The following is a 68325-nucleotide window of genomic DNA, read 5'->3' as shown; positions in this document are numbered from 1 at the left end:
AGACGCCATACAAAATACCAGACAATTTCCTTAACAAGAGACGTGATTAAAAGGTCAACAATTATGTCAAAGTAATTCATTCTGCAAACTTTAGCACAACTAAGTGATGACTATGACGCTAACGATCACTGATAGGATCATTTGTGATAGTTGTACATGACGAGCGACTGCGTTACCAGACTGGTGTTGATCTTGTTCTGCTTGGCGAGGATGATCTCCGGCGTGTCCGGCATGACGTGCAGGTTGATTTTGTCCGTCTCCCAGGCGGAGGTGTACGCTTTCTGCAAACAGCACATGAATGTGGTTTAGTGAGATGAGACTTATGATACAAAAGGAAGAAACTAAATCCCAAAGATGGGTTACTTTAGTTATTGATTATTCCGTCATTAAAAACACTTTTGCTTTATAAGAAACAAAAGTTGAAAAAACTAAGTAATACTGACAAAACAATTGACTTCCTTTTTAATTGCATACAATCTGTCAAAACTAAACCATTTAATGTATTTAAATATCATATTACTTTATGGATGTTTCAGCCGGTGTCCTGTCAGTCATGACTGAAACAACATTGAACATACCTTGTCCATGATGTGGGCGTTGGCCTGAGCCAGGGCATAAGGCATGTCAGTCGTCTTGGCGGTGAATTTGAAGTTGCTGGGGTGCTGACGGTACTTCATCTCGCTCAGGATCTGAGACGCTTTCTTGACTTTTTCCACATCGACTGAACCGATTGGCACCCAACCTGTTCCCTTGAGCCACTGCAAGTCGGCCTTGTAAACAGCCTAGAGGTGACAAAGGGAGGGAATTCAGGGTTCAGACACATTCTGACCAATGGATTTACATGACTTTTTCATGACTTCAAATCAAATTTCCTTGACCTTTTCATGACTTTTCACCAAATTTCCATGACTTAAAATAAAATTTCCATGACTTCAAACCACATTTCTATAACTTTAAACCAAATTTCCAATACTTTTCACCAAATTTCCATGACTTTAAACCCAATTTCCATGACTTTTCCATTTACCGTAAAAAATAAAAATCCTTGCAGTTTTTTTGCAAAAGCATTCTGAGAAATTTGTATGACTCACGTCGCTCTGCAGGTCGTAGGCCTTCCTGGCCTGCACCACGTCGGTGGAGTCCGGCAGGCAGGTCCAGTTGTGCAGACGAGTTCTGTAGTTGAAGTCGTTGACTTGGATCTGGCACTTCTTGGCCAGCTCGAGATTCAGCATGTCTACGGGCAGGTTGAACTTGGTCTTGGACTGGTTGAAGTCCTTCTTGTACAGAGCGTCACTGGCGATCTTGGCTGAGTTCAACGCCAGCACGATCAGAGGGTCGTCGTGGACGCTGAGGGCTCCGATGTGGTGGCCCACCTGCTTGCGGTACCCCATCTTGTACTTGTACTGTGTAGAGAGAAAGACCGAAGTGATGATTCACAGAATATTGCACAAATAAGTCCAAGTCGCCATCAGAGAGAATTCATTGATATGTTACGTACGTCGCTGATGATTTCTCTTCCACGTTTGGCAGCAATAATAGAAACAGCGTCGGACTTGATGTCGTAGCCCTTCCTAAACATCTCCTCAACACCTTGCCTGTAGAGTTTCTGGAAGAGAAAGAAAAAAAATTCAAGCATTAAAATGTAACACTGATATTTTCTGACATGGATGTGTAATACCCCAAACTGAGCAAACATACCTTGCTGATGTTGTAAGCGTTAGCTTTGGAGAGCAAAAGCTCAGGTAAGTCAGGGATCACGTGGTTTTTCACCTTGTCAGCCTCCCAAGCAGCAACGTAGTTTTTCTGTGGCGAGAAACCCAAATTGTAAACACCAGGAAAAGATGGAAACAGAATCGTAAACGAGGGATGCAATACTCTTTACCTTGTTAATGGTTTCAGCATTTGTTTTGGCCAAGACCATGGACATGCTACTCATGTCAGTTGTAAATTTCTGTTGGTCTGGTTTCAGCCTGTAAAGATGGTCACTGAGGATCTTTGCAGCATTCTTGGCCTTCAACACACCAAGTGAGCCAATGGGGACCCATCCCACGCCCACGATCTCATCCATGTCGGCTTTGTAGACGGCCTGTTGGGTAAAGCGTTGAAACACATCAGCAATAAGTTGACCAAGGCATGTTGGAAATATGTTGAAGTAGTCGAACGAGGGCTCACATCACTCTGCAGGTCGTAGGCCTTTCTGGCCTGGACCACGTCAGAGGAGTCCGGCAGACAAGTCCACTGGTGCAGGCGGGTGATGTAGTTGGCGTGGTTGACTTGTTTCTGGCACTTCTTGGCCAGTTCAATACTCATCAAGTCCACGGGCAGGTTGAACTTGGTCTTGGACTTGTTGAAGTCCTTCTTGTACAGGACGTCGCTGGCAATCTTGCCTGAGTTCATCGCCAGCACGATCAGAGGGTCGTCCTGGACGCTGAGGGCTCCGATGTGGTGGCCCACTTGCTTACGGTACCCTGTCTTGTACTTGTACTGATGGTATTAGTAGAAAACGTCTTAGTTACCCTCACATGATGTATAATACTAATAATCATGTTGCTGCACCATTTGTTTTATTTCAAAGCTATCGCAGTTTCAAATACAGTTTTGAATGGAAGATATGATGTAATTTATAGGACTGGTAGATTGCTGCTCGAAAGCTTTAATTAAAAAGGTGTTTGTTGATGAAATATAAACAGATATTTGATAGAGTATGAGTCACTTACATCACTGATGATGTCCCTGGAGGCCTTCGCAGCCTTGACAGACACTGCGTCACTTGGGAGGAAATAGCCTTTGTTGATGGTGGCCTCAAAACCTTGTCTGTACAGTTTCTGAAATGTGGAACACACTTTATGAATACTTTAGTTCGCTGTTTTAACAAATGGTGGTCTAATCATGGCCCTTCAGTCCAGAGAGCTTCAGGCATCCATAAAGCCAACCTTGCTCATGTTGATAGCGTTCTGCTGAGAGAGGACGATCTCAGGGGTGTCAGGGTTGATGTGCAGCTTGGTCTTGTCATTCTCCCATGCCTCGGTGTAAAGACGCTGCAACAAACAACCAATATGCATTGTGTTACTTGATGGTATCAATCTAAGAGATATCCATATAGGGATCTCCATTGCAAAGTAAGGTGGTCACTATGTAATACAAGACCTTGAATTTTACCGATAACATTACGAACTCTTTACCTTGTTCATGGTCAAAGCGTTATTCTTTGCCAGTACGATGTTCATGGCCTCTGTGGTGCTTTTGAAGGGGAAAGTGTAGGGATGCTGGCGGTATTTCCTCTCACTCAAGGCATCTGCGGCCTTCTTGGCTTTCTCCACCTCAATTGAGCCAATGGGGACCCAGCCGGTGCCCTGGAGCCACTTCAGGTCAGCTTTGTAGACAGCCTTTGAGAAGCAGTGACGCAAAAATGAATTCCCAGACATACTTGGTAGCATTAACATGAAACGGAAGAATAAGTGAAACAAATTAGCAGGGATTCATACTCACGTCACTCTGTAAGTCATAAGCACGTCTGGCCTGGACGACGTCACTGGAGTCCGGCAGACAAGTCCAGTTGTGGAGGCGAGTGATGTAGTTGGCGTGGTTGACCTGGATCTGGTTCTTCTTGGCCAGTTCAAAGGCCATCATGTCCACGGGCAGGTTGAACTTGGTCTTGGACTTGTTGAAGTCCTTTTTGTACAGGGCGTCACTGGCAATCTTGGCTGAGTTCAGAGCCAGCACAAGCAGAGGGTCGTCCTGGACACAGCGAGCCCCGATGTGGTGGCCCACCTGCTTACGGTACCCTGCGTGGTACTTGTACTGGGGTAAAAGAGGAAATAAGTAGGTAGATTAGTTGTTGCAGCCTTTGTTGTCACTTTTCATTGAAATTACTCAAATAAAACACTTACATCACTGGCAATGTCCGTGGAAGCCCTCGCTGCTTTGACAGAAACGGCATCGTTGCGCATATCGTAGCCCTTCTTCTTGGAGTCTTCATTTGCCTGTTTATACTTTTTCTGTACACAAACACAATCATCCCAGAGACGTTCAGTATATCTATTGACCATTGGAAGTAATCCACAAATACAAGTTGAAGTACCACCAGAATTATTAAATTCTTCACTTACCAAGCTGTAGTTGACATTGTTGGCTTTGGCGAGAAGAACATCCATAGCGTCGGGCATGATGTGGATATTTGACTTCTGGTTCTCCCAGGCTTCATGGTATGATTTCTGTTGCAGAAAAACAACATGATACAACATGAATGTAGATTTTTAAGATGAAGTAAATTCCTTATCATATAAATAAGTAGTCAATAGAGTTCTTTGACATGATACCAAACTGTTATATGAATATGATTTCATACCTTGTTCATAACTTGCGCGTTGGCCTTAGCCAACACCATGGGCATGTCTTCAGTGGTGAGTTTGAATTTGTAGTTGCTCGGGTGTTGACGGTACTTTCTCTCATTCAGGGCCTCGGCAGCTTTCTTTGCCTTCTCAACATCCAATGAACCTATCGGCACCCATCCGATACCCTGCATCATCTTTTGGTCCTCCTTGTAAATATTCTGGACCAAACAGAAAGAGGTTATTATGTATCTGGAAAGATTATCCAAAACCTTAAAAGTGTACATGCATGAACATGATAATGTCCTCCAATATAAACTCAAGGATTCATACTTACGTCACTATTTATGTCATAAGCACGTCTGGCCTGGACGACGTCATTGGAGTCCGGCAGACAAGTCCAGTTGTGGAGGCGAGTGATGTAGTTGGCGTGGTTGACCTGGATCTGGTTCTTCTTGGCCAGTTCAAAGGCCATCATGTCCACGGGCAGGTTGAACTTGGTCTTGGACTTGTTGAAGTCCTTCTTGTACAGGGCGTCACTGGCAATCTTGGCTGAGTTCAGAGCCAGCACAAGCAGAGGGTCGTCCTGGACACAGCGAGCCCCGATGTGGTGGCCCACCTGCTTACGGTACCCTGCGTGGTACTTGTACTGGGGTAAAAGAGGAAATAAGTAGGTAGATTAGTTGTTGCAGCCTTAGTTGTCACTTTTCATTGAAATTACTCAAATAAAACACTTACATCACTGGCAATGTCCGTGGAAGCCCTCGCTGCTTTGACAGAAACGGCATCATTGCGCATATCGTAGCCCTTCTTCTTGGAGTCTTCATTTGCCTGTTTATACTTTTTCTGTAGACAAACATTCAAGAGACGTTCAGTATATCTATTGACCATTGGAAGTAATCCACAAATACAAGTTGAAGTACCACCATAATTATTAAATTCTCCACTTACCAAGCTGTAGTTGACATTGTTGGCTTTGGCCAGAAGAACATCCATAGCGTCGGGCATGATGTGGATATTTGACTTCTGATTCTCCCAGGCTTCATGGTATGATTTCTGCAGTCATGTAAAAACAACGGTATGAGAGCTTATTCACATTATGTACTCTGTAAGTTAAAAAAATTTCATGAAAGGAGAAGAGAGAAAGTTCAACAGTCATTTTGTCTTATTCATACCTACTTCTCTTTGAGGATTCATGATTTCATACCTTGTTCATAACTTGCGCGTTGGCCTTAGCCAACACCATGGGCATGTCTTCAGTGGTGAGTTTGAATTTGTAGTTGCTCGGGTGTTGACGGTACTTTCTCTCATTCAGGGCATCGGCAGCTTTCTTTGCCTTCTCAACATCCAATGAACCTATCGGCACCCATCCGACACCCTGCAACATCTTCTGATCCTCCTTGTAAATATTCTGGACCAAACAGAAAGGGGTTATTATGTATTAGGAAAGATTATCCAAAACCTTTAATGTGTACATGCATGAACATGATAACGTCCTCCACTTTAAACTCAAGGATTCATACTTACGTCACTATTTATGTCATAAGCACGTCTGGCCTGGACGACGTCATTGGAGTCCGGCAGACAAGTCCAGTTGTGGAGGCGAGTGATGTAGTTGGCGTGGTTGACCTGGATCTGGTTCTTCTTGGCCAGTTCAAAGGCCATCATGTCCACGGGCAGGTTGAACTTGGTCTTGGACTTGTTGAAGTCCTTCTTGTACAGGGCGTCACTGGCAATCTTGGCTGAGTTCAGAGCCAGCACAAGCAGAGGGTCGTCCTGGACACAGCGAGCCCCGATGTGGTGGCCCACCTGCTTACGGTACCCTGCGTGGTACTTGTACTGCAAATGAGGAACAAAGCAACCGATGAAATCATTTACGGTTGGTGTAAAGCAATAATATCAACAGCTATATTGTTTTCAGACTTTGCCTCACATAATCTATTGTACTTTTAAGCATGTGATGATGTAGTTAATGACATTAGTAACAATAAATTACAGAACTTTGGATACTCTGCTCGTACAATGCAATGATATTAAAACGTCATGGCATGTTTAGGCCCATTTTAAAATTATTATTTATGTTAATTGCAAAAAGTGGAAATAAAAGTATTTTACGTCGCTGGCAATGTCTCTGTTAGCCCTGGCTGCAAGGATGGAAATGGCGTCATTACGCAGGTCGTATCCTTTCTTCTTGGCATCTTCATTCGCCTGCTTGTACATTTTCTGTATAGAACAGGAAAAAAAGTATGAAAAACATTCAAGCATCTTCTGAAAAAAGGCGCTGTATTATTAAGTATGTTGCTTTAAAAGATTTAACAACAACTTCACTTATTTTCAAAATGTTTGAGAAGGACTCACCAGACTGTAGTTGGTTTTGTTTGCTTTGGCCAGTTGAACATCCATGGCATCAGGCATGAGATGAATGGTTGTCTTGTCTTTATCCCAGGCGTTTGTATAAGCTTGCTGTAATATAAATAATAATAATAAACTCAATTTGTTACACAAGGCGATTTTTTAAATAGATGAAAATAGTCTTAAAATTAACTTAAAAACAGGGAAAATAAGACAAAAATAAGAACAAACACAATTCATAAAATGTATAGCATGATATGGAAAATAAAACCCACTGAATAATAATAATATAAAACCCCATATTTTCACCTTGTACATGAATATCAACAAACACTGCGGCAGCATCAAAAGGTCTCCATTCATGTTTTAAGTATTCGCGAAATACCTTGTTCATAACTTGCGCGTTGGCCTTAGCCAACACCATGGGCATGTCTTCAGTGGTGAGCTTGAATTTGTAGTTGCTCGGGTGTTGACGGTACTTTCTCTCATTCAGGGCCTCGGCAGCTTTCTTTGCCTTCTCAACATCCAATGAACCTATCGGCACCCATCCGACACCCTGCAACATCTTCTGATCCTCCTTGTAAATATTCTGGACCAAACAGAAAGGGGTTATTATGTATGGAGAAAGATTATCCAAAACCTTAAAAGTGTACATGCATGAACATGATAACGTCCTCCAATATAAACTCAAGGATTCATACTTACGTCACTATTTATGTCATAAGCACGTCTGGCCTGGACGACATCATTGGAGTCCGGCAGACAAGTCCAGTTGTGGAGGCGAGTGATGTAGTTGGCGTGGTTGACCTGGATCTGGTTCTTCTTGGCCAGTTCAAAGGCCATCATGTCCACGGGCAGGTTGAACTTGGTCTTGGACTTGTTGAAGTCCTTCTTGTACAGGGCGTCACTGGCAATCTTGGCTGAGTTCAGAGCCAGCATGAGCAGAGGGTCGTCCTGGACACAGCGAGCCCCGATGTGGTGGCCCACCTGCTTACGGTACCCAGCGTGGTACTTGTACTGCAAAAAAAAAGTAAGTGTGAGAGTGTAAAATACAAATTATATACAAAAGGTAGAGTATTTCAAAATAAACACAGAGACACTTACATCACTAGCGATAGCAGTGGAGGCTTTGGCAGCCAGGACTGCAATGGCATCACCACGGACATGATGGCCCTTCTTCTTGGACAGCTCATTGTCCAATTTGTACAGTTTCTAAAGAGAGAGGAGAATAAAAACGTGAAACATTATGTGATGGTTGTATTACCTTGTTGAATGGATAATAATCACTTTGTAAAGCATCTATAAACATTATTTTGATAGATAGTTAATACCTTGTTAAATTTGTATCAACTCCTATGACACAATTTGTAATTAAAAACAAATTATTTCACACTACAAAAACATTTAGTTAAAAAATAAAGTGTGGCAGTAAAATATCTATTTACTGAACTGCAATTGACTTTCAATGTACCATTTATTCAAGAGGGTTAGTTTGTTTGCTTAACTTACAAATCATGATAGAGATGAATTCATTGTGTGAAAATGATGTGGAAAAATGAAGCTATCACACTGTACCTGACTGACGTTCTTGTTGTTTCCTCGAGCGAGAACAAAGTCCATTGCATCAGGCATGATGTGGATCGAAGTCTTGTCTTTCTCCCAGGCGGTGGTGTAGGATTGCTGAAAACATAAATGTAGTTGATGGTTTCATATATTTTAAACATGAATGCCAGAGAAGAGATATTTGTGTAATTGTCACAGCTACTCATATCCAGTACCTTATTCATAATCTGGTTGTTGGCACTGGCCAGTGTCAGATCCATGGAGTGCATGTCCTTGGTGAATTTGAATTTGCTCGGCAGTTGACGGTATTGGGGTTCACTGAAAATCTTTCCAGCTAATTTTGCTTTCTCAACATCCAACGATCCAATAGGAACCCATCCTGTTCCCTTTATGAAGCTGTCATACTCACTCTTGTACTGGTTCTGAGGGAGAATAGCAACAGTTTTCAATCACATTGCAGCACGGTAATGTAGAGCTTTGAGTTTTACAGTCTACAAATAAGAGAGAGTAACTGTGCTGGATCTTCTGATGTTGTGCTTCTGTGTAATATATGATATGTATCTATCTATATATATAATACATACGTCGCTCTGAATCTCCATCATGCTGCGACAGCGCTGCAGGTTCATGGCATCAGGCAGGAGAGCGTAACTGTGCTGGATCTTCCGATATCCGGCCATCGTCTGAGCAGCAGAGGCCTGCTTGGCCTGCACCAAGCTCAGCATGTCCACTGGGGAGTGGTACTTGAGCTTGGCCTGGTTGTAGTCCTTCTTGTAGTTCTTTTCGCTCTGCATCTTGGCCACCCCCATGTAGTGGACCAGCAGGGGGTCGTCCTGGATGCTGCGGAAGCCCACGTGGTGGCCTCTGGCCTTCTCGTACGCCAGCTTGTACTTGTACTGTGTAAAGGGAACATGTCCTTTGTCATGCACAGATACTGTACTCTTATACATCATGAATTTTAGCAGTATGTTTTGAAAAGAATTGACATAGAGGATGTTTATTTTGTAACTTACATCACTGGCAATGGTGGTACCGGACTTGGCAGCCAAAATTGCGATGGCGTCTCCTTTGAGGTTGTAGCCTTTCTTGGCCATCGCCACAACACCGGCTTTGTAAAGTTTCTGTCAGTGACGTAAAAATGTGTTTACATTAACAAACTCAATCCCCAAAAACCACATGCAATACATAGTTTTTCCTTTTTCGATGAGCGGGTCCAAGGATAGAGGATATCGTATGCTGAACAGATTGTAGAGCCCTCTGAAGCAAATTTGTGAATTGAGATATTGGGCTATACAACTGAAACTAAATTGCTTTAGAAGTTTCATATATGCCCCTTACATTGCTCATGTTGAGGGCGTTAGCTTTGGCCAGGACGATCTCCGGAGCATCGGGCATGACGTGGACTGTCAGTTTGTCCTTCTCCCAAGCTGAAGTGTAGGCTTTCTGTAAATATAGACACCACAAAAAAACAAACCAGTGGTGACGCTTATGAACGAGAACACAAGGATTGTTTTCTGACCCCTACACCGTACACATGCTGCACCTTGTTCATGATCTGGTTGTTGGCAGTAGCCAGAGTCAAGTCCATGGAGTCCATCAGCTTTTTGAACTTGAAGTTGGATGGATGAGTGCGGTACCGGTTGTCGCTCTGAATCTGACCGCCAAGTTTAGCAGTCTCAACTCCTAGAGAGCCAATGGGGACCCATCCGGTTCCTCTGATGTAGTTGTTCCATTCAGACTTGTAGTCGAACTGAGAAAGAAATCCAATAAATGAGTCATTGAGGTGATGCTCAACGTCAATTAGCTCCTGAAATCATTTGCAGAAATGTGAAAACGCAAAGTAGATGCAATAAAAAAAGACACAATTCATTAATAAAACTATCACTCACGTCACTCGTCTGGACGTTGACTTTGCGACAGCGCTCCAGGTTCATGGCATCAGGCAGGAGAGCATAACTGTGCTGGATCTTCCGATATCCGGCCATCGTCTGAGCAGCAGAGGCCTGCTTGGCCTGCACCAAGCTCAGCATGTCCACTGGGGAGTGGTACTTGAGCTTGGCCTGGTTGTAGTCCTTCTTGTAGTTCTTTTCACTCTGCATCTTGGCCACCCCCATGTAGTGGACCAGCAGGGGGTCGTCCTGGATGCTGCGGAAGCCCACGTGGTGGCCTCTGGCCTTCTCGTACGCCAGCTTGTACTTGTACTGTGACGGTGAATACATACATGTTTACCATGTAAGATGGGTTGTAGTAGATTCCCGTCTCGTTTTTGGTTTGGGAATTTTATTTTCAACTTACATTACTGGCAATGGTGGTCCCGAGCTTGGCGGCCACGATTGAGATGGCGTCTTCTTTGAGGTTGTGACCCTTATTGGCCATCGCCACAACACCGGCTTTGTAAAGTTTCTGTAAAAACAAATAAATCCATATGAGTGAAACAAAAGTTAAAAATGTGATTCACATAAAAACATTTGCAATGTAACCCAACACCTTACATTGCTCATGTTGAGGGCGTTAGCTTTGGCCAGGACGATCTCCGGAGCATCGGGCATGACGTGGACTGTCAGTTTGTCCTTCTCCCAAGCTGAAGTGTAGGCTTTCTGTAAATATAGACACCACAAAAAAACAAACCAGTGGTGACGCTTATGAACGAGAACACAAGGATTGTTTTCTGACCCCTACACCGTACACATGCTGCACCTTGTTCATGATCTGGTTGTTGGCAGTAGCCAGAGTCAAGTCCATGGAGTCCATCAGCTTTTTGAACTTGAAGTTTGATGGATGAGTGCGGTACCGGTTGTCGCTCTGAATCTGACCGCCAAGTTTAGCAGTCTCAACTCCTAGAGAGCCAATGGGGACCCATCCGGTTCCTCTGATGTAGTTGTTCCATTCAGACTTGTAGTCGAACTGAGAAAGAAATCCAATAAATGAGTCATTGAGGTGATGCTCAACGTCAATTAGCTCCTGAAATCATTTGCAGAAATGTGAAAACGCAGAGGAGATGCAATAAAAAAAGACACAATTCATTGATAAAACTATCACTCACGTCACTTGTCTGGACGTTGACTTTGCGACAGCGCTCAAGGTTCATGGCATCAGGCAGGAGAGCATAACTGTGCTGGATCTTCCGATATCCGGCCATCGTCTGGGCAGCAGAGGCCTGCTTGGCCTGCACCAAGCTCAGCATGTCCACTGGGGAGTGGTACTTGAGCTTGGCCTTGTTGTAGTCCTTCTTGTAGTTCTTTTCACTCTGCATCTTGGCCACCCCCATGTAGTGAACCAGCAGGGGGTCGTCCTGGATGCTGCGGAAGCCCACGTGGTGGCCTCTGGCCTTCTCGTATTCTTTCTTGTATTGCACCTGAAAGGAAAAAAGAAAACAAGTAGGTTTTCTTGTACCTGTTGGGAAATTTGTGGAAAACAAAGTGCTGAATACATTCATGGTTGGGTGGATTCATGATTGACATACATTGCTGGCAATATGTCTCCCTTGCTTGGCGTGCAGGATGGAAATAGCATCAGGCCTCATGTCGTATCCCTTGGCAATAACTTCCAGCCACTTGTGCTTGTAGTGACTCTGTGGATGAACAGCAGTTACCACCATGTTTTGAACACAGTTGAGGCTGATCTACACATGGCATTCTCAGGAATAAGACTTTGATCTTCCATAAATACACTGCTCTCTGACCTCGCTCAGCGTCTGGGCGTTGAATTTAGCCTGAAGGAACTCGGGGCTGTCAGCTGGCAGATGATAGGTGTGCACGAACTTCTCGCCAGAAGCTCTGTACGAAGCCTGGAGGGAGGCAAAGAAGACCAGTGAGACCTGTGAATTCTTGTTCTTCCGACATGCATCAACACATTCTTAAGAGATGCAACAGCCTCACGTTGTCCAGGCTCTTGGTGTTGGCCAGAGCCAGAGCTGTGTTCATGGCGTCAGTCTTGCTGGTGAATTTGAGGGTACTGGGGTGCTGGCGGTAGCCTCGTTCAGCCAGCGCAGCTCTGGCCACTTTGGCCTTCTCCACGTCCAGAGAGCCGATCGGCACCCAGCCCACGCCTCGACTGTAGTTGTTGTAGTCGGACTTGTAGACATTCTGCGTGTTTGAATGAGAAAAACGTGTTCAAAAAGCACACACGTGTGTTAACTGTTGTCGCTGCTGTGCTGCTGTGTAATACATACGTCGCTCTGAATCTCCATCATGCTGCGACAGCGCTGCAGGTTCATGGCATCAGGGAGGAGAGCGTAACTGTGCTGGATCTTCCGATATCCGGCCATCGTCTGAGCAGCAGAGGCCTGCTTGGCGTGCACCAAGCTCATCATGTCCACTGGGGAGTGGTACTTGAGCTTGGCCTTGTTGTAGTCCTTCTTGTAGTTCCTTTCGCTCTGCATCTTGGCCACCGCCATGTAGTGGACCAGCAGGGGGTCGTCCTGGATGCTGCGGTGTCCGACGTGGTGGCCTCTGGCCTTCTCGTAAGCCAGCTTGTACTTGTACTGTGTGAAGGAAACACATTACATGTTTTTTCTGAACTATCACCTGCCCTTCAGCTCTCACTTCTCTTTAACCTTTCACTTCCTGTCTGTCTCTGTGCAGAACATATGACACCTGCATCCTTGAGAGCAAAGGTGTGAAAGTCACATGTCACTAGACCACTGAGCTCTTGTTCTGTGGGGATCATTGATCAAGCACGTAGGCTATAAAAAAAAAAAAAAATCCTAATTTCAGATTTCCAGCACAGTCAGAAGAACATTACTGGATTATATTTGTATTACTTACATTGCTGGCAATGTCTCTGGAACTTTTCGCTGCAACAATGGAGATAGCGTCCTCCTTCACGTGATGTCCTTTGAGCAGATCTTGACGATGAGCATAGGTGTAGTAATTCTAAACAAAATCAGTGTTACGTTACAAATACAGAAACTATGTCATGTCTTTATACGTTCTGCATGCACACACACACACGGGTAAAGAGTCTGCAGCTGACCTTGCTGATGTTGACGGCGTTGTATCTGGCTTGCATCAGATCTGGAGCGTCCGCAGGGAGATGGTAAGTGTGCATGAACTTCTCTCCACTGGACTTGTACTCTTTCTGCAGGGTCACAATGAAGACGTGTTTTATTCTGCAAAGGAATTCAAAGACTACAATAATCCTCAGCTTGATCCCGTCTGCTCTCTCTCACCGTGTTCATGATCTTGGCGTTGGCCTTGGCCAGCTCCATGCTCATGGAGTCGACGGTGCTGGTGAATTTAAAGGTGTCGGGGTGCTGCCGGTACTTCCTCTCGTTCAGAGCCGCTCCGGCCGTCTTGGCTTTTTCCACGTCCAGGGACCCGATAGGAACCCAGCCGGTTCCCTTGACCGAGGTCTCATAATCCATTTTATAGTTATACTGGAAAGAAAAAGGGGAAAACACTGAATTATCAAACCTGCACCAAATTTCCAAGACATTTAATTTCCCTACATTATGACTACATAAGTCCCTAAAATTTCACTCACGTCACTGGCGTTGAAGTTCATGTTGCGAGCCAGGCCCAGGCTCATGGAGTCGGGCATCAGGAAGTACTTGTGGTTGGGCTGCTTGTAGCCCGCGTAGGTCTGCACGGAGGAGGCGTGTTTGGCCTGCACCAAGCTCATCATGTCCACTGGGGAGTGGTACTTGAGCTTGGCCTTGTTGTAGTCCTTCTTGTAGTTCTTTTCACTCTGCATCTTGGCCACCCCCATGTAGTGGACCAGCAGGGGGTCGTCCTGGATGCTGCGGAAGCCCACGTGGTGGCCTCTGGCCTTCTCGTACGCCTTCTTGTACTGGACCTAGAGGTTGAAGACGTTTAGCACTCATTATTTAGCTTTTAACGAATTCTGACGACTATTTAAGGCAACCAGAAGTACAAAGTGTCTGGTACAGAGCCGGCTAACATGGACCGTACATCACTGGCAGCGTGTCTGGCAGCTTTGGCGGCTTTAATGGAGATGGCGTCGACCTTCAGGTCGTAACCTTTAGCGATCAACTCCTCCCAGGCGTGCTTGTAGCAGTTCTGAAATCACAGATAACAGGTTTAACAATGACAGGTATGAGCACTGAACCACATACACAACTACACTAGATGCACCACATTGTGCATACTACATTTCACAAGCTGTCACACAACTTCCTTTTCTATATAGAGATAATATTACAGCCGGATGGAGGGAGGACTGAGTGGCGAGGCTCTCTTTGTATCTCTACCTCTTTGTATCTCTACCTCTTTGTATCTCTACCTCTTTGTCTCTCTCCCTCGTTGTCTCTCCAACTCTTTAATGAAGGCACATTGGTTGTGTATGATTTGAAAGAAGGCGTGTCCCTCACCTTGCTGATGTTGTAGGCGTTGCACTTGGCCTGGATGAACTCGGGGACGTCGTGAGGCAGAGAGTACTTCTGGTGGATCTTCTCCAGGCCTCTCTTGTAGAACCCCTGGAAGGCAAACAGCAGAGCAGGCAGGATGTAACAGGTGTTGCACTCTTTCATTCATCTCTCATGACCCTGAAGACTCACATCGCTCCTCTGGAGCTGGTTGACTTTGGCTTGCATCATGACGGGGTGGTCGTGGATGGCGGTGAAGGGGATGGTGTCTGGGTGTTGTCTGTATTTCCTCTGTAAAGGAAAGTAAACAGCGCCGTTAAACGGGTCATTATATCAGTCTTTACAGGCGTGGAGAGGAGGAGGAGCGACACTCGTACCTCACTCAGGATATCAGCAGCTTTCTTGTTCTTTTCCACCTCCAGGGAGCCGAAGGAGATCCACGGGGTTCCCTTGGTGTAGCTGTTGTAGTCGGACTTGTAATCAATCTGTGATGCAGAAATAAATAAACAAATCAGATGCCATCACTGACGCAGGCGCATTCTGACCAATGAAGTTCTGTGACTTTTAGCCAAATTACCATAACTTTTTACCACTTTTACATGACTTTTAACCAAGTTTTAATGACTTTTAACCAAATTCTCATGGCTTTTAACCACATTTACATAACTTAACTAAATGTCCAAGACATTTAACCAACCGTAAGCCTCTTTCTTTTCAAAGTATATTAATTATTTCAAACACAGCGTAAATGAACGTCATGAACACATGAATATAACACATTTACAGGACCTTTACTACACGTTGGGATTTATTTAATTCAGTGACTTTTCAAGGCCTGGAAATAACTGTTTTACCCGTATGAACCCTGTGTATAACTACTCATAGAACATCATGTAGAGACGTGTGGATGCTGTGTGCGCTCACGTCGCTCTGGATGACGTTGTTCTTCTTGGCCAGGTCCAGCAGCACGCTGTCGGGCGGCAGGAAGAAGTTGGGGCTGATCTTCCTGTAACCCTTCATGCTGGCGATGCCCTGGGATTTCTTGGCCAAGGTGATGGACATCATGTCCAGAGTCGTGTGGTACTTGGTCTTTATCTTCTCATAGTTCTTTTTGTATTCACGCTGTGGACAAAGATTAGAAAGAGAAACTGTAATAAGTGAGTTCTTCTGCAGTGAAGACGTGTTCTAGTTCTAGTTCTCTGCTTCTAGTCCTGATGATCTGCTTCAGAGAAGAACTTAAAAGATACAGAAATAAAACACCTGGATAGTGTTCCAGGGTTCCTGATTAATAATAAAGAAGTCCTGTAGCGACTCACGTCGCTCTGTATTTTGGCCACGTGGACGGAGTGCAGGATCTTGGGGTCGTCGTTGATGCTGAGGGCTCCGACCATCTGCCCTTTGTTCTTCTCGTACTCCTTCTTGTACTTGACCTGCGAGGAACAAGGACAAGGTGATCCGTCAGAGGGTCGTGCAGAAGCCGGCGCCGGCGTGCAGAAACACGGGAAGCTGGCTCACGTCGCTGGCGATGTTGGTGTGAGCGCGGGCGGCGAGGATCGAGATGGCGTCGCCACGGATCTCAAACTTCTTGGCTTTAGATTTCTCCCAGTCGTACTTATAAGAGCTCTAAGAGGAGAGAGAGAGAGTCAGGAAGTGAAGACGTGAAAGACTTGTGACAAGTTAAAGGTGGAGAAGAAGTGTGGCAGCAGTACTACGTACTAATACATACTAAGACGTAGTAGTATGTACTATGTGCTGTTACTCACGTCGCTGAGGTTGAAGGCGTTGACTCTGGACTGGATGAAGAAGGGGTAGTCTGGAGGAAGACTGTTCTTGAACTTTGTGTCCTCGTACTTTGCTTTGTAGTTTAACTGCAGAAGGACAAAGACAGAAAGTTTCATTTGAACTCACGCACCTGTCCTTAACCTTAACCTGTCCACTTAACCTTAACCTGTCCACTTAACCTTAACCTGTCCACTTAACCTGTCCACACGACTTCTTTAGAAGAGAAAACATATTTGTGTCTGTTTGTCTGTATATATCATCATATAATGCCTCATTTGCATATTTAAACAAGTCATTTTAGTAAATGTGTTGACTCTCTTCACCTGCAGAGTCTCCATTAGTGTGTAAAGCCACTAAACTCCTCTTTAAAGGACGTTTTCTCTCCATTCATGAACTCCTGTTTATAACTTCACTCTTTCATCCTGCGTGTCTCTTCACAGCAGGGTGCAGTGCGCCGCTGCGCCTCTAGAGGGCAGCAGGTCTCAGCTGGACTCTGATCACCGGGTTTATTCTGGGGTTTATTCTGGGGTTTATTCTGGGGTTTATTCTGGGCCGTCTGAGCTCTATTTATACTCCAGAGAGCCGGCTCTCCAGTTTCCATGGCGCCCACAGAAGGACAGCTGGGCCGTCGTCGATGAGCGAGCACATTTCACCAGGATCTGCATCTCCAGGAGAATTTGAGCTCAAGGATCGACGCAGTATTAGTCAATAAATGGACAATATTTCCCACATGCACCTGGTGCAGGTGGAGGAGGTTACTACAGTAATGAACCGCGTTACAGAACCTTTCATCCTCCGGTTCTCAAGGTTTTATCGGTTTTCTTTATGTTGTACATATTTTATGAAGTTTTATCAAGTCAGTTTATTTTTAAAGTTTGTTTGTAAATTTGCAGATGGATTATAATCTGCTAATTCAGGTGATCATAGTTAAACACACAAACAGGTGAATAACAAGTAGTAATACACAATGTTTTGTACTAAAACAATAAAAGAAAGGTGAAATGTAACGTATTAAATGTTTAAATACATATTTTTAGATGCACTTCCATATTTAGCACTCATCTGTTTAAAATTCAAGATTTTGTCGTTTTATTGCTTTTCGATCAGATTTTTTATGACATCACTTCTGATTTCTGCACTTTATTTATTATGAATGTTGTTTCTTAACTTAAAATGTGAATCTGAGATTTCCATTGTGATGTAAAGTATTGCAATATGTATATATTTGCAATATCATGAACTGGATTTCAGTTTTTCTTCATTTTAAAAACACACACAAAGTGAATTATGCAAACAATTCACGTGAGTTCATTTTATTCTGTAGGTATTTTAACCTAGAGAGCATGTTGCTAGTCAAGCTTTAAAACACCTGATCTAAATGAAGTTCTGATGTATAAATAGACGTCGGCTCTGAGAGCTGAACGTACGTCACTCAGCTGTTTGGCGTTGATGGCGGCTTGAACCAGAACCGGAGAATCCACGACCTGAGTGAACTTCACTCTGTCCGGATGCGTCCGGTACGTTTTCTGCAAAGCAAAAGAGAGACATTCAGAAACGGGAGCACCTGGTTTACTGCTCAGACCTATAAGTACATAAATAAACATGTATATGTGTGTATTTTATTGCTCACGTCGCTGCACTGCAGCAGCTTCTTCCCGACTTCGTATTCTGGCGTGATGGTTTGAGGGAAGAAGCACCTGGTCTTACTGTCTTCATATTCACTTTTATAGAGTTGCTGCAGGATGAAACGAGGAGAACGTCAAGAAAGACACGATGGAGAACAAACTCTTATGAACCAGACTCACAAAACACATGAAGGAACAGAAAAAGCTCGACCTCGTTCTTCATTTCCTCGACCTTCTGGCAGTGCAGCATGAAGACGTCTTCGTAGCTGCCGATGTAGCGGCCCTTCACCTCGCTCTCATACTTATCCTTGTAGTGATTCTACAGAGCAGAACACACACACGTCAACATATATATATATATATATTACATGTCTTAGTCCATCTCTTTTTATTCAGAAATATTGAACACATTTGTAAGGGTATTTTGGTATTTGTCATATTTCTATTGTACTTTTTTCTTCTATGCAATGTATAGGTTGGTTTTACTTAAATGTGTTTATTATTTAACTTTATATAGATTTTTATATTTTTTTTAACTAAAAAAAAAAAATGTTGATACAAAAATTAAAACAAAAACACAAAGAAACAAAAAACTACATAAAAAATAAAAAAACTACACAAAAAAACTTGTTTGTAAGCAGACAACCCAACCTCAGTAGTGCTCATGTGAAGCTGAATACATTCATTCAACAGTGGATCTCGTGTTTCTCACGTTGGTGAACTTCTTGAGCACCGAGTCCATCTGGAACTTGGGCGTGTCGCAGTAGTTGATGCTGAAGCCTCGGGCCTTCTCGTAGTTCGCTTTGTACACTTTCTGGAAAAGAAGAGACGTGAAATATGATCAATAACTCACTTAATAAAACACACATATATAAATAAATATAATACATACATAATTAATACGAAGTAATAAATACTTTGAGTTGACTTCCAGATGGTTTAGTTAACGTCACTAATACATACTAATATGTGTATAATATGGACTAATACATACTGATATGTGTATAATATGGACTAATACATACTAATATGTGTTCTATATGTACTAATACATACTAATATGTGTTCTATATGTACTAATACATACTGATATGTTGTAATGCATTCTAATACGTACTAATATGTGTACTAATATGTACTAACATACTAATATGCACTAATAAGTACAATCCACTTTTTTTGGATACTTTTGACCACCAAGTCCACGAGAATAGAGGTCATATAGAGGTGACAGAGGTCGCACAGAGGTCACATAGAGGTCACAGTGACCTCTCTTCCTCCTTGCCGACATGTTGCAGTCGTGGTAAACGAGCAGCGAGCTGTCAGAGACTCACATCGCTCAGGATGGTGCCGGCGTAGCGGAGCTGCCGGAGCAGAGGGTTCTCTGTGGCCGGCAGCGTGTTGTAGTCGGCCTCCGCTTTGCCCTTCTCGTACTCCTTCTTGTACTGCACCTGAACGCACCACGAGAGAGAGAGAGGAGTCTTTATTGTTGGAGGACACGACGCATGTTTGTATGAACCCAAATGTTCATGACTTTAACCCAAATGTTCATGACTTTAACCCAAATGTTCATGACTTTAACCCAAATGTTCATGACTTTAAACCAAATGTTCATGACTTTAACCCAAATGTTCATGACTTTAACCCAAATGTTCATGACTTTAACCCAAATGTTCATGAGCAAACATTGTGTGAAATGTGTGTGTAACCAGTAGAAAGTGATAAAATGTAGTATTTAAACTAACAATGAGGATTCAAAGCATACAGTAAACCTTAAATGACTCAAATGAATGAGAGACAATAGTTTATTAAAAGAATAAACATTTATATAGATGCCTGTATGTATGCTGCTGATATTTTGAGCCTCTTTCTTTTAAAAGCAGATTCATTATTTCAATGTCATGAACACATGAATATAACACATTCACAGGTTCTCTATGCCCGTATAAGAACCCTGGTGGACGGTGGAACCCACCTGGCTGATGGCGTTGCGAGCCTTCTTGTTGGAGTCGTAAACGGGCGTGTCCGTCTGCATGAAGTAGATTTGGTCTTTCTTGTCCTCGTAATCCTGCGTGTATCGTTTCTGAAAGGAGAAATGAAGGACGGACAGTTAGACAGGTGGAGGTCAGTAGGCTCCGCCCCCCCTCCTTCAGGTGGTGACGCTCGGTTCTTTACGCTGCTGAGGTTCTCCATCGCCACCCTGGCCGTGGCCACGTCGAAGTACGGCGTCTCGCACCATTGACCCTTCACGTTCTTGTTGTAGTCCTCCTTGTACTTGAGCTGCGTGAGAACCAAGAACATTCAGGATGAGAACGTGAGGAAGGCTGGTTCTACCTCCTGGGTTCCTACATGTTCAGAAGGTTCTACCTCCTGGGTTCCTACATGTTTAGAAGGTTCTACCTCCTGGGTTCCTACATGTTCAGAAGGTTCTACCTTCTGTGTTGCTACATGTTCAGAAGGTTCTACCTCCTGTGTTCCTACGTGTTCTGCTGGTTCTGCTTACGTCACTGCGCTGGCGGGCCACTCTCCGGGCCAACTCCACCTCAGGAGGATCGGCCAGCGAGGTGAACTTTAACTTGTGCTGGTCGTGACCCTTCTTGTAGCGGATCTGCACACACACACACACACACACACACACACACACACACACACAGTAGGAGTTATAATTTAATGTGTGTTACATTGTTAGCATCAATAGCTGACATCAGCAGCCAGATAATATCAACTGCTGACTTTATTTCAGCAACTTTAAAATATATTTGTACATATATATATATATATATATATATATATATATATATATATATATATATATATATATATATATAGGACAAAACTGAATAACTAAATCCTTCACATGTGGTCGTGGCTCTTACGTCGCTGAGCACCTCCTGGGCCTTGGCCACTCTGCGCAGCTCGGGGCTGTCGCTGTACGGGTAGAACATGGTCTTCTCCTCCTCCCACAGCTCCGTGTACAGTTTCTGTGTGAACGAGGAGTCAACCGGCTCAATGCACGTACAACAAAAGCAGCGTCATCACCTCCAGCGTCTAAGCTGCGTCTTTACTTTGCTGTAGTTGGCGGCGTTCTTCACGGCCAGCACCAGCTCCGGGGCGTCGGGCGGCAGCAGGTACCGGTCCTTGGTCTCGTCCCACTTCTGCCGGTACAGAACCTGCAGGACAGACGAGCGTCAGACACCAGGAGTCAAACACCAGGAGTCAGACACCAGGAGGTCAGACACCAGGAGTCAGAGACCAGGAGTCAGACACCAGGAGTCAGACACCAGGAGGTCCAGGAGGTTCCTCTGGTCTGCTCTGACTCGGCGCTCCCTCAGGACTCACCTTGCTGATGAGCTCGGAGACGCGCTTGACGTGAGCGACCTCTTTGGCCTCGCCGTCGTACAAGCTGGTGGTCCGAGTCTTGTTCCCCTCCATGCGGTACTTCACCTGCAGGCGACACGCTGCTGTTACCGACTGCAGAACATCGCTTTCAGGGATGAGTTTCATTCTGACATTCACCGATTAGACAACTTAATTTAGATAAAACCACAATTATAATTTAGTTTCCCAATCAGGATTTAAATGAGCAGTCTGAGGCTTCAACCACGACCTTCAGACATCATAGGGTTGAGGTTCAGGGGTCATGTGGTACCTCGCTGAGCTGCTCCTGGGCCTTCCTGATGCGGATCATCTCAGGGGAGTCCGAGATGATGGCCGGAGGCTTCCCTCTGGAGATGTCGTAGGCGTGGCGGTATTTGTTCTGTGGAGGAGAAGAGCCCAACACTGTCAAACATCTGCTCCATGAAGACAGGAAGGAAGTGAAGCGTCGTCGTTGGACCAGACTGGCTGCTCACGTGACTGTACTGATCCATCATCTTCTGGCTGTGAGCCAGGTACGGGGTCATGAACTTGGAGGTGTCCACCTTCACCTTCTTCCTGACCTTCCTGCTGGGCAAGCCGGACTGGAGGAGGAGGAAACAGGTCAGACTCACTGCAGAGGAGAACTCACCACGAGGAGGTCACGCAGACACACAACAAACCGGTTCAGGCATTGTGCGACGGTGATGCGCGTTTGTTGATTAAATAACTATCTGACCTTATTTAACAACACCTACCTATTACTCCAGTAACTCAATAACTGTTGGTCTTTATTAATACATCAGTGAAAGAGTTAAAGGGTCATGAACGTTGGAGGCTGCAGGACGAACACGACGAGGAAGAAAGGTCGTAAAGCGCTTACACGGTTACGTGCACCAGGTGCATGAGTTCTGCACCCACAAAGTAAACATGCAACCGCATGCAACAGCACACATGCAACTGCATGAAGTCACGTGAAGTCACATGCAACCGCATGAATTAAACGCAACCGCATGAATTAAATGCAACCGCATGAAGTCACATGCAACAGCGAGTGATCATTCCTTTTAAATCTATGCAAGAACACAAAACGTTGATAAACTCTTTTTTACTTTCCTTAAAGGAAACAACAAAGTAATTCATAATCACATTATAATGCGTTACAAAAAGATCATAATTAATTACAACTATGTTGGATTAAAATACACTGTAATCCTTGGAAAACGTGGTCAGTGATGTGAATGTGGTTAAAAGGCATTTTACATATTTATGAGTGCATCACAGTAAAATAAGAATATTATAACACATTATAAGGTGTTCATAACACATTATAAGGTGTTCATAACACATTATAAGGTGATTGTAACACATTATAAGGTGATTATAACACATTATAAGGTGATTATAACACATTATAAGGTGATTACAACACATAGACGTCATAGAAAGGGGAGTCAAGACAACAATTACAGGAAAAAAAAATTAATGTTCATGCAAAAATCTTTCAACACAGAAAACAATAGGTGAAATAACCAGACAGGTTATCTGTTAACGGGCATGCAGATAAGGGAGCGGGGACGAGGGGGCGGGGACGAGGGAGGGGTTTCCTGTACTGTTTGAACTGTTGTCTCTTGGGAGAGGAGGTGCTTTACCTGCAGGGTCTGAGAACTCTCTCTGTGCTCAGTGACAGTCGTCGTTGTGGTCTGCTCGACATGTTAAATATAGATACACACTCTGAGGTTTCACAGCCAGCAGCACACAACATGGGAGAAACACAACAGCAGCTCTATGGACTCAGATTCAGGGTGATTTTTCTGCAGCTCTGGCGCTCCACTAACACTTCCACCAACGCGCTCCAGCGAGAAGGGAGGGTCTTTGTCTGTAGTTATTAAGACTGTAGTTTAAGACCGTAGTCTAGTATGACTGTAGTCTATTATGACTGTAATGTATTAAGACTGTAGTTTAAGACTGTAGTCTATTAAGACTGTAGTTTAAGAATGTAGTCTATGAAGACTAGTTTAAGACTGTAGTCTATTAAGACTGTAGTCTAGTATGACTGTAGTCTATGAAGACTGTAGTTTAAGAATGTAGTCTATGAAGACTAGTTTAAGACTGTAGTCTATTAAGACCGTAGTCTAGTATGACTGTAGTCTATTAAGACTGTAATGTATTAAGACTGTAGTTTAAGACTGTAGTCTATTAAGACTGTAATGTATTAAGACTGTAGTTTAAGACTGTAGTTTAAGACTGTAGTCTATTAAGACTAGTTTAAGACTATAGTCTAGTAAGACTGTAGTTTAAGAATGTAGTCTATTAAGACTGTAGTCTATGAAGACTGGTTTAAGACTAGTCGATGAAGACTGTAGTCTAGTATGACTGTAGTCTATTAAGACTGTAGTCTATTAAGACTGTAGTTTAAGACTTAAGTTTAATTAAGAATATAGTTTAAGACTGTAATCTAATATAGACTGTAGTCTATTAAGAGTGTAGTTTAAGACTTAAGTTTAATTAAGACTATAGTTTAAGACTCTATTCTATGAGACTGTAGTTTATTATAGACTGTAGTCTATTCAGAGTGTCCCAGGAGGACAGAGACGCCTTGAGGGTGAACCTGAACCCTGTTGCCGTTCAGAGCGACACGTGGGCAGAAAACCACAGGATTACGCTTTGTGACTGTTTCACAAGCGTCCGTGAGGCTGGTTGTGTTGTCTGCTGCGACACACAGCAGGAAACATCGTGATCTCCTCGTCTGACCAAACAGCTCAGAGGAGTCAAATCCTGCCCCGCAGTCGTGTTGTAAAACATGTAAGCCTTCACTCTGAAGCGGTGAAGTTGCTCACAGCAGAGAATGCTAACAACCCAGAGCTACATGGGTGATGCTTCTGGGATGTTGAATACCATGAACACGCTGCCAGCACCACGGATCACCTCTAATGTACTGGAGGCCGACGCCCCCAAACCTGGGGATGTGATCCAACACATCCTCGGGGTCAGACCCCCTGAAGAGGGAGAGAAACTCTGGTCTCTTCCAGGACAAGAGCCCTGAAGCTCAGCCTGCAGCAGCCAACACCAGCAGCCTGGGTTACACTTCCCTCCACAGGTGTTCAGTCACCTGAGTTCAACGCTTGGAGACACAGCTTCAACTCTACCAGAGAACCAGAATGAACCAGAGCTGCGAGAAAGAACATCTCAATCGTTTCTTTTTACCAACATGTGGAAGAGGCTTCAGCACCTGAATCCATCAGACAGGAGAGAACCACAGGAGAGAACCATAGGAGAGAACCATAGGAGAGAACCACAGGAGAGAACCATAGGAGAGAACCACAGGAGAGAACCACAGGAGAGAACCACAGGAGAGAACCACAGGAGAGAACCATAGGAGAGAACCACAGGAGAGAACCACAGGAGAGAACCACAGGAGAGAACCATAGGAGAGAACCATAGGAGAGAACCACAGGAGAGAACCACAATCTCTCTCTCTCTCTTTGAGCTAATTTGCAGCAACGCGTTCCAGGCTATCAGAGTGTGATTGACAGCTCAGAGCCTCGTCTCATATCTCTCTCTCTCTCTCTCTCTCTCTCTCTCTCTCTCTCTCTCTCTCTCTCTCTCTCTCTCTCTCTCTCTCTCTCTCTCTCTCTCTCTCTCTCTCTCTCTCTCTCTCTCTCTCTTCACCACTTCTGCTGTCTAAAATAGTCTGACAGTATTAATAAACACCAACAACTCTCTCTCGAATCCCAAACCTACTGGGATTAAAAACTGTTGTACTATATATATATATATATATATATATATATATATATATATATATATATATATATATATATATATATGTTTATTTGGTCCTGTCATCTTTGTAAATGAGGATTTGTTCTCCATTTACTGATCTGGCTAAATAAAGGTAATTATTAATACATTTGTGGTATCATCAAGTATAAAGTATAAACTAATTGGAGACGCGCAACAGCATTGCATTGTGGGATATTAATGCTGGCTTAGCGTCCAGTGTTGTCATCCTGTAAATTTACAAAATAGTAGGACATTTGCAATCTATTGTTTTCTTACTAAGGTTTCAGACTTTGAACGCAACGTGAAGAGCTGCAGGAATGAGTCTGAGTTTTATGAAAGTGTTTTTGTTTAGAAGTCTAAAGAGAAGAGATGTTAGCGTTTGGTTGTCTGGTTTATAACACAGGTCAGTGAACGCCCCTCTGGAGATGAGCAGTCATGTGACCTGGTGGAGTTCTTCTATAGGCCAACATGAGGTCATGTGACCTGGTGGAGTTCCTCTATAGGCCAACATGAGGTCATGTGACCTGGTGGAGTTCTTCTATAGGCCAACATGAGGTCATGTGACCTGGTGGAGTTCCTGTATAAATAACGCCAGCTTCTTACTTTACACTTCAAACATCATGAAGGTTTATGGGTGAAGATTATCTTGATGAACTGAAGGTGTATGAATCATTAACAGTTGTTTAAGATTATTTTAAGAGATAATCCAGAATCTAACGGAGGAATCTGATTGGCTGTTTGTGGAGGGAAGTAGTGACGATGACTTCCTGTTGGAAACACGGGAAGTGTCATCCTATGGGAGTCTGTTTTATACTTGATGACATCACGAGTGTGAGACTCACGCCTCTGGTTCCTGAGAGAGAGCAGCAGCTCTTGTGAATGAAATAACATGAAATAAACTTCATGAATGTATTACTCGTGGTCATGAAGACGTAGCAACGCTCTCGGCCTCTAGCAGCACTATGTTTCTCTCCATTCTGTGGATCAGGTGAGAAGCCGTCTTCCTGTTTCCTCCTTACAATGCAGCGTTTCTCCACAGTGCAGATGAAAGTGCAAGTGAAATCAGAGTGTAAAGGTTTTCTGATGATGGGTATCCGTTTGCTCCGCCTCCCAATCGATTCACATCTTTGCCGTAAAGATGGTGAATCTTTTTGAAACAGTTGATACGTTACGTGGGAGTGAAGGGACGACTCCCAGGTAAGATATCAGCGGTGTTAAAGGGATATACAAGGCCAACTTTAATCCTATTTCACCAGGAAATATGAGATTAAGCTGTTAGCCTTCTGTTTTCACTCTTCCATTGGACACTGACAGGGAGAGCGCCAGAAACACAACACTTCATACACAAAGGTCTAGAAACATCCTGTAAATCTATTTATACATGAGGTCAGATCTCGTCATCTGGAGACAGATATGACTGGAGATAGTAAACAAAAGACTAACTAAAGGGAGACTTTCTGAATTCTATGGAATACATTCTTAAACTATTTATGCCACAAAGGAAGGTGACGTCGAAATTTGGGAACTAGTTCAAGGATAAATTAGATATCTGGTGGTCCATGATATATATACTGTTCAAAGATTTGGGGTCACTTAGAAATGTCCTTATTTTTCAAGGAAAAGCACTGTTTTTAAATGAAGATAACATGAAATGAGTCATAAATCCTCTCTGTACATTGTTAATGTGGTAAAAGACTATTCTAGGTGTGAACGTCTGGTTATAATGAAATATCTACATCGTGTATAGAGGCCCATTTCCAGCAGCTATCAGTGTTCTGATGGTACATTGTGTTTATCATCAACTTAGAAGACTAATGGAGGATAGAAAACCCTTTAAAACCATTGAAAAACCTTAAAGACCCTTGAAAATCTTTTTTTTTTAAAGTAAAACCCTTGAAAACCCATAAAACCTCATGACCCCCCTTGCAACCTCTTAAAAAACCCTAAATCCCCATGAAACCCATTCAACACCCTTGAAACCCCTTGAAAACCATTGAGCAGTGATGTCACACAGCTGAAACAGCTCTGCTGGTGAGATAAACCATAAAACTGGTCTTCCTCTGAGCTGGTTGAGGACCTGGAGCTTCACACTTGTGGGTTCATTAACTCTCAAAATGGCCAGAAAGAGAGAACTTAATGAGAAACTCTCCAGCCTGCTCTTGTTCTCAGACATGAAGGATGTTCCATGAAATGAAGGTTTTCTAAGCCATAACATGAGAAGGAAGTGAAAATGTGTCTCGGTGACCCCACACCTTTGAACAGTAGTGTACATATCTGTATATATTTAGGATGGCATGTTAACTACATGTGATTTCCTCTACAGGACGACACACAGCGTCTCACTGAAATATTCTTGAATTGGAAAGCGTTTTGATTGAAGAGTCTGTTAAAGGCAATCCGGTCCGTCTGAAACCGGATCCTCCAGAAGACGAGGGTCCATGAACTGCTGACTGTTAACTATTCATAGGGGCCTGCAGGTCCTGCATTTAACCTCAACTCCCCTGAACCGTGTCTCACGTCTTTATCCTGTTCAGGCTGGAGACTATGAGGAATAATCAGGTAAAGTAATTGTAGAGAAAACTTCCACTTACCTCGTCCACAATCTCCTCTTCCTCATATTCCTCATACTCCTCATATTCCTCCACAACCTCCGTCATTTTGAGACGGGTTTAGAGTTTTCTGCGCAAAACACAGACAACATGTATTATTCATCAAGTGAGAGCTCTGAATGAACGCTTTGGCACCGCAGAGACAACGTCAAATGTTCCACCAGCTGATCCGGGGATCAGAGGAGAAACGCAGCGGCGGTATTTTAGGACGCGGCCGGTCGAACCCGCTTACCCCCCGATTCAAAAATAGGAAATCACACAATGCATGCAACGGAAAAACTACACAAACGCACTGAGGTTGAGGCAAAAGCGCCGTACCAGCGGAAGACTCCCGCAGTGTTGTCCTGACAGTAAAAGACGCCTCGCTTGCATCCACCAGGGCCTCAAACTGCCTCAATCAATGCAACGAGATGAGAAGAAATGTGTGAAACGCCTCATAGATGCAGCCGGGGGCGAATCAGTAGATGCAGACTGAGGAAGGTGAGACCCTGAGTGCGTTACAATGTGCGACAGCCACAACACAGCTCAAAGAAGCTGAAGGTTGGCGACAGCTGCCCGGCAGCGCTTCAGCTATTTGACATGTAAGCCAATGCCGCGGCCTGATTGGTCGACTCTGTTTAGGGAACGGTGGGGCCAATGCCTTCTGAGGCTGCGGGTTAAATATAGGACGGCATACTAAGTACCTTTTTTAGCACTTGATTGCCCTCTCTTTAAAACAAAATGCAACTTTTTTTCCCCTGTAAAAATAACGAGAGCAAATAGACGAAAGGACGAAGGAGACGCGGAGAGATTTTTTCAAGAGTGGAGAAGGATTTCAGATAGATCCAAAGTGCAGAGAGGCCTGGTTTGATCTCGCTGGAGTCTTGCACATTGACTGTTTGGTTATTCCTTCAAAGTCTTCTGGCTCTTTATCCCTCGATCAGCTGGGTCCAGAGGACGGGGATAACGGACGTCCGAGCGGACGGAAATCCATGCAAGTGAGCAGAAAACCTGGATGTTTCAGCTGATTTTCTCTTGTTGTTGTTTCTCCTTTTCTTTGCTTACCGGTTCTATAAAGTTTAAAGGTCTCCCAAGCCGCCAAAGTCTCCCCCAGCTTCCCTCTGGAGAAACACCGGGCGACAGCGCACAGCTGCGATCTCTACCCAGGTTATCATGTGGCCGACGCGGCCAATCACGGGCCGGCAGCGCTCAGGTTTCAAAATCTAAATTTACCCAAATGATCCTTTCAGAAAGGAGCACCTGTCGAGGCCGACGCATCAGCGGTACGTTATGAGGACGGAGAGCAGCAGGAGATACGGGCCGACCCCCCAGAGAGACGGACGGGGACGCTTGTTGGTTCCTGCAGAAGGTTTCTGATCATCAGGATACGAGAGGAGAGCTGGAGGCCGATCTCTTGAGGTCATGTGTCAGCTGACCCCGAGCCGGCAGAAGAGAAGACACGTCCAACACTCATTAAACTATTCCAAGAGGACTTTACAATAAACCAACTGTAACTCCGTCCTCTCTTTGTTTGGTTCCTGCTTTGCACTATTATAATAATATAATGTATATATTGTATATATTACTTGTGTGTATGGATGCAGCGGTAATAAAACAATGAATACAGTGTCTGTCATCAACGTGACTATAAATCAGGGCTGACTAATCACCAACGCCTCTTGGATTAGAGACAAAGACTGTAAATAAAGAATGAGTCACGAGGAGTCTTGACATTAACTTTGGACCAAAGATTCAGGACCTATGACATGATTATTACCACACACAGAGCATCACAGAGAGGAGAGAGGAATTATGAAGGGAACAGATTCTCAAGAAGAGACGAGAATGAAGAGAAGAGATTGAAGAGAAGAGATTGAAGAGAAGAGATTGAAGAGATGAGATTGAAGAGAAGAGATTGAAGAGATGAGATTGAAGAGAAGAAAATAAAGAGAGATTATTATTTACCCTGAAGTAAATATGTTTTTTTTTTCACTATATCTTCTATCACCATGTCGGTCACTTCATATCTTTTTAAGGATGAAGCAGGTTTTCTGGTATTTCTATAATTAAATAATTTATATGAAATGACACGTGAGCACTGGTCATACTCCTGTGTGAATTAAATAACTGCACAATGTATAATAATGTAATCTAATGTAGTAGACTATGTTTCCATGCACACAAATACAGAGGAACAGGATGAAGGCAGCAGTTTGACCAGCTTTGTGTCAGCATGTGTATCATCACAGCGTAATTGTGTATTTATGATTACGTCCTGATATATTTAACACAATATGATGTAGATATGTACGGCCCAGCTCTGGAGGCTGCCCTATATTCACTTTGTGTTGTAAAATAGACTTCTTAATTACATCACCAGAAGCTTTTAAACGTTGGAGGTGCCAGAAGAGCTTCATCTCTTTGGTCTGAACACCTGATGAGGAAACACCTCTCAACCTCTCACAGGACGCTGAAGTCAAACCAGCGGAGCTGCAACTCCAGTTTCTCAGGATCCGGCTGCATATAAAAGTATCTGAGGTACAAAAATACACAGAGAAGTATTTCTAGACGACGTACTCTGTATACGTTCGAGGTCAAGAGGCTTCAAATTAAAAATAAAGAGGGAAAACGGCACCAACGCATCAAGCCGTGAGCCTCAGGGTGCAGGCTGTTGCATGTGATTACGTGTCCTCTGCTCAGGTGGTGGAGCCTCTCTGCCAGCAGGGCGGCGCCACCAGAGGACCAAGACGGACAGCAGCAGCTGAGCGTCTCTGTGGGCTGGAGGCCCGGCCGGGTCCTCAGCAGCTCCATCCGGCAGCTTTTTATAAAGCTCGTCTCATCTGCAGAGAAGAGGCGGTTCTTAAAGGGGGAAGGTTGAGGGATGCGAGTCAGAAGAGAGCCGGTGGGAAAAGACACCGGCTCTCACTCAGACAGATCACTACTGCTGAAAACTGTGTTTTCTACACATACAGAGTACAAGTACACACATCACACACACATGCAGAGTACAGATATGTTCTTGTTCTGTAAACCGTTCATGAAAAAACTAAATTGAAACTTGCAGTTTAATTTTCTTGTGGAAACATAGTGAATAGTTTGTTTTTCTATAGAACATATTTTGACTCAAATATATAGTAATACATTTATTTACCATTGTATTCATATATTCCACTGCTTTTGGGAACCTAAGACCTTTTGTAAACCAATTTCCATCACGAGAAAAGTTCATCCTCATGAGTGAAGTTATGTTTTTACAAGAGATGTGAAGAATTTCAATAATCAAGCTTCAATTGTTCAGCTTTAGGGTCATTTTATCACTTTACACGTGTGTCTCATTATCTAGAGAGCTGAGATTGTTCTGCAACACATGAGTGTGTATCTCATATGCAAATGACTTTAAAAGGTGAATTTAAGAAATGCAGTAAAATTGAGAAGCTGACCCCCGACCCCACAGGGTCAAAGAGACGAGCAGTCAACACAACAGCGAGCCGACGGCGGCGTCACCCGTGATGCTGAGTCACTGGGAAGAAATGAGCGATGAGCAGAGACCAGAACACGACAGCTGCAGGACCGACATCGCCAACAGAGCCTCTGGTAAAGCCGAGCGCCGCAACGCCTCAGGAAACAATGCAGTGGTGAGGTCAGAGGCCTAAAGGCAGAGCCTGAGTCAGCAGGAACACCAGGAGTTGTTGTTGTTTACCACCCGGACAAACACAAACACCTGCGCTGACCTTTCCTGGTGACGTCTCGGGTCAGATGATGCTGCTGACCGAGAATGCAGCGTCAACACATGAAGCATAGACTTCTATACAACCAGAGGAGTCGCCCCCTGGTGGTCAGGAGAGAGAATGCAGCTTTAACACATGAAGCATAGACTTCTATACAACCAGAGGAGTCGCCCCCTGGTGGTCAGGAGAGAGAATGCAGCTTTAACACATGAAGCATAGACTTCTATACAACCAGAGGAGGCGCCCCCTGGTGGTCAGGAGAGAGAATGCAGGTTGAAGATGCATTGATTCGTGCCTTAGCTCTGTTAGTGACGTATGAATGCAGCTCAACAGGCTCGGTGGTTAGCGGGTCCATCTTTCAGTCAGAGGATCGGTGGTTCGAGCCCTGGCTCTGCTGGTCTTCACACATTTGTGTTGGACTTGTGTTCATTCATGTAAATCTCCACATTTCGTTGTTCGGGTGCTGGTTTGTATTTGAAGTCAAGACGAGCTGCAGTCGGGCGATAATTCTGTGTCGTTGCAAATGTTCCAGCTGTGGAACTAATGAAGGATTATTTTATCTCGATGTCACAGGCTCAAAGCGGCTGTGGCTCAGTGGTTAGCATGCATGAATCAGAGGATCGGTGGTTCGAGCCCCATGTCCTCACACACTAAAACCCTGAGTTGTGTCTACAGTGCAGGGACAGACTTGCCATAGAGAATACTGGGAAATCCCCAGTAGGGCGACATCACCCTCCCACCTCCCCCCCTATCTCCTGACATTAATAACTGACTTTCATGCTACTCCTCGTGATCTGTCGTCACTCTCATGGATGTTGCTTGCAGGTTTTCAGAGCTTCTTGGTGATTTTAGGACTTCCTGCCTTGATTTGAATCCAGAACGCGCACATTTAAGTTTCATGTTTGTGGCGAATGTCAAGACCAAGAGGATCAGACGGATGTATCCGGTCATTTTTCAAAATAAAACATCTTTCCGGCCTTCATTTTTTTCTGCCATTTTTTAGCGTGGTTGGACTTTAAAGGAGTATACTGATAGTTTTTTATTACCTTGTGACTTTAATGCACCTGGGATCAGAGTTAGTTTAGGTTCTGTTACTGAACTTACTGTTTTATTATGCGCCTTCAACACCCCTACACACAGAATATAGTGTATACTAATACTGATTCCTTTGTGTGGTGTTTCTCTGCTGACATTCACTCCTTAAGGTTTCGTATTTACAACCATCTGATACTAGCGCAGAGGTAAGAACATTAATCTAGCAAACCATACTTACCTTGGAGTGTTAATAGTCTGGATCATTTTATTCCATGTGTCCATCCAGGCAAATTGGAGGAGCCGAATGTTATAAAACTTATGTGATTTCTTTGTGATGGTCCAACATAATGTTAAGTGTGGGTTTATTTCCAGGCCACTGGATGTGTGTGATGCATTAAGTGAGCCGGTCTGACAGTAACTCCCAGGTCACTCTTTTCTCCCAGTCCGCCTCTGCTACGCTCTCTTTGGATAAAAGCGTCAGCTAAGTGAAATGTAATGTAAAAAGCCTCTGCAGAATCCTGCCCTTCAAGCACGGACCTCCTGTGTTAAGGTTAGCGATCGCTATGAAAACAGTAAAATGAACTGTGGGACAGAATCAAGTTGCAAAACGTGATGAAAAGTTCACCATGAGCCCGAAGCGTGAGGGCACGAGTCACTGTGACACATTTAAAAGATAAAAGTAGAGCTGTTTGCTGACTCTGTAGAACAGAAGACTCCCTCACAGCAACAGAAGAGTCGACACACTGAGGGAGCGCTGGGCTTCTGCCTCTGAGTGGACTCGAGCACGCCGCTGCAGACGAGCACGCCGCTGCAGACGAGCACGCCGCTGCAGACGAGCACGCCGCTGCAGACGAGCACGCCGCTGCAGACGAGCACGCCGCTGCAGACGAGCACGCCGCTGCAGACGAGCACGCCGCTCACGCTCGAGGGAACAAACAGAAAGCCTCCGTGAAGACGACACAAAGCAACCTCCACAACGCAGAGGAGGAATTATAATTATCTGTCAACTCGTGCAAACCCTGTATTCAATGTTTTATAATGAAAACGAAGGTTGAATATCATGTAAAAATGTGATTTTGCTGCTGAATGTTTCTCACATGTAGATATTTAAGACTTCCTGTTTCTAAAGCGTCTGAAATAGAAAGATTGTGTGAGCGCGAGGCAGCGATTACGTCATGTCCTGGTGCACATCTCTGTGTTACGGATAATAAACTGTGCTTTCCTGGGCTCTGAACCACTCACTGCGTGCCGCTCGGCCTCTTCTTCTCTCCCTGAATCCCTCGTCTGTCTTAACTGTGGCTGCCTCTCCTCTCATCAAGCTCCCTAACAGAACCAGGCGGCGTGACACATCATGACGCTACACAACAACACGCTGCGGTTCCCCTGAAACAGATAAAAACACTTTATTTCACTGATTATTCGTGGGGACTGAAGAGAAGAGGGCATGTTGTGATTCTGCGCCCTCCCTCAGCCGCCGTCAAGCGTCATCGCTCCAACATTCTGCATCAGGCACCACGTTAAAGGAGAATACTGGACTGTACACACATGGGAGGGGCAATAAAAACTGCCACAGCCAGTCTGGCAATACTGCAAGGCCACCGTGGACGAGAGTCACACACCGCTGGAGAAGAAGAAGTCCACGTTACAGTTCCACCTCCGTGCTTTTGCTGAAAAAAGGAAAAACCGTGCACAGAATTTCAGTTTAAATAATTTGAGTCTCTTTTGTCCTTCAGTGAAAAGGTCACGTTGTTTTTTTCTTTTTCTTGTTGTTGCGAGTTCAAGACGTCTTTTGGAAAATAAATTATCACAGAAGAAGAATGTAACGTCCGGTCCGCCCACGCAGCGTCTCAGAGGAGAGGAGGGGGGGAGGGGAAGTCCATCAACCGGAGCTCCGCCCTCCGTCCTCGTCTCAAGCTCCCGTCCGGAGGCAGAGAACACAAAGAGCGAGGGCGGAGGCCATCATCTCACGCGCAGCCGGGACATCATCCACTCCAGACCCTGGCACAACCTGGAGGGAAACAACGGGACGAGAGGAGGACATGAGACGCAGAACCACGTCACACAGAAAAGCACAGAGAACCATAACAGCGTTAAAATAAAGGTTCCTCCTCCGGTAGCCAGTAGACCATGTGATCAGGACATCACGGAGACAGCAATCAGTGTTTAGAGCAGCAGGAGGAGCGCTAGTGACGTTAGCAGCACCGCTAACAGAAAACCAACAGGAGGAGAGTATGGAAGCCCATTTCTGACACACACAAAAAAAAAAAAGTATCAGGACCAAAAAATTTTAAAAATTCGGACCAAAAAAAAAAAAAAAATAAGGACCAAAAAAAAAATTTTTTTTTTGTTGTTGCCTTTTTTTTAAGTCAAGGAAAGTGAGAAAAAAAAGACAACGGAAAAAAAAAGTTGATTATTTTTCTTATTTTTTTTAATGGTTTGTTGATGTTTCACTGACTTCAGAGCCTGAGGCTTTGTCGACCAGCTGCTGGAACAAACAACAACAGCAACAACAACGCTCTGTATCTGCCAACACGGCTCATCAACGATCACCACGATCTCTAAAACTTGCTCCCTCTTGTGTTTTCTGCCGATGTGAAGTGTGTTCATGACCCGCCAGTGGAGTGACTCAGAGTGAGCAGGGTGCAGTTCTCACCCCTCCCCAGTGAGGGCGCAGCAGGCCTGGATGTGCCACTGGTGGTCCTTGACGGAGGTGAGCTGGAGGCTCTGGGAGATCTCGGCCACGGACATGCAGCCTTTCACGTCCTGCTTGTTAGCAAAGATCAGCAGTCCGGCCCTCCGTAGATCCTGCAGGACAGCAGAGACATCCAGCTCCACTTAGAACATAAACGTTCAAATCCTAGAAAAAGGTTCCAGGCTTTTTTTATCCAGGACTTTTCCACTGATAATCTGATCTGATATGACAGACGGCGAGTGAATCAAACACGAATGAATGCTTTTTTTATGATGACATTAATGACACTAAACATTCATATGAATACATTAATAAAACATGACTCTCACCTCGTGTGCGAGCATTCTGCAGAGTTCCTCTTTGGTCACGGAGATCCTCTCTCTGTCGGTGCTGTCGACCACCACGATGACAAACTGCTCTCAGGGAACAGACCATAACGGACAGTAATGAGAGGATGAGAGAGAGATAAACAGTTAATGAGAGGATGAGAGAGAGATAAACGATGAGAGGATGAGAGAGAGATAACGGACAATAATAGACAGTTATTAAAAAGATAAAGATAGTGATTACGGACAATAACAGACAGTTATTAAGAAGATAAAGATAGTGATTACGGACAATAATGGACAGTAAATGAAAAGATGAGAGAGATAATGGATAGTTATTGAAAGGATAAGATCGAGATAATGGACGATAACAGACAGTTAATAGGAAGATAAGACTCCTAACCTCCTCAGCTCTTAAAGCAGACGTCTAAAGATCATTTTCAGATAAACACATGTACTTTTTGAGCCCAGTGAGCCTCCGTAGCGGCGGTACCTCTGTGTTGGTGTAGTACGTGTTCCACGATGACCTCAGCGACTCCTGGCCCCCGATGTCCCACATCAGGAAATGCGTGTTGTTGACCACGATCTCCTCCACGTTGCTGCCGATCGTAGGAGAGGTGTGCACCACCTCGTTCATGGAACTACGACGGACAAAAAGACACACTCACAAAATGACTCCACCCATTAATGAGACACATCCTGCGTGGATGAAGCCAGCGGCTATGTCTGGATACTCACAACTGGTACAGGATGGTGGTCTTGCCAGCATTGTCCAGGCCCACAATGATGACTTTGTGCTCTGAAAGGAAGCAAAGACACTTAGAAATAATTCACATTACATACACACACACACGCGCACACGCACACGCACACACCCTGCTGCATTCTGTCAATCACATTGTATCAAAAAAAAGAAAGAGAGACAGAGAGAAAGCGAGAAACAGAGAGAAAGAGAAAGACAGACAGAAAGAGCAAGAAAAAGACAAACAAAGAGAAAGACAGACAGAGAAAGAGAGAAATAGAAAGAGAGACAGACAGACAGAGAGAAAGAGACAGACAGAGAAAGAAATAGAAAGAGAGAGACAGAGAGAAAGACAGACAGAGAGAAAGAGAGATAGAAAGAGAGAGACAGAGGGATGTGACAGCAGTGAACAGATGGGCTCGTGGTCCAGACGGCTGAACGATGTCTTTCGATGTGGAAACTACAACCGAGCGATTCAGACGACGGCTCACTTCCCGGTCGGCTTTTATCCTTGGCCACCAAAATGTGGCTTCACACATCGAGCGTCACCGAGACGACGAGCCGCCACGGAGGAGCTGGCGGTCTGAACGATGCGGCCGGAGACGAAACACTAGAGGTTCCCCTGTGAGCGAGGACGAACAGGAAGTGACACTGAGATGAACTGAAGAGACACAAGAGCCAGATGTCTTACGGGATGAAAGGAGGAGGAAAAGACACACGGCGGAACCAGAGCTCTGGTTGCTTTCTATGAATATTTATTTGGAGCATTATTATTTAATCTGGAATTAAAATAAGCCGCCATGTTTGCGATCCCGTGACCACACGGAGGCCAGACGAGGAACAGAGAGCGGTCGGTGTCTTCAGCTGCGACTGAAGCGGGAAAATCAGAAGGAACCAGAGCGTGACCCAAAGATCCAGATCTTCCTCCTGACACTTTCTGCTCAGAGCCATGTTTCCACAGTCTGCTGATCAGAAAGATCTTCCTGTTCGGTCGTCACACAGAGGCACCGGCATTAGGGAAGCATTTATCCTCCAACTGAGAACAACTCACCGCTGGAGAACTGAATTATGGGTGATTTTACTTCAGCTTGAAGTTCACAAGCACGTCAACGTTCTACTGGATTCTTCAGACGATGTTCTGAAGGCAAAAGGTGGTGAAAGAAGTTCAGATATACTACTCAAGCATACGTGTTGGTCCTCAGGAAGTCCACCAGTGTGACTGAGTTCTGCCAAACAGCAGCTTCTGCCCCGTGAACATGTACAGTCCTGTTTACAGTCAGGGATCACCTGAGACACTCAAACCAGCTGAAGCAAAGGAAGTGAAAGCAGCTGCAAAAGATCAAAAACAGGGTTGTATCTTTGCAGCTCTGTCACGTTGAACCTCAAACACAACAGCTGTGAGGACAAGGAGCAAAACAACGACGACAACGACGTGGCTTCAGCAAACAGATGCAGAGGCACAGCGTACGGCTACCTCCAGTGTTTACAGGTCAGGAGGCGGTTTGTGCAGCCAGAAGAAGCTCCAGGTGCTGAACACCATCTTGTGTTGACTGAGCAGGTCATGCAGGTGGAAGCTGCCCGCATGCTAACTGAAGCAGTAATGAACACCCAGAGCGTCTCCTACACCGTGGAAACTCTTGTTTTGTTCATTTTATTTGATCCATTTTGGTTTAATACATTATTTTTTTTATTTCTGTTACATAAAAGTTTGAAAATTGTGTAAAAATGACCATCACAAAGTACATTTACTGTCAAATATTACAAGAAAATGTCAAATATTTACATTTGAGAGGGGGGCAGAAGCAAAACGTGGGTATTTATTGAACATTTCAAAGATCAGTAATCTTCAAAATGGATCCCCGTGTGGATAAATGTTGGTCCGTCATACAGGTGTGCCCCACCTGTTGTCTACCGAGCAGGGGACAAACCCTGCATAATCTACGTTGATGTGGAAGCCATCGGCAGGTCGGTGGGGAAACGTGCCTGATCACATGACCTCCTGCTGCTCGCTGTGAACGCTGCGTTGTTCCGCCGGAGACAAATCAATCAGCGGAGGACGCACGCCACGCCGAGACGCCCGAGACGAGGAAGTGACAATGAAGCTCTCAGAGAGCAGCGACACCACGGCCGAAGCCAACGGAGAAGAAGGTGCCGTTTGATGACTAACCAGGAAAAGATGGCCGCCGCACGTAATATCAGCTTTGGCAGTTAGAAGTTGGGTTGGTCTGCAACTAACAATTATTTTTAATTTAATGATTAATATATCCATTACTTGTCTTCACAGAGCTCAATGTGCCGTCTTCAAACACATTTAAACGTCCTTTTGAGGAAACTAAACAAAAAGTGTGAACATATTTTCGTGGATTAACCAAATAACTATAATTTACATGTTTTGGGATTGTTTGTAAAGTCATTAATATATAATTAGTGTATGATTTATTCAATTAAAGACATTTACTAATCATAGCAGATATTTTTGGAAGACTAACATATTTATTCATTTATAAATATATACATTCATAATTAAATAATAAATAAATATAATATACATCTATTTATATTTAAATAATACATACATGTAATATCAATATATTTAAACAATACATTATTTTAAATACATTTACGTAAGTATTTGTATTTAAATTATATATATATATATATATATATATATATATATATATATATATATATATATATATATATATATTTTTTTTAATATTCAAATGTGCTTTTCTCTCGCATACAAACAGGTAACAGATAGGTACTCTCATGGAGAATGAAACTACCTGAGTCACCTGGGCTACCTGAGCTTCCTGAGTCACCTGTACACGCTGACGTGACAGTGATCAGCTGGTTACAGCGGCGGTGCAAAAGTCATTGTGACTCGTCTCTCTGCTGATGAGACTCACTGAGTCGTGTGGACTCGCGTTACACATTCAAGCTCACCTATGGCATCAGTCAGGTGTCACCTCACCGAGGCCCCGCCCCCTTCAGGTGCAGAGTGTAATATATGTATATGTCATTATTCTGAGTTGATGTGGGAACAGGGAGCAGAGTTCACCTATAAAAACGACACCTTGGAATATTACACACACACACACAGTCACATATATACTACAGTATACACATATAGTATACACACACACAGTAGACCTATATTTACACACACAAACATATATACACACAGAGTATACACACAGTCACACATTTTCACACACATACAGTCACAGTCACACATTCAGTACACACACAGTCACACACATACATACATACACACATGCAGTCACACATTCAGTACACATACATACATACACACACACACACACACACACACACACACACACACACACACACACACACACACACACACACACACACACACACACACACATTCTCTCTCTCATATGGAGCTACGTGGTGGGAGCAGAAGGCCCGTCCTCGGACACGTCACCCCCCGCAGGTGAAGCGCGGCCCCGCGGCTCACCTTGGTGGTTGAACAGCCTCCAGAGCTTGGTGAACAGTATCCCCATGGTGACGCGGAGGGGTCACGAGGCCAGCTGGAACCGAACGGCCGTCACTCAGCTAGCTAGCTAGCTAGCTCGCTAGCGTCGGTGCTATCTTTGCCTAGCTAGCTCGCTCGCTCGCCACACGCACGGAGAGCTTGGCGAGGCTTTGGAGAACAACCGCCATACTTGTGTGGCTTGATGTTGAGTCGCGTGTCGCTCCCGCGTACACGCGCACGAGCGTGTTGTAGACGCGTGACGGTTAGTTGTGTAGCCGCGCGAGCTGCTGGGCATCAGCTGGCTGTCGTGAAGAGCGCTGCGCTAGTTAGCTGTCACCCGTGCGCATGCGTACTGGCTGTGTCCTGTCGGTCCGAACCATTATGCAAATCAGTGCGAGAAGGATGGAGGTACAGTTTGACATGCCTCAATAAATACATGCTTTATACAACCAAAGAAGACGTTTACTGTCAAATCATCTTGTTCTAACACTACCACGTTTATTTATAGACATTTGAATCACACATTATATATTGTTTTTTCGAAAACAATAAATAATATTATATATATATATATATATATATATATATATATATATATATATATATATATATATATATATATATATATATATATTAAATACAATTTATTGTATTTATTTTTAGAAACAATATGACTATATAAATAAAACAAAACTATGAAAAATGTTATCTAAAAAAACAATTTCTAAAGAATATTTATTTATATTGATTTTTTTTTACTTAAAAAATATGACCTATATATTATATTTATTTATAATTAAATACAATATATGTATTTATACACAACATATTAATATTAAATATGTTTTCTCTAAGAAAGTAAATTCCTAAAAAAATATATTTATATTTAATTTATTTTCTTAATATTATTTTTCATAAAAAAATATACTAGTGTTATATTATATGTATTTGCATTTAAATACTATTAAAACTATGAAACATTTTAAATGTAAAAAAGTAAACAAAAATTTACAATATCTATTTTTATATTTAAACTACTTGTCTACTTTTCTCTCTTATGATATTCAATTATATTTGTATGTTATATCATATTAAATGAAATTATGATTGAATTGGAACAATAGGTGAATTTTGATCTATTGATAGTTTTATTATAAAAATATATAACGTATTAGTTATGAAAATATGGAGACGCCTGAAGGAATAAAGACAAAGATAAAGAGGTGTGTGTATGTGTGTGTGTGTGTGTGTGTGTGTGTGTGTGTGTGTGTGTGTGTGTGTGTGTGTGTGTGCATGTGTGTGTGTGCGTGTTTCTGAACAAAACCCAGTGCTATTCATACAACGATTTCAGTTTATTTCATTACAATTGTAAAATGACAGCGCACACAATGTTAAACCGACGCTTCATCCTCTCACAGGCAGTGTTCTCACCTTTACGTGTTTGGATCAATAAGAGCTACTGTGTATGGCAGCAGGGGCAGAGCTCTGCGTCTCCTTCTTCCTCCTCCAGATAACTGAAGCACTTTGAGATCTCTGGCTTTGAACTAGGAAAACAACCTTCAGATTCTCAACAAATATTAAATTACAAGACACAAGATGTCCTTAGAAGGTATATTAACCCTGTGTTGGCTGGCAGCATACAGGTGAATTCTTCTGATTAGAATTTAAAAAAGGAACGTTAATGAAAAATTAAATATGAAAAGAAAAAGATGAAAGTCGCCTTTAAAATGCGACTCACACAATGGAGATGGAGGAAATGGATCCTGTTCCTCGGATGCTGGAAGGTGAAGCAACGGATAACTGAAGGTTTTCTGTCCGATTGTTTTGGTCGTATTTACAGAAGAAAGTCCTCAATGGAAGTCTCTCTAACATCCAGTTCTACCTCAAACAAAGCCGATTAATGCACGACGTGTGAAGACAAACATGCTGGCACCAACACGCTCCTGACTCCGAGAGTCGCTTCCATAGAGCTTCATTCAAACAACTAAATCCTAAAGAAAATCTGGTCACGACGCTGGGAATCGAACCCCCGTCAGATGGGTGATAAGCGCTACATCTGTCCGCACGCCTCTCGGTCTGAACGACCTCTCGGTCCTGAGTTTTGGAGCATCTAAGTCTGTGGTCTTTATGTGTCTGTGGTTCATGACGCATAGGGAGCACAGGGAGCTACTGGTGAACGGGCCCGAAGAGAACACACGACACGCCGAGTTCGCTAAGAACGAAACGCCAAGAACGAAACGCCAAGAACGAAACGCCAAGAACGAAACGCCCACGCGCTGTCCACGGGATTTATTCAACAGCGGCAGACACATTCGAGGAGCAGTGAAGATGCGTTACGCTCTTCTTCTACCTGCTCCGGGACGCCTGTAAACCAGTCCTGTGCTGGTCCAAACCCAGTCTCACTGGGAGGCCGGGGAACGCTCACACAACGCAACGCTCACACAACGCAACGCAACGCAACGCAACGCAACGCAACGCAACGCACTGGTTTCCTGCATGAATGAACTGGACGCTTCCTTTGTTTCACTAGAACGACTTGCTTTGTGACGATGTTACGCTCAGAGGTGAAAGTTAGGTTGAGGCAACTAAACCAACGGTTAGGTTGAGGCAACTAAACCAACGGTTAGGTTGAGGCAACTAAACCAACGGTTAGGTTGAGGCAACTAAACCAACAGTTAGGTTGAGGCAACTAAACCAACAGTTAGGTTGAGGCAACTAAACCAACGGTTAGGTTTAGGTTTAGTTAACACAACTAATAGCTCGGTGTAGTCAACTAAACCACCAGTTAGGTTTAGTCCATTCCCTCGGCGTGGCGTCCTCGTGTCTCCTCGCTGGACGTTCGGTTTGGTGGACTCGTCCACTTCCCCTCCCGCTCACTCGTGTTCATCTTTTGGGATATTTTAACTCTCACAGGTGTCGATGCATTTAATTCATGTTTCTGATCGGATTTACTTTCCTTCGGCTCCGTGTTCGTCCCGCGTGACAAGTAAAACTCTATATACACAATTCAAGTCCCTGTACGCAAAACCAATAGATTACACTTTGTGACTATTTCACACTCTGCCGTGACACCGGGCCGGCTGATCACACGACACCGCCGGTCACCTGTAATCACAGTCCTACCTGCGTGCTACTGAAACAGCTGAGAGGGTCCAGAAGAGTATCGCACACTATCACCTGCTAGTGAACTTCACTCACAAGCCACAGGGTTGCCGGGCAGATCGGGCCCGGCAACTTTTTTACGCTCTTGTGCTATTTTCAAGTCCATATTTTAAAGGTTCAAACGCTCGTTTGGCAGAAGGCCGAATGGAGAAAACGAGGCACTACACATCGACACGAGGTTGTTAAAGTCCAAAGGGGGAGTGGTGCAGTGTTTGGTACAGCGAGGCTGCCTCAAACTCTTCGGCCCCGCGGGTTGGTTCTGTTGGAGAGAGGACCAGACGGCTCAGTGCCGGTGCCGGGAGTCCTGGCTGAAGCCGCCCGGAGACCCCCGGTTGCGATGAGGCTTGTACGCGTCCTGGTAGGGGTCCTGGTAGTCCTCCTCCTCCAGGGGCGAGTGGTCCCGGCTGTGCTGCGAGCCCGAGGACAGGCGGTTGCGGTTTTTCCGCGCCCGCTCGTTGTGGTAGTTCTCGTCGGCCGGCATCAGGCTGTGGCGCTCGACGGGGGAAAGGTCTGTGGTGGTATGGTTGCTGTTCCGGTTCCTCTGGGCCTGTTTGAGAGAACACAGTGAAACCGTTTAGCAAAAAATATACACCGAAGCTGCATGATGGACTTCTATACAACCAGAGGAGTCGCCCCCTGGTGGTCAGGAGAGAGAATGCAGCTCTAACACATGAAGCATAGACTTCTATACAACCAGAGGAGTCGCCCCCTGGTGGTCAGGAGAGAGAATGCAGCTCTAACACATGGATCACCTGGATGGCAGCAGGGTACGGGGACAGCGCCGTGGAGCCCAGGTTGCGTCCCAGCAGGGGGTTGAGTGGCGTGCTCAGCGAGGTGTGCGTAGCGCGCCAGTACGCCTCCAGGTACTCCGCCAGGTGCTCACAGGCGTCTTCTAGCTGGTTCTCATCCAGAATAATATCAAACATCTCCTGAGGTGGGACAGGAAGAGAGGAGTGAGTTTGTTTGTGGTGTTTAGCGCCGCGTTGCTTTCAGGTTTGACAGCGTGGACTCACAGACGGGCACTGGGAGAGTTTCTCCGCTGCAACCAGCTGCACGTTCAGGTGTTTGCTTTGAGACTTCCCTCTGGACTTGACCAGCCTCTGGAGGACCTGCAGCACAGAGACGCAGAATGAAGACACAAGGAAGTGGCTGCAGACCCTCAGAACATAGCACCTGCAGCTTTCATCAGTATTACTGCGCTGCCCGGTGGGGGCGTGGCCACTCAGGGCGTGCAAACTGATGCTCATTGTGGTGAACCGGTTGTCTGTCTGTTCTTTGTCTCCAGCGTATTGGCGGCGTGTTATTCAGGCTGAGCAGGCTGAGCAGGTTGCTCCCTCTCCTCCTGACTGATGCATCACCTCTGGACCCAGAACACCTCTACAGGCTGCAGACCTGGAGGATTCTGATTGGCTCTTGAACCACAAGGTCCTTTCAACACTTTAAGAGCAACATCTCTACTCCAAGAGAAGGAGGAGGAGGAGGAGGAAGAGGATGAGGGAAAGAAGAAGAGGAGGTGATGAAGAGGTGGAGAATAACCCCTGTGTGTGTCCAGTGTCAGACTCTCCCCGCTCACCTTGGGGGAGGACACCTTCACGTGCACGATGATGTCACCGCTCACCTTGGGGGAGGACACCTTCACGTGCACGATGATGTCACCGCTCACCTTGGGGGAGGACACCTTCACGTGCACGATGATGTCACCGCTCACCTTGGGGGAGGACACCTTCACGTGCACGATGATGGGCGCCAGCGAGGTCTTGAGCAGCTGCGCCGGGTGGTTGACGGTGTCGGCGTCCAGCACCACCAGCTGCAGCGCGCGGGCCAGCTCGAAGATCCTCTCGATCTCACTCTGCACCTCCGCTGCAAGGAGACGCAGCAACACAACACAACACACAGCGCTGTGAGCGACACCACAAGAGGAGGACACACACACACACACAACACGTGCACATCATTGAGCCGGCGGTCCTGTCGTTACCCAGGCTGGAGCGCGTGTTGGATCTCTCAATGATGGCCCGCTTACTGGGGTTGTTTAGTACTGACCTCTTGGCCAACGATATGTCAGCTGTTACCCGAGTGATGGAGATCCTGCAACCACAACACAGGGACGTGAGGAGGAGGAGGGGGAGGGGGGAGGAGGAAGAGGAGGAGGAGGAGGAACTGCTCTGACTGCTCACCTCCCGTCAAATCGGTGCTTCAGGAAGTCAAACAGAGCTTTCTGCATCATGTCTGTCACCTGCAGAGGAGGAGGAGGAGGAGGAGGAAGAGGAAGAGGAGGAGGAGGAGGAGGATGAGGAGGAGAATAAATATTAAAGACAAAGTATGGCGTGCCCCTCCACTCTGGTTATCGTTCCTTCTGATCACGTCTGTTATCTTTAACCGCTTCGTGTCTTTGGACTGTGGGAGGAACCCGGAGAACCTGGAGAACCCAGAGAGAGAACCTGAAACTGCAGACAGAAGGACCGTCCCGGCCGGGCTTTGAACCCGGGTCTCTCTCTCTTCTGAGGCGAGCCGCAGTGACTGAAGATGAGCAGCGTGAGAACTGTTCTCACGAGGAACGTCTGCGTTCTAAAAACCAGCCGCTTACCCGGAAGGTCGTTACCACGGCAACGGCGGAATCGGGAGACTGTGATTCCATGACAACCGACTCTGTTCACGTGACGACCAATCAGCTGCTTCTGGTTTTAACATGCAGGAGATTTAATGTTTTACCTGTGTTCATTAAAGTGATTTATTTTAGTTATTTAGTGACTTTATTTACATATTTAGTGTCTTTATTTGCATATTGACTATATTTAGTGTTTGTATTTACATATTTAATGCATTCATTTGCATATGTACTGTACGTATTTGCATATTTAATGTCTGTATTTGCATATCCTGAGAGTGAACGCGTGGTCTTCACCTCGTAACCTTTCAGTGACGGTCCGACCAGCACGACCGGCCTCATGGAGGGAACCACGTCGTAGGGAGGGACGTGCTCTGCCTGCACACACACACACACACACACACACACACACACACACACACACACACACACACACACACACACACACACAGCAGCAGGACAGTTATTGAAGTTATTAATATTAATAAAGAAGGGTTCATACACATTGTGACCAGTGGATTTTAATGACTTTTCACCAAATGAGACTTTTCCATGAATGCTCATGAATGAAAGCGTCACTCACCACCTTCTGCTTCTGCTTCCCTGAAGAAGACGAGAAAGAAAAGAAAGAAAGATGAGGAGGAGCAAAGAGAGCGGAGCTGTTTGTGTAAACACCTCAACACAGACTCAAACATCTGGACCAGATGAGGAGGCGGACCTGCAGCGTTGGGGTTGGGCTTGAAGGGTCCTGACACCACGTCCCCCAGGCTGGAGGAGGAGTTACCGCTGGACTTGCTGCTGGCAGCCAATAGGAAGAGAGGAGAGGTCAGGTCATGTGACCACTGGTCACACCGTCACCGCTTATTATTCACCTCAATGTCAGAGAGACGAAACCTTATTTATCCTGAAGAACATTTCACTAAAGAAAAAATTACACTTATTAGGTGCTCTTCTGCCTCTTGTGGCCACACTGGGTATTACAACAACAAATCATTTAAAGACAAATTCATGTTTCCACAAAAAAACACTTTCAACTCACAGATTAAAGAGTTTTTAAAGGAACCTAAAAACATATATTTTCTGGTTCTAAAGCTAGAAAACAATTTAAATTCCTCTCCTCGCTTGCTCTGCAGAGCCTCCAGCTCTCTTCCTCCTCTTCCTCCTCCTCCTCCTCCTCCTCCTCCTCCTCCCCCTCTCTCTCACCCGTGGAAGCGTCCTCTCTTCTGTTCCTGCTGCAGACGGATGTTTTCCAGCTTCAGAGGACTCGGGATGAAGCCGATGTCGCAGCCTTCCTTCACCAGCCGGCCGATCCACCAGTCGTTGTTGTACTTCTGCACAACCACAAACATTTCAAATTTAAAATAAAATAAAATTTTCAAAATTTTCAAAATTTTCAAATTTTCAAACTTTTCAAATTTTCAAATTTTCAAAATTTTCAAATTTTCAAATTTTCAAATTTTCAAATTAAAAAATAAAATAAAACTTCAATTTTTTTTAATTTTTTTTATTTTTGTATGGAAAAAAAATTAAAAATGTTAACAAAAATGTAAAATCTTGAAATCTGAATAAAAGCTTTTAAAATTTACAAAAAATACATTTACATATTTGGAAAATGTGTAAATGTAAAGTAATAATGTGAATGAAAAGATGGCTGCCGGTGGAGGTGAACATGTTGGTGACCTCTGACCTCTTTGATGTGGAGGAAGTCTTTGGCGTCGAAGGAGACGGCCGTGCCGGCGACAGGAACGTCTTCATCCAGAGCGCCGCAGTAACTCACGTTGGTCCTCACCGCAAACGCCACCGCTTTACTCTGAAGGACGAGAGGAGGAGGAGGAGGAGGAGGAGGGTCACACATGTATGTGTGTATATATATATATATATATATATATATATATATATGTTTATAAATATATGTTTATATATATATATATTTATATATTGCGGTAAAATGGTGTTGAAAGCATCACTGCTGTTACTATGGAAGCCCTGAGGGTCAAGTGAGCGTTCTGATGTCATGTGATCTCCTGTGTTGTCATGTGATCTCGTGTGATGTCATGTGATGTCATGTGATGTGTCGTCACGGTGACGCTGACCTTGGCCCTCTCCAGCTGCACGGCGGCCTGCTGCTCTCTCTCCTGCCGGCCGCCCTCCTTCTCCTCCTCCAGGGAAACATCAGAGTCTGACGGCCGGCTGGTGTACGAGTCAGCTGAGCCCTGAGGACCAAACAACAACAACAACAACAACAACTTTACACGCAACACTTGAAATGAGGAAGACGAGGTCGTACACAATGTCGACGGTCACATGATGGTCACATGACACATCACATGATGGTCACATGAGGCGTCACATGAGCATGAGGCATCACATGACGGTCACATGACACATCACATGAGGCATCACATGACGCGTGGCCTCCCTGCAGGATGAAGAGAGGATCAAAGCTGATGGAGGGAAGATCAAAGGGTTCAGGAGGTAAAATTAGACTCATTGGTTACCGTGGTGACGGAGCTGGAGGGGTTCCCTCTGTTGCTCAGTGAGAAGCTTCACCACAGAGAAGCTTCACCACACAGAAGCTTCACCACACAGAAGCTTCACCACACAGAAGCTTCACCACACAGAAGCTTCACCACACAGAAGCTTCACCACAGAGAAGCTTCATCACAGAGAAGCTTCACCACAGAGAAGCTTCATCACAGAGAAGCTTCACCACACAGAAGCTTCATCACAGAGAAGCTTCATCACAGAGAAGCTTCACCACAGAGAAGCTTCATCACAGAGAAGCTTCACCACACAGAAGCTTCACCACAGAGAAGCTTCATCACAGAGAAGCTTCACCACACAGAAGCTTCACCACAGAGAAGCTTCACCACAGAGAAGCTTCATCACACAGAAGCTTCACCACACAGAAGCTTCACCACAGAGAAGCTTCATCACACAGAAGCTTCACCACACAGAAGCTTCACCACACAGAAGCTTCACCACAGAGAAGCTTCACCACACAGAAGCTTCACCACACAGAAGCTTCTGTGTGGTGAAGCGTCCTGATGAACCACGACACTCAAAGCAGATGTTTAAAACTGCTGACGAGGCGTTGTCTTATAATCAGGCCCTGAATGTTTTGTTCTACAACATAATGACATGTTTGTGTACTTTGTGATCTGAGACGTTGTCTTTCAGATCCATCAACCAGATCTTCTTCATGTCCATCCTCTGTCCCTCAGTGACATCGTCCTCTGACATCACAGAGCTCGTGGCGGCGGCGTGTTGACGGAGCGGCAGCTGAGCAGCCGAACGCTGGACCGGTGTCACGTTACCTCCAGCAGAAACAAAGAGCAGCGCCTCAAACGCCTCCAGCCTCGTGACAGAAGAGACGAGCTGTGACAATGAACCCGTCTATTGAAGCACAAAGTGGGCGGAGCTTCCATTCAACCAGCAGCTGGTTGTGTAGATACGAGCGCTAATAAAGTGTGTTGGTGCTGCAGGGACAGGAACATCGGACAGGTTTTCCATTGAAAACTATTATTATTATTAAAAATAAATCATTCCCGCTAATATCGCAATTGTGATATCTACATTTTTGTAATTTTTAAGACCAAATTTTAATTCAGGGAAATAAAATCAGCCTCACTAAAAAAATAAAAAACACGATGGAGGGAGTTGAACATGAAAGATGACGCACAATAAAAATAAATACAAAAGTAGATGAAGTAGGTTGACACCTCATATGTCCTCATGTGACATCTTACTGAAAGTTAACTTCTCATGTTTGTGCGCTTTGCTTCAAAAGTTCAGAAAAACTTGTTGATTTCTGCTTTTTTTTTTTTTTATGCTTTTTTTGTATATATATATGTATGTATCCATTCCGCTTGCTTGCATGTATGTGTATATATATGTTTATACTTATTTCTTACTTATGTATACATCTGTTACCCGCTGTTCCTGTTATTATTTATTTTATTTTATCATCTGTGTGTTTAACTTAGTTTATGGCATTGGGATGCTGCTAGTACGACAAAGAATTTCTCCTTGGAGATTAATAAAGTACTTTTCATTTCATTTCATTTCATTCATTTTATCAGATTTCAGTGTTTAAGTCACAGGAAACAACTTAGTTGAGTTCAGGTAACAAGACTGTTTATGTTCAGGAAGAGATCTTCTTTTGGGTTGAAATAACTACAGAAGTGCTGTTACTGAAGTAGGCACACCAACACACACACACACACACACACACGCTTAAAAAAGACAAAGCGTGGTGATGTATTGCTTTAAATTCTGGTCTCGTCATCATTTTTTCCCTCTTCTTCCTCTTCTTCCTCTTCTGTTTCTTCCTCATTATCATATTTACTAATACTTATTTACTTATTTACTTATTATAAGTCAGTAAATCAACCTGCTGAGCCGGACGCACTCGTTTCCTTCTTCACGTTCTTTCTGTTTGACCCTCAGCTCAAAAGCAACTCAGATTTAATATACATTAAAGTGACTGTGAGCAGCGTCCATGTTGGTTCTGGCGCCCCCTGTGGTCTAAAGAGGTAGTGCCTCTGAGCACCAGGGTCCCTTCAGAAAACCTCTCGTTCTACTGCAGCGGGTCTGACAGGCTGGACCTCTCAGTCCTGGTTCTGGTTCTGGTTCTGGTCCTGTATATGGGTCTGGTCCTGGTTCTGGTTCTAGGTATGGTTCTGGTTCTGGTCCTGGTTCTGGTCCTGGTCCTGGGTCTGGTTCTGGTTCTGGTTCTGGTCCTGGTTCTGGTTCTGGTTCTGGTTCTGGGTCTGGGTCTGGGTCTGGTTCTTGTCCTGGTCCTGGTCCTGGGTCTGGTTCTGGTTCTGGTTCTGGTCCTGGTTCTGGTTCTGTTTCTGGTTCTGGTCTTAGTTCTGGTTCTGGTGCTAGTTCTGGTTCTGGTCCTCATCCTGGTTCTGGTTCTAGTTCTGGTTCTGGTTCTGGTTCTGGGTCCACGGTGAACTGGTCCCTGCTGGATCTCATTTTACTGTAAAAGAGCACGAGGCTCTTTGAAGAGTTCCCAAAATGACGATCACGAGCACAGACACAAGCAACGAGTCTGCCAACTGTCTATCTCGTGTCTGTACCACACACACACACACACACACACACACACACACACACACACACACACACACACACACACACGCTGACAGCGGGTTGTTTGTGAGGTTGTTATCTGAGGTACCGGTCCGGAGTCCATCGCTCCACACTCCAGTGTTATCTGTTCAGACGCCAGAGCTCCGTCTTCCTCCACCTCTCTCAGCCTGAAGGGCCAGAAGACTAAAAGGATTCTTCATCATCATCATCATCACCAACAAGCAGCCAGCTACTCAGAATAGACTCAACTCTGGTTGTATAGAAGACGCTCACTGGGCATGGAGGTCACATGGACCGACCTGCCGAGCGACTTCAACCTCTTTGACGAGAGAGAAAGCTGCTGCACCCTGAGGGGAGGCGGCCAGCGGCAGCTTCAGCTTGTTCATGACGAAATACGACTGCAGATGTAAAAACAGTAACACAACCAGCGTTTCATCACATGCACACAACCCTCTGTGCCAAATCAGTAAATCCATCATCAGTAAATCCAGCAGCAACTCTGTTTCTGTCAAACTAGAGATGTGATTGGTTGAAGACGATCAACCACAACGTCCACTCCCCGTGTACTTTAACCTGCAAACACTGCTGGAAGCGCTCTGCTCCCACAGAGGCGTAGAGGAGGAATCTGATTGGATGAAACTCTCTTAAAGCAGCTGCATGAAAGCAGCGCTGCAGCTGAAGCAGAGCAACAGAGGAAGAGGAGCTGAGACACGATGACATCACTATGACACATGGAGGGAAAAGCAAGAAATTGTAAATTAGCTATAACTGTGTAGGCCAGCAGAGAAGGATTACAGGCCCTGACGGCCACCACCGGTGTGTGTGTGTGTGTGTGTGTGTGTGTGTGTGTGTGTATACATTCCTAGATAAGGGATGAGAGATAAGAGAAAAGACAGAACCGTCAGGATGTGATGCAACTCAACGAGTCCACAGACTCACTGGGATTCCCTCCTCCTTCCTTCTCATCTCTCCTTTTCCTTCTCCTCTCTCCTCTCTCCTCCTCCCTCTCCCCGTCTCCTCCTCTCCTCTTCTTTCTCTCTCTCTTCTTTCACCCTCCTCCCTCCCATCCTCTTCTCTTCCTCACCTCCTCTCCCCTCCTCACCTCCTCTCCTCCTCCTCTCCTCTCTTCCTCTCCTCTCTTCCTCTCCTCCTGTCCTCCCTCCTCTTCTCTCCTCACCTCCTCTCCTCCTCTCCTCTCCTCCTCTCCTCCCTCCTCTCATCTTACCGCCACATTTCCACGGTGGATGAAAACGCCGCTGTGATGAATCTGCTGAGCGGCGAGAAGCAACGAGACAACGAGACGACCAGGATGCTCGATACAGACGAGCAGCGCAACGCTGGACGTGAGGAAACACCCAGAATGCTCAGCACACACACACACACACACACACACACACACACACACACACACGCTCATCACACGCTCATCACTCGCTTCGTGACACAAAGCATGAGGTCGTTGGTTCTTCCTCACTCACCGCCTCCGAGTCTTCAAACCCATGCAGGTACAAGTTCTCGTACATGGAGGAGAGGGAGTCCAGAGAGAGAGGAGGCGAAGAGGGGCGATCAACCTGCTCCAGAGAGGACGGGGGAGGACGGGGGAGGCGAGGCGGAGCCCCTCATGGGCCTGGAGCCCAGCCGGCAGCAGCAGGAGGAAGAGGAGGAGGAGGAGGAGGCGCAGAGCGGCTGCTGGTCGCTCTGTCTGCAGGCAGCTCGTCCCCAGAGGCTCAGCGCAGCTTCTGCCTCCAGAGCGCCTCAGCAGCCAATCACATCCAGCGCTTTAAGCCCCGCCTCCTCCGGCTCCGGCTGCTGGGAGGCGGGACGCAGCCAGCTGATTGGCTGACGGAGGCTCCAGTGTGTGAGTGAGGAAGAGGAAGAGGTGCAGGGGAGTGTGTGTGTGTGTGTGTGTGTGTGTGTGTGTGTGTGTTTGTGTGTATGTGTGTGTGTATGTTTGTGTCTGTGTGTGTGAGTCTGTGTGTGTGTGTGTGTGTGTGTGTGTGTGTGTGTGTGTGTATGTGTATGTGTGTGAGTCTGTGTGTGTCTGTGTGTGTGTATGTGTGTGAGTCTGTGTGAGTCTGTGTGTGTCTGTGTGTGTGAGTCTGTATGTGTTTAAAATCTGGAGGTTTTATTATATTTATAAATGTTTTATTATATTTTCGTTAATAAGACTTTAGTGTTTAATTCATCATGATCATAAATTTCTGCTTTCTCCATCTGGATGAAGTGTCTTCTGTTAAATAAACACAAATCCAGAACGTCTTCAAGGGGATGAAAGAACAAAAGGAAGTCTTTGTCTGAACATCGAGTCAGAATGAAGCTCAGAGATGAAACACATTCATGAAACACGCTTTAAAAGGTGAAGAGCAATAAAACAGTTCATCAAAAGCAAAATATTCTAATTAAAGCAAAGTTGTTTTAAAAGCCGTGTGGATGGAAATGAAAGATTAGCATTATATTTATTAGATACGCTCGTATCGTATTCACAGTGAAACAGCGCGACTCTGGAGGCGGGACAGGAAGTGCTTCACCTGTCAAATAAAACAATAAATGAACTGTTCTAGTAAAGTTTATTTATATTATTTATGACACTGAAGGACTCTGAGAGGTGTTTGTGTTGAACGACAGCGCCCTCTGCTGACGCACTGCGTTACTGCAGACGACTCTTCATCAGACCCGATGAAGACTCTGCATAGTCATATTGTTCCCTCATTATTTAACTACATGGAATAGTTATGAGAGCAAAACTGTCCTCTCTGCATTTAAAAATAGGTTCAATAAACATGTGATTAAAGTTATAATAATGTATAAAACTTTATTTATTACAAATCCATATATATATATATATATATATATATTTAATATATTACATATATATATATATATATATATATATATATATATATATATATATATATATATATATATATATATATATATATATATACATATATATATAAAATATGCTCTACATCACCGGCTCCAGCTGCTCAGTGGAGTCATGTGACCTACATCATCGAGGGATTAACGGGGAGAAGAAGCTGCTTCACTTTTCACTTTCCAGACGGCGAGCTCAACATTTGGGGACGTCGTGTTTAATGCGTTGAGCTTCATGAAAGGACATTTTATTCCTGGGAGGAAAGCCATCTCTGCTCATCGTCACGCCAAAATGAGACTTTATTTAAATATCAACTCAGACGGAAGAGAAAGAATTAAATTCAGACTTTGTTAAAAAAAAAGAAAAAGAGAACGACGAGGTCTTCAGACTTACGACCAAAGATCATGATAATAATTACTACAACATTCAATATGGCCAGGCTTTAAGAGTGGTCACTTCCTGTTCACTGGTTGCAAAAAAAACCAAGATGGCGACGGACAAATCGTGGAACATCGAGACTTCAAAACATTAACAAACCAACGAGCGACCTCACCGTATTTAAATCAACCAAAACCATCTTTACTGAAACTAAGCAAGTAGTGATGTTGCCTCAACACTGCAGGTCTGCACAGATGCACTGACCATCGCTCACGTTACTGAAAAACACCTTAAAAATACCTTAAAAACACCTTAAAAACACCTCATGATGCACAAGGATATGGCGCCTTCTACAGGAGAAATGTACACAAAACAAAGACCTTATTTCACGTCCTGGTGGGATCAAATGCACTTTACTCCTGAGAACATGTGTATATATATATATATATATATATATATATATACTTATTAGCAACTAAACAAACAAAACAACCAACATCAAAGGACGTTGATCCGGAGCTAAATGTCCTCTCAGGATTATTCTAAACATCTGCCGAGCTTTTGGCGTCGGAGAGACATCTGGCCATGAGAGAGATTTTCACCACACACACACACACACACACACACACACACACACACACACACACACACACACACACACACATAAAGCGGTGACTCATGTAACGTTCTGTGCTTTTTTCTGTGAAACTAGTTGAAAACAATCAATCGGTCCACTCAAAGACCCGTAAACGGTCATCAGTCGTTAGCTCTCACAGGGGAGGAGGAGGAGGAGGAAGAGCAGCTTCCTCCTCCTCCTCCTCCTCCTCCTCCTCCTGAGCTTGACCCCTGTTGTTGAAGGGCGCCGGTTGCCACGGATACACGAGGGAATCAAAGAAAGCCCACCTGATGACGATCATGAATCATAAATCACAGAGGAGGAGGTGAGCGTGAAACACATCGCTCTCTCCTCCTTTTCTTCTGGTTCGTCCCGTGAGACACAACATTACCTTCATGTGACGGCAACATGTGGCGGCAACATGTGACGGCAACATGTGACGGCAACATGTTGACGAACACGCGGAGCAATTAAAACACAAAGCAACCGATCGAAAGGTCGGAATCCAACGTCATCCCAATGAAATATTTAGACTGAATATTGCTTTCAAAATGACTTCAACGCCTCCAGACTCAACAGTTAGGTTGAGTCAACTAAACCACCAATAGTTGAGCCAACTAAACCACAGATAGTTAGGTTGAACCAACTAAACCACCAATAGTTAGGTTGAGTCAACTAAACCACCAACAGTTAGGTTGAGTCAACTAAACTACCGTTAGGTTGAGTTAACTAAAACAATGATAGTTAGGTTGAGCCAACACAACCACAGATAGTTAGGTTGAGCCAACACAACCACAGATATTTTTAGGGAACCTTCTGAAACCGTGTGATAAACCATCACGTGGTCTTTTGGTTCCAGGTCCTGTTTGGTGGACTCGTCCACTGACAGTCGTCTCTTCAGAGATCTTAAAGTACTTCACTGACTGTTGTTCATGTCCTTTAATCTGTGTGTCCACCACAAAGGAAGCTTCCTCACTGGCTTTCCCTTGGCTTCCTGTGTGTGCTGAGGGACAGGAAGTAAACCACCAGCAGCCCTTCCTTCAAACCAGAGATGATATGGAAACTACCGCTGTGCTGTGACATTAGAGCTTTAGCTGGCTGACATTTCCTCTGGCTGGAGGTGTGTGTCCTCTGGAGGTGTGTGTCCTCTTGAGGTGTGTGTTCTCTGAAGGTGTGTGTTCTGGTGAGGTGTGTGTTCTCTGGAGGTGTGTGTTCTCTTGAGGTGTGTGTCCTCTGGAGGTGTGTGTTCTCTTGAGGCGTGTGTTCTCTTGAGGTGTGTATTGAGGTGTGTGTTCTCTTGAGGCGTGTGTTCTCTTGAGGTGTGTATTGAGGTGTGTGTTCTCTTGAGGTGTGTGTGTTCTGGTGAGGTGTGTGTTCTGCTGGTGTGTGTGTTCTGCTGGTGTGTGTGTTCTGCTGGTGTGTGTGTTCTGCTGGTGTGTGTGTTCTGCTGGTGTGTGTGTTCTGGTGGTGTGTGTGTTCTGGTGAGGTGTGTGTTCTGCTGGTGTGTGTGTTCTGCTGGTGTGTGTGTTCTGCTGGTGTGTGTGTTCTGCTGGTGTGTGTGTTCTGCTGGTGTGTGTGTTCTGCTGGTGTGTGTGTTCTGCTGGTGTGTGTGTTCTGCTGGTGTGTGTGTTCTGCTGGTGTGTGTGTTCTGCTGGTGTGTGTGTGTTCTGCTGGTGTGTGTGTTCTGCTGGTGTGTGTGTTCTGCTGGTGTGTGTGTTCTGCTGGTGTGTGTGTTCTGCTGGTGTGTGTGTTCTGCTGGTGTGTGTGTTCTGCTGGTGTACCTGTCTGAGGATGAAGCTGGTGGAGGTGGTGCTGCCGTCGGACCTCTTGAGCCGGCTGCGTCTGGAGTAGGTTCCTCTGTTGGCCTGAGGAGGAAACACACCGGCTCAAGGTCACCTTCCCTCCAGGAAATGAGACCAAAGACCCACAATGCATTTCTGCAGAGGCACAACGACGCTCTCTGCGATCGACCCATTTTTCTTTTCCTCCGTACGTTGTGATTTTGCACTTCAGGCACAAACGAGCTGCAGAGGACGAGTGTGATGGATGTCTGCTGAGCAACGAGCATCACGACGCCATGCCGCCACCTTGAGAGAGGAACTCATCGGTTTGAGATATCAACTCATTATCTGGAAATAATAAGTCATTAGTTTGAGATATTAACTCATTTTGAGACACTAAGTCATAATATTTGAGAATTTAAGTCATTATTTTGAGATACTAAGTCATTATTTTCGAGGTATTAACTCATTATTTTGACATATTAACTAAATATTTTAATATATTAACTCATTATTTTGACATATTAACTCATTATTTTGAGATACTAAGTCATTATTTTTAGAAATTAAGTCATTATTTTGAGATATTAACTCATTATGTTGAGATAGAAGCTATTAATTCCTTATTTTGAGGCAGAAATTCATTTTTTTAGATGATAACTCTTTATCTTTAGATATTAAGTCATTATTTTTACATACTTACTCATTAGCTTCTCCATATTAACGAGGCCGCGCTGCTAACTGGAAGTTCATTTATTTCATACAGTCAGACACTCATTTAGATTTCTGCTCATTAACTTCTGCGCGATCCAAAAGAGCTAAACTACATTGTACTTATTGATTTATTCCCTTTTCTGAAGCTGTGTTTTGTTGTATTCTGCATAACAACATGTATTTGTAATGACATAACGTGATAATACCTGCGAGTCGTCAGCGTTGTGTCATGTTGGCGTACGCAGCCGCGTTGCTACACAACTTGTGAACGCACATTCCTGAGTTCACTCGCAGGGCTCGCGCTCTGGTCGTGTGTTTTATTAGTCCGTCGGTTCTTAACGACCTCGCTGGCGTCGTGACTCATGTCCGACCTTCGGGTCAAAGTGTTCGGCCTCCTGGTTCCCCTGAGAGCTGATCGATCAGTCGGTTCATCAATGAAGACGCTGAAGTCATGTTGAGCCGCTTCCTGCTGTCTCTGTCCTTCATGCAGAGCGACGATGTTCCTCCACTCCACAGACTCAGAGGAACAGTGCTGGAGTTCTGGTTCTGCTTCTGGTTCTGGTTCTGGTTCTGGTTCTAGTTCTGGTTCTAGTTCTGGTTCTGGTTCTAGTTCTGGTTCTAGTTCTGGTTCTAGTTCTGGTTCTGGTTCTGGTTCTAGTTCTGGTTCTGGTTCTAGTTCTGGTTCTAGTTCTGGTTCTGGTTCTGGTTCTAGTTCTGGTTCTGGTTCTGGTTCTAGTTCTGGTTCTAGTTCTGGTTCTGGTTCTCTTTCTGGTTCTAGTTCTGGTTCTGGTTCTAGTTCTGGTTCTAGTTCTGGTTCTGGTTCTGGTTCTGGTTCTAGTTCTGGTTCTGGTTCTAGTTCTGGTTCTAGTTCTGGTTCTGGTTCTAGTTCTGGTTATGGTTCTAGTTCTAGTTCTGGTTCTGGTTCTGGTTCTAGTTCTGGTTCTAGTTCTGGTTCTGGTTCTGGTTCTAGTTCTGGTTCTGGTTCTGGTTCTGGTTCTAGTTCTAGTCTTATGAGACTGTTCGTCCTGAGAGATGAAATAAAACATCACAGGTTTCATATCTGGGATGTTTTATGTTTCTGAGGTTCAGCATCGTGATGAAGATCTGTGAGTGGAGATCCACCAGAAAACGATTAATTATGAAGAACTCGATCTCATTTCCTGGTGAATGAATCAAATCCCCTCCGTTGGACAGCAGAACCTGAGTTTGATTAACGACCAATCAGAGACCTCGTTAGAGGTGATGAGGAACCAGAGCTTCATGGAGACCAGAACCACGACGTCAGTCTGTACAGAGACCAGAACCACGAGGTCAGTCTGTATGGAGACCAGAACCACGAGGTCAGTCTGTATGGAGACCAGAACCACGAGGTCAGTCTGTACGGAGACCAGAACCACGAGGTCAGTCTGTATGGAGACCAGAACCACGAGGTCAGTCTGTACGGAGACCAGAACCACGAGGTCAGTCTGTATGGAAACCAGAACCATGAGGTCCGTCTGTAAAGATTTGAACTATTTACTTTATGTTGAGATACCATGTCATTATTTTAAGATATTAAGTCATTATTTTAAGATATTAAGTCATTATTTTGAGACATTAACTCATTATTTTGAGACATTAACTCATTATTTTGAGATATTAACTCATTATTTTGAGATATTAACTCATTATTTTGAGACATTAACTCATTATTTTGAGATATTAACTCATTATTTTGAGACATTAACTCATTATTTTAAGATATTAACTCATTATTTTGAGATATTAACTCATTATTTTAAGACATTAAGTCATGGACAAGATATTTTTCATCGCTGGTAAAATGAGTTTCCATATTGTTCCGTTCTCATAATCAATGTTCCAGGTTTCAGCTTTAGTGAAACAACCTATTGATCTCCAATAACAACAATATGTGTTCTCCTATCAATAACTGAGCCATCTGTTATATTAATGCATACAGGACTAACTCCATGTTATAATGATGATGATGATGAAGGACTAACTCCATGTTATAATGATGATGATGATGAAGGACTAACTCCATGTTATAATGATGATGATGATGAAGGACTAACTCCATGTTATAATGATGATGATGAAGGACTAACTCCATGTTATAATGATGATGATGAAGGACTAACTCCATGTTATAATGATGATGATGATGAAGGACTAACTCCATGTTATAATGATGATGATGATGAAGGACTAACTCCATGTTATAATGATGATGAAGGACTAACTCCATGTTATATTAATGATGAAGGACTAACTCCATGTTATAGTGATGATGATGATGAAGGACTAACTCCATGTTATATTAATGATGAAGGACTAACTCCATGTTATAGTGATGATGATGATGAAGGACTAACTCCATGTTATAGTGATGATGATGAAGGACTAACTCCATGTTATAATGATGATGATGATGATGATGATGAAGAAGGACTAACTCCATGTTATAGTGATGATGATGAAGGACTAACTCCATGTTATAGTGATGATGAAGAAGGACTAACTCCATGTTATAGTGATGATGAAGAAGGACTAACTCCATGTTATAGTGATGATGAAGAAGGACTAACTCCATGTTATAGTGATGATGAAGAAGGACTAACTCCATGTTATAGTGATGATGATGAAGGACTAACTCCATGTTATAGTGATGATGATGATGAAGGACTAACTCCATGTTATAGTGATGATGAAGAAGGACTAACTCCATGTTATAGTGATGATGATGATGATGATGATGAAGGACTAACTCCATGTTATAATGATGATGATGATGAAGGACTAACTCCATGTTATATTAATGATGATGTTGAAGGACTAACTCCATGTTATAGTGATGATGATGAAGAAGGACTAACTCCATGTTATAGTGATGATGAAGAAGGACTAACTCCATGTTATAGTGATGATGAAGAAGGACTAACTCCATGTTATAGTGATGATGATGAAGGACTAACTCCAGCTCCACGTTATGATCATGCATAATAATGCATCTATAAAAAGGACCGTGAGCAGAGGACCAGGAGCCTCGGCGGGTCTTCCTGCAGGGTCTGCCGGCCCCCCTACCTGGAACACGGGCTTCTGCGTCCCCTCTCCCCCGTGGCGGGTGTAGATGTGCCGGGACATCTCGGCCAGCTCGTCGGTCCAGGGCGGAGGCTGCCGCTCGGTGCCGCTCCACGGGAACTGCTGCTGCGGCTCCGGGGGCGCGCAGTGGACCGGGGGCGCGCAGTGGACCGCCGGCTCCAGCTTGGTGGGTCCGGTTCCGAGAGAGAGAGAGAGAGAGAGAGAGAGAGAGAGAGAGAGAGAGAGAGAGAGAGAGAGAGAGAGAGAGAGGAGGATGCTGCGTCCCTCTCTGCAGCAGCATCAGCTCTGAGGCGCAGAGACCAGGACCCTCCTCCTCCTCCAATCCCATCACACGGGGCTCTGTGCTGCGTTCAGGGACCACCAGACATCAGCAACACCAACAACAACAACAACAACAACAACTGAGAATCAGATTAATTTTATTGGTTTGAATATGTTTGTCACACAATAACAAAACACCTGTAAAAGTCTGCTTCCTTCAATTTATTTGCTTTATTCGTTTTTTAAATGTATTTGATTCTATTTTACTTCATTATATATATATATATATATATATATATATATATATATATATATATATATATATTTATATGAATACATGTCCAGATGAATTATATAAAAATAGGAAATAAATCCTCATTTTCAGCTGCTTGTGTTTTGCAGATGAAGCTGCTGCAGCTGGACTTTACGAGGCGCACTTGAACGCAGCGTGAACGCTCGTGACCTGATGAAAAATATACAAATAAAAAATCCATACCAACAAAGACACTGTAGCCTACAACGTCTTGAATCCAAACAATATTCAACTCTATTTTAAATGATTATATTCATATTGAATGCTCATAAGAACATGTTTATGTGTATATATATGTATGTGTGTGTGTGTGTGTGTGTGTGTGTGTGTGTGTGTGTGTGTGTGTGTGTGTGTGTGTGTGTGTGTGTGTGTGTGTGTGTGTGTGTGTGTGTGTGTGTGCATGTAGAACTGAGTCAGCTTCTCCTCAACACTCTCAGCTCTCGGTCAATAAAAGCAGGACACAAACACATGACCTCACTGCCTCCAGCAGAGCGAGCAGCTGATCTCTCACCAGAGCAGCCTGAAGCTTCAGGACATCTCACCTGCACTGACACCTGAGCCACGGAGGAGGGAGGAAGGAAGGGAGGAAGGAAGGGAGGGAGGGAGGGAGGAAGGGTGGAGCAGGAACTCCAGAAAGAGGCTGAGGACATGAATAATTCAAATCCCATTAACAGCCTTCTGAGAAGCCAGACTGAGCGATTGTTTTATAAAACTATAGATCACAGCTTGTTTTATGAAGAAGAAAAAGACCCAAACTGATGTTTCTGGATGTTTTGAACACCATAAATAATATACAAGAGGACGAGATGGTTTAGTACATGAGAAGGTTTAAATGTCACAAATGAGCCCAAATGCAAACGTTGGAGTCCTCGCCTGAAGGTTCTCTGTTCTGAACCCTCTGGAACTTTGTTCTGCTTCACTTGTCAAAGTCAAAATGTTGAATGTTCTCGTGTTGAATGTTGACATGTTGTGTTATGGTTTGTTAGAGTCTGACTTTACAGCTGCATCATTTCAAACTAATAATCATCCTGAAAGTGTTTTGTTTTTATAGTCTGACCTGAAACCTTTTCATTTCTTTCTGTGAGTCATCTTCATTTCCTCTTAACCAGAAACATCTAGACTGATATTTACACACCTGAACAACATCTCACATGTGTTCCTGTTATTATAACAACATTATAAAACAGACCTAGTGGCTGCAGAGATACACACTTTATAGTTTGGTAAGACCTTTAGAGGAAAGGTCTAAATAGATGGTTTCATGTGTTAGATCTGGGAGGGGGAGGAGCTAATTAGCAGCAGTCACTATTTTAATCTCCTTCCTCTTGATTACATGAACTTAATCACTGAAAAGGCCTCGAAGGGAACTGAAGGGGAAGAAAAAGAATCACGATCCTCCACACGGTAAATTTATTTTTATTTCAAAGAATATTATACATTAGCTCCGTTAAAAAAGCAGTTTTTTTTAAATCCTGGATAAAGGACCTTTTTTTCCTGGAATATTTTAAATATACAGAATTATACACATCCAGCGGGTTCTGAAGTTAGTCGCTGAAGTCTGACGTCGGCTTTGATTTCTACAGAAAAAAACAAGGCATCCAGTGGTAAAGAAATGTTTACAAAGCTAAGGTGCAACGTCACCAACCAACCGGCTATTTCACATCTACAACACACAACGCCTTCACGGACACGACACGGCGTGTCAGCGTCATGATACACACATGACACGACATGTCAGGACACGACGAGTCTGTGGAGGCTCCTGACGTCATAGGTTCAAGCCCCAAGCTGAAGAAAAGACCAACAGCTTGAAAACATGCTCCTCACTTTCTTTTCCTTTTCTGTCTCTTCATGTCAACAAATGATCGTTCATCAACTTCTGGAAAATAAAAATTTAGAGCAGAAGAAAGAAAAGTAATTACACATTCTCCAGCTAATTAAATCATACTATATATATATATATATATATATATATATATATATATATATATATATATATATATATATATATATATATATATATATATATATATATATATATATATATATATATATATATATATATATGGTGGTCGGTCTCGGCGTGCAGTAGATCTGCGTCTCAGCTCCTCACAGGAAGCAGTGACGTGATGATCATGAACAGATGCAGCGTTTACAGATAAACAAACAAACAAACAGAAGCAACTACTTCTTAGTTCACCCTAAAACTCTAACGATCATTTCACGATGAAGAACCGTTCCTCCTCTTCCTCCTTCGACACGTAGAAAAGTCAACAAACGGGACCGTCTGGTTAAATAAAGTGAAGCTGAAGACGTCGCACACGTCTGAGAGAACACAGTTTGTACTTCTCTTCAAACGGGAGGAGCTAAAGTGATGGATGCTGGTGAGGGAGGAACAAAACAACAACAACAACAACAACTACACAGAAGTGGAGGGAGCGTCTCTCGGTCTGCTCCACGTGAAGCACGAGGGGAGCCGGCGTCCAGATGACCTCACCGCCTGACCAACAGGAAGAAGAGGACGCTGCAGGTTCACAGGAAGGAGACGTCAAGACGCTGAAGGAACCAAGGGAAGGAACCAAGTGGAGGAAACATTTAACAAAGAATAAACCGTCCGTGTGTGTCATTATCCGTCTGCAGAAGCGTCTCACTCCTCATTTCCTGCGTCAGAGTGGGCGTGGCCTCTCAATCAACGTCTGAGGCTTTTATTGTGAAAGGTCGTCACCGCGGACTCTTTTGAGGGTTCAGCTCAGAAACGAGGAGGTTTGTCCAAAAAAAATATGACATGGTCCCGTATTGGTGGCTGGAAGACCCAAGTCCTCTTCCTCCTCCTCCTCCTCTTCCTCTTCCTCTGTGGTGCGTTCACTGACAGCTGGGGGAAAAAAAAGTAGTGACGGGACAGCAGGAGAGTCCAGACGCCATGTTGTTGTTTGTTTTTTGGCTTCACGCTGAGGACATGCACACAAAAGAGTGTCCCGACTCAGATGAACGAGACACACACACGCAGACACACACACACACACGCACACACACACACACAGAGTTATTTCTACGTTCACAGCGGTGGGTTCATTCAGCTCATCAGGCACAACAAACACAAACAACTGAAGGATGTTCCTCAGCCCTCGTCACTCAGACGGTCAGCCAGACACACACAGACACACACAGACACACACACAGGGGCTGGTCTCTTCACAGCAGAGGCTGCTGGTAGTACTGGTGCTGCTGCTGCTGCTGCTGCTGCTGCTGCTGCTGCTGCTGGGCCGGCGGGCCGCTCAGCGGGTAGGCGCCCGGCGGCGCGGCGCTGTGGTACGACATGTCCACGCCCACCGGGTGCTGGTACGGAGCGGCGGCCGGGTTCATGTACTGAGAGCTCATGGCGGCGCTGTGAGGAGGAGCAGAGGAGGAAGACGCTTTAGAGGTTACCGATCTTCACGGGAAGAAAAGTAGATCCTCTCAGGACGGATCACAGCCCGGACCCGTCAGGTGGCACCGGGTGTTAATACACTGTGTGAGGCTACAGGGGGCGCTGGACATTAATATTATGATGAAGAAGAAGAAGAAGAAGAAGAAGAAGAAGAAGAAGAAAAATAGGAGGAAGAAGTGAGAAAAAGGAAGAAGAGGAAGAAGGAAGATGAATATGTAGAATGAAGAAGAAGAAGAAAAGACGAGGTAGATGGAAAAAGAAATAAGGAAAGAGAAAAAGAAGAATCAGAAGAAGAAAGAAGGAGAAGTCATCGTCTAAATCACCTCATTATTTATCTCTGGGCTTTATTTTCATATTTAGCAGTTATCTTCTGGATTTAAGTTTTCCTCCGGTCATCGTTGACGCCTCAGGCTTTTATTGTGAAAGCTTTTAATGTGAAAGCTTTTATTGTGAAAGGTAAGAACCAAGCGGTGACGCTGCAGTGTGACAGAACGCCTTTGTGTAATCGGCTCATTTAAAAATCACACAAAAGGTAAATATTAAAGCATACAATGAAACCCTGGACAGACTGGCGGCTGTGGGACATGAGTCACTGGTGGAACTGGTGGAACTGGTTCATATGGAGACGCTGATGTACTGAAATGACTCAAAACAGAGACCTGGAGGGAAAGAACACTCACAAAACTGAAGAAAGATTTCAGTTTAAAGCTCTAACGAAGGAGACGCGAGTAAAGGCGGTGTGAATATTGGCAACGCTTCTGTTGTGAACGCAACACGACGCTGTAACGCTGACTGGTGTCAGACTGGTGTCAGACTGGTGTCAGACTGGTGTCAGACTGGTGTCAGACTGGTGTCTTACCTCATGTACGGCGGCTGGCCGGCGTGGCCGTTGAGCGGAGCGGGCACGTTGGGGAGCGAGTGCAGCGGCCCCGGCTGGTCGCTGGGCAGAGCGTACACCTGAGCAGGCACCTGGGACATGTAGGCGCCGCCGGCCGGACCCAGGTAACCCTGCAGGAGGGAAGCAGGTGAGCTTTAGGAAGAGCCGCCTCAGCAGTATCACACATTCTGACACATTTAAAAAGAAATAGACTTCTATACAACCAGAGGAATCGCCCCCTGGTGGTCAGGAGAGGTTATGGTTTCATATTTAGCGGACAGACATGACGGGTTCAGCTTCTCAATGAGCGTATTTCAAAATGTTAAAACACAGGAAGCCCAAATTCTCATTTAAACACAGACATGGAAAACCTGGAACAGTCGTGTAAATATGTCATATTCAGGCATCTATATAAAGGTGCATGAAGTCCACGGCTCACAGAGGGTCAAAGGTCACCGCGTGATGAGTCATCTCGGTCCTGCGAGTCGATAAAACGCTGAGTCATGAATAATTTAAGGTCGGGCGCGCTTGTTTTCTCAGTTCAGAGCCCTGAAGGCTGCAGAGACGCTGGGCGTCGAACCCCGAGTGCAACGCATAACGCTGCTCCAGACACTGTAGGATACGTTGTGTTGTTGTGTTGTTGTGTTGTTGTGGTCGGTGCTGCTGCTTGTGTCTTCGTGGCAGCAGTGTTTCCTCTGTAAAGATGGACGTCGCTCCTCTGAGACTTAGAGGAGAAACTGTGCTCTGGTTTCTTTTGGTCCTTCTCTCCTCCATCAGTGTCTGTTTTCAGAGGACGGTGCAGTTTCCAAGCAGCCGTTTTCTTCTAGTTTCACATCAGCGCTTCTCTCAGCTGACGCAGCACTTTGTTCTCCCACAAGGAGCTGTGTTCGTATCTCACTGTGCATCAGACTCTTTGTTCAGGTTGCAAGAGGATGTTAATTGACGGAGGAAAGAAAAGACCTTTCTGGATTTACCTCTGACTCGCCCCTGAAAGGGTTAACCCCGTAATGTCCGGTGTGACCGTCGGGCTCTGACCTGCATGGCGGCGGCCGAGCCGGCCGGGTTGTACTGCGCCTGCATCTTGGAGTAGGCCGAGTAGAACGGCGCCTCGTTCACCAGCTTGTTGTAGAGCTCCAGCGCCTCCAGAACCTTCACGTTCAGCTCCGACAACTCAGAGTGTTTCCTGTCAAACAACAACAAAAGAGGCGTGTCTCACTCGTAGGACGGCCCAAATGACCCGCGAGGGTTCTGCCGGCCGGGACAAGATGGACGACGCGCTTACCTGTCGATCTCCTGCAGCCTCTCGTCGATCATCGGGTTCATCTGCTGGCATGCTCCTGTGGAGGCACAGAGTCAAGCTGCGTTCACAACGGAAGCGTTACCAATGTTACTGGCGCCTGAAAGGGGGCGTGGCTTATCTCCATTAAAACAGTTTTTCTAATTGACATTGTTGTGTAAACTTTATACTTGTTGTGATGACGGGCGGCGCTTCTCAACGCTGACTTAGCGTCACGTGATTTCTATGACTTTGCATGTGATCTATTCTCGAGTCAAATTGGCAACGCTGTGGCTGTGAGCGCAGCGTGCTGCAGAGGACTTGGTGCATGAGGTCCGTACCCTCCAGCTGGATCAGCTCCAGCGGGTCGGGGGCCGGGTCTGCAGGGTCCGCGTTCTGCAGCAGCGCCAGCGTGCGGTCCATGTTCCCCTGCAGAGACACGAGACGGGCGGTTTGGCCTCGGCCGGCTTTGATTGACAGCTGGTCCGCGACCGCGTGCGTGAGCTGAACGTACCTCGTCGATGCAGACGGGCTCGGGCTCCACTCGGGCCTCCTGGGGCGCCTCCTCAGGGATCTGAGCCTTTTCCACCAAGGCCTCTGTGGAGGAAGAGGAGGAGCTTATTTAACAGGCCTGAAACGGGCCGGAGCCTAGAACCCAAACCTAGAACACGAACCTAGAACACTAAACTAGAACTCGAGTGATTGTAGTTACATTATTTTCATTGTGTTGCTTTTGTCTGAGTTGTGTGTCCTTTTGTAGCTTCATGCTGCTCATTAATTTTATAGAAGGTGGGCGTGTCTTATTGAAGGTGGGCGTGTCTTATTGAAGGTGGGTGTGTCTTATTGAAGGTGGGTGTGTCTTATTGAAGGTGGGTGTGTCTTATTGAAGGTGGGTGTGTCTTATTGAAGGTGGGTGTGTCTTATTGAAGGTGGGTGTGTCAGGAACTGACCTGGCTCCGGCTCAGCGTTCAGGTTGGTTGTGACGAAGTTGGAGGGGAAGAGCCCGACGCCTCTGTGGTTCTCTCCTTTCCACCAGTTTGGATCGCTGAGGAACACAAATAAATAAATAAACAAATGCATTGGCCTCCAGGAGGAGGAGAAGGGTTTTAAAGGCCAAGACTCTCTCCGCGTCGTCACCTGTCGTCCAGAACCAGGATGAGCTCTCCGGCCTTGAAGGTCAGCTCGTTGTCTTCGGCCGCCTCGAAGTCGTACAGCGCTCGCACCTTGCGGGCCTCCTGGCTGCCGCCGCTGGAGCTCGAGGGGTCGGAGGTCGCGGCCAGAGGCCGAGTCTCCGCCGGCTGCTTCTGCTCCTGCAGGGACAGCTCGATGGCTGAGGAGGAGCAGAGGAACCACCGCTCACTTATACTCAAACAACACTGCTACAATGCAAGAGGAGCTAATAATGAGCTAATAATATGAATCTTGATGAGCTTCATACTTTAAGTACAGCAGCGTGAAATCACGTGACGAGGAACCAACGCTGAGAACAGACGAGGTGCATTATTCAACCATGAAGACTTTACCTTTGGCCAGGTTGTCATCATCCGCCTCTTTGCTGACAGCAGGTGTGCTGACGACCTTTGAGGAGGATCCCTGTGGTGCACACGAGAGAGAAGGTCACCAGAGAGAGTGTGTCTGTGTGTACGCACAAACACACACAGGAGGGCTGCTGTGCACTTAAAGCACATGTGGAAAACAGATTTCCAGTGAGGGTCATGCCCCCCGCAGGACGGGTTCGGTACTACAAGCTGGCGCAGGGCAATAAATACATAAATAAATAACAATGTTTTATAGTTGTTCAATAAACAAATACATGTGAAATGACCACACGGTCTATTTTTATTAAGATTTTGTTATCATAACAATATTAAATATTTGAGTATTTTCTTATTTATAACATAAACGTCACAGTTTTAAGATTTTTTTCTTTTTTAAACGTGTAAATTCAAATAAACAGATAACGGCTTCAGTTTCCCGTCAGAAAGGTGAAGACATGATACTGCAGTAATACTCTGACTGTGTAGAAGTATTTCAAACAAACGCACTTAAACAAACATCACAACTTATTCCTTTAAAGCTCAGCTGAAGGTAAAAAGTGGCGTCA

General features: G+C 44.8%; 4 protein-coding genes across 22 annotated transcripts in view; all 4 read right to left on the bottom strand.

The window, feature by feature from the left end:
* Positions 1-28862, bottom strand: part of neb (nebulin) — a 65338-nt gene extending 36476 nt beyond the window's left edge. For 5 of the 10 annotated variants that reach the window (XM_068602116.1, XM_068602110.1, XM_068602106.1 and 2 more), the window contains exons 1-67: positions 28772-28862; positions 27710-27797; positions 22985-23035; positions 21830-21937; positions 21628-21735; positions 21318-21422; positions 21044-21148; positions 20855-20959; positions 20482-20586; positions 20154-20258; positions 19954-20061; positions 19313-19429; positions 18691-18792; positions 18190-18297; positions 17984-18088; positions 17781-17879; positions 16335-16439; positions 16087-16194; positions 15888-16001; positions 15496-15693; positions 14949-15056; positions 14764-14862; positions 14578-14682; positions 14159-14266; positions 13731-14042; positions 13417-13623; positions 13221-13325; positions 13013-13120; positions 12418-12729; positions 12125-12331; positions 11929-12033; positions 11710-11817; positions 11290-11601; positions 10944-11150; positions 10739-10843; positions 10542-10649; positions 10136-10447; positions 9790-9996; positions 9585-9689; positions 9260-9367; positions 8831-9142; positions 8462-8668; positions 8259-8363; positions 7788-7895; positions 7389-7700; positions 7069-7272; positions 6690-6794; positions 6447-6554; positions 5859-6170; positions 5539-5742; positions 5283-5387; positions 5070-5177; positions 4669-4980; positions 4349-4552; positions 4110-4214; positions 3891-3998; positions 3490-3801; positions 3183-3386; positions 2934-3038; positions 2718-2825; positions 2173-2484; positions 1883-2086; positions 1699-1803; positions 1499-1606; positions 1092-1403; positions 579-782; positions 177-281 (exon numbers count right to left, since the gene is read on the bottom strand). In XM_068602116.1, coding sequence (XP_068458217.1) covers positions 177-281; positions 579-782; positions 1092-1403; positions 1499-1606; positions 1699-1803; positions 1883-2086; positions 2173-2484; positions 2718-2825; positions 2934-3038; positions 3183-3386; positions 3490-3801; positions 3891-3998; positions 4110-4214; positions 4349-4552; positions 4669-4980; positions 5070-5177; positions 5283-5387; positions 5539-5742; positions 5859-6170; positions 6447-6554; positions 6690-6794; positions 7069-7272; positions 7389-7700; positions 7788-7895; positions 8259-8363; positions 8462-8668; positions 8831-9142; positions 9260-9367; positions 9585-9689; positions 9790-9996; positions 10136-10447; positions 10542-10649; positions 10739-10843; positions 10944-11150; positions 11290-11601; positions 11710-11817; positions 11929-12033; positions 12125-12331; positions 12418-12729; positions 13013-13120; positions 13221-13325; positions 13417-13623; positions 13731-14042; positions 14159-14266; positions 14578-14682; positions 14764-14862; positions 14949-15056; positions 15496-15693; positions 15888-16001; positions 16087-16194; positions 16335-16439; positions 17781-17879; positions 17984-18088; positions 18190-18297; positions 18691-18792; positions 19313-19429; positions 19954-20061; positions 20154-20258; positions 20482-20586; positions 20855-20959; positions 21044-21148; positions 21318-21422; positions 21628-21735; positions 21830-21937; positions 22985-23035; positions 27710-27775 — 10368 coding nt within the window. In that variant the 5' untranslated portion in view covers positions 27776-27797; positions 28772-28862. Of the gene's footprint in view, positions 1-176; positions 282-578; positions 783-1091; positions 1404-1498; positions 1607-1698; positions 1804-1882; positions 2087-2172; positions 2485-2717; positions 2826-2933; positions 3039-3182; positions 3387-3489; positions 3802-3890; positions 3999-4109; positions 4215-4348; positions 4553-4668; positions 4981-5069; positions 5178-5282; positions 5388-5538; positions 5743-5858; positions 6171-6446; positions 6555-6689; positions 6795-7068; positions 7273-7388; positions 7701-7787; positions 7896-8258; positions 8364-8461; positions 8669-8830; positions 9143-9259; positions 9368-9584; positions 9690-9789; positions 9997-10135; positions 10448-10541; positions 10650-10738; positions 10844-10943; positions 11151-11289; positions 11602-11709; positions 11818-11928; positions 12034-12124; positions 12332-12417; positions 12730-13012; positions 13121-13220; positions 13326-13416; positions 13624-13730; positions 14043-14158; positions 14267-14577; positions 14683-14763; positions 14863-14948; positions 15057-15495; positions 15694-15887; positions 16002-16086; positions 16195-16334; positions 16440-17780; positions 17880-17983; positions 18089-18189; positions 18298-18690; positions 18793-19312; positions 19430-19953; positions 20062-20153; positions 20259-20481; positions 20587-20854; positions 20960-21043; positions 21149-21317; positions 21423-21627; positions 21736-21829; positions 21938-22984; positions 23036-27709; positions 27798-28410; positions 28495-28771 lie in introns of those variants that run through there. The other 5 variants (XM_068602108.1, XM_068602111.1, XM_068602112.1 and 2 more) reach the window with 3 other exon arrangements.
* A 4866-nt stretch (positions 28863-33728) lies between these two features.
* On the bottom strand, positions 33729-40062 carry arl5a (ADP-ribosylation factor-like 5A). 3 transcript variants are annotated; one of them, XR_011080076.1, is made up of 7 exons: positions 39714-40062; positions 36226-36286; positions 35981-36128; positions 35491-35574; positions 35123-35274; positions 34015-34477; positions 33729-33852 (listed from the first exon to the last, which is right to left on the bottom strand). XR_011080076.1 is itself a non-coding variant. In XM_068602117.1 (6 exons), the coding sequence occupies exons 1-6, from the start codon at positions 39757-39759 to the stop codon at positions 34429-34431; spliced, it is 540 nt and encodes a 179-aa protein (XP_068458218.1). In that variant the 5' UTR covers positions 39760-40062; the 3' UTR covers positions 33857-34428. The 3 variants fall into 3 exon arrangements, 2 of the variants coding, with proteins under 2 accessions (XP_068458218.1, XP_068458219.1); XM_068602117.1 differs by lacking the exon at positions 33729-33852 and having other exon boundaries at positions 33857-34477; XM_068602118.1 differs by lacking the exons at positions 33729-33852; positions 39714-40062 and adding an exon at positions 39176-39518 and having other exon boundaries at positions 33857-34477.
* A 1014-nt stretch (positions 40063-41076) lies between these two features.
* On the bottom strand, positions 41077-60315 carry cacnb4a (calcium channel, voltage-dependent, beta 4a subunit). 6 transcript variants are annotated; one of them, XM_068602075.1, is made up of 14 exons: positions 60050-60315; positions 56252-56335; positions 47595-47714; positions 47189-47311; positions 46705-46832; positions 46220-46299; positions 46085-46104; positions 45799-45879; positions 45071-45129; positions 44872-44981; positions 44602-44753; positions 43907-44002; positions 43646-43822; positions 41077-43440 (listed from the first exon to the last, which is right to left on the bottom strand). In XM_068602075.1, the coding sequence occupies exons 1-14, from the start codon at positions 60107-60109 to the stop codon at positions 43177-43179; spliced, it is 1554 nt and encodes a 517-aa protein (XP_068458176.1). In that variant the 5' UTR covers positions 60110-60315; the 3' UTR covers positions 41077-43176. The 6 variants fall into 6 exon arrangements, with proteins under 6 accessions (XP_068458176.1, XP_068458178.1, XP_068458179.1 ...); XM_068602077.1 differs by having other exon boundaries at positions 46220-46296; positions 60050-60314; XM_068602078.1 differs by lacking the exons at positions 56252-56335; positions 60050-60315 and adding an exon at positions 52080-52340.
* Positions 60316-63330: 3015 nt separating this feature from the next.
* stam2 (signal transducing adaptor molecule (SH3 domain and ITAM motif) 2) overlaps positions 63331-68325 on the bottom strand; it is a 9703-nt gene continuing 4708 nt past the window's right edge. For all 3 annotated transcript variants that reach the window (XM_068602081.1, XM_068602082.1, XM_068602080.1), the window contains exons 6-14: positions 67745-67814; positions 67359-67551; positions 67172-67266; positions 66736-66818; positions 66563-66650; positions 66228-66282; positions 65981-66128; positions 64928-65076; positions 63331-64026 (exon numbers count right to left, since the gene is read on the bottom strand). In XM_068602081.1, the coding sequence (XP_068458182.1) occupies positions 63834-64026; positions 64928-65076; positions 65981-66128; positions 66228-66282; positions 66563-66650; positions 66736-66818; positions 67172-67266; positions 67359-67551; positions 67745-67814 (1074 nt within the window). In that variant the 3' untranslated portion in view covers positions 63331-63833. The remainder of the gene's footprint in view (positions 64027-64927; positions 65077-65980; positions 66129-66227; positions 66283-66562; positions 66651-66735; positions 66819-67171; positions 67267-67358; positions 67552-67744; positions 67815-68325) is intronic.

This window comes from Clinocottus analis, unplaced genomic scaffold (genome assembly GCF_023055335.1).
Source record: "Clinocottus analis isolate CAN_PGR_092001 unplaced genomic scaffold, fCliAna1.0.p SCAF_59, whole genome shotgun sequence".
Taxonomy (NCBI): Eukaryota; Metazoa; Chordata; class Actinopteri; order Perciformes; family Cottidae; genus Clinocottus; species Clinocottus analis.
This window is presented reverse-complemented; position numbering and strand designations above follow the sequence as displayed.

Bases quoted from the DNA above. Each gene is read 5' to 3' on its own strand.
- arl5a (XM_068602117.1), bottom strand. From the start codon at position 39,759: ATGGGGATACTGTTCACCAAGCTCTGGAGGCTGTTCAACCACCAAG. The intron at 36,287-39,713 runs GTGAGCCGCGGG...GCTTCCTTTCAG, and splicing joins GAGGCTGTTCAACCACCAAG to AGCACAAAGTCATCATTGTG. The intron at 35,275-35,490 runs GTGAGAGTCATG...GCTGTCCTGCAG, and splicing joins GCAGAATGCTCGCACACGAG to GATCTACGGAGGGCCGGACT.
- cacnb4a (XM_068602073.1), bottom strand. From the start codon at position 52,018: ATGAGCGTGTGTGTGTGTGTGTGTGTGTGTGTGTGTGTGTGTGTGTGT. The intron at 44,754-44,871 runs GTAACGACAGGA...GTCTCCTTGCAG, and splicing joins CAACACGCGCTCCAGCCTGG to CGGAGGTGCAGAGTGAGATC. The intron at 44,003-44,601 runs GTGAGCGGTGAC...TCTGTGCTGCAG, and splicing joins TGAAGGTGTCCTCCCCCAAG to GTCCTCCAGAGGCTGGTCAA.